General features: G+C 45.6%; 2 protein-coding genes across 2 annotated transcripts in view; one reads left to right on the plus strand and one right to left on the minus strand.

Moving 5' to 3' along the window:
- Positions 1-13730: 13730 nt before the first annotated feature.
- Positions 13731-55755, minus strand: CUNH1orf94 (chromosome unknown C1orf94 homolog). The gene is made up of 7 exons (XM_051188843.1): positions 54954-55755; positions 35986-36674; positions 31932-32192; positions 30558-30733; positions 25656-25733; positions 21587-21783; positions 13731-13986 (listed from the first exon to the last, which is right to left on the minus strand). Exons 1-7 carry the CDS (start codon positions 55265-55267, stop codon positions 13911-13913), a joined length of 1791 nt encoding a protein of 596 aa, XP_051044800.1. The 5' UTR covers positions 55268-55755; the 3' UTR covers positions 13731-13910.
- A 15362-nt stretch (positions 55756-71117) lies between these two features.
- The window catches only part of Csmd2 (CUB and Sushi multiple domains 2), a 537775-nt gene continuing 536803 nt past the window's right edge, over positions 71118-72089 (plus strand). The window contains exon 1 of the mRNA XM_051188846.1: positions 71118-71398. Within this exon, the coding sequence (XP_051044803.1) occupies positions 71197-71398 (202 nt within the window). The 5' untranslated portion in view covers positions 71118-71196. The remainder of the gene's footprint in view (positions 71399-72089) is intronic.

Below are 72089 nucleotides of genomic sequence, written 5' to 3' on the forward strand. Positions count from 1 at the left end.
ACTAATGTGTATTTGAAGCTAAGGGACAGCCTATCAGGAACTTGCTTTCAAATGGCCAAGAGAATGATAGCATTAAAAGAAGAATGACAATGTGCACTCTATAAGATTAAGTTAGAGAACGAGTAAAAAGTATATGGGAACTCTTTTTTGCAGCACTTCTATATGTTTGCCATTAGTTCAAAATAAATTTATCAAGAGAAAAGGACAGATAATGAGTGTAGCACTGCCCCATCCCTAACCCCTCCGCCTGCTCTTCTGTGCAGTCTTTGGCATCACTGGGTACAGTACGTATATAACTTACCTGTCAGAACTTCACTAGAAAGTAGGCACTGTTACTATTTATCACCCTTACAGCTCCTCCTCCCAGAATTCCCTCTTTCTCTGGCTATCTAGGCTGCTCCCCCCACCCCCACTGCCTTTCTGATGCTTGCAACAATATTCATGTATTCATTGACTAGACTGCAAACTCCATGAGAGCAGCAACTTTGTTGACTGCTGGTTCCTCTGCCTCTTCCACAGCACCTGGCAAATATTTCACACTCATTAAACACCTCTATTTCCAAGAAGAGATTTGGGGAAAGCCATAAGTGGTAGGGCCAGGCATTGAATAAAGGCAAAATTATTCTAGAATCACAAACAACTCAACTGCATTGGCTCTGCTCTTGCAAGAAGCTCCACCGCTAATCTCTGTTCACAATAAGATATTGGCTCCCAATATCCTTCAAATCCTGGTATTAGTATCTTTAGAAGAGCTTCCCCCCCCCCCACTTTGAGTGTGAACTGGATCTTTGAATTTACTTCCAACAAATAGAATATGGCAAGAAAGACAGACTACATTTTCCACAACTGGGCTAGCTATAAAAGACTGTGATTTACATCTTGTTGGTAGTCTCTTTTTGACACTTTCCCAAACTTTCCCTCTGACTTATCACCATCTGTGACATCCTTACTGGAGAGATCCTTGGGGCAAGGAGTCAAGGGAGGCCTCTAGCCAATGGTGTGCAAGGAACTGAATCTTACCAACAAATATGTGAGTAGTCACTTGGGAGACAAGTCTTCTCCATTCCAGCTCTGCCACCAGACTGTAGCCTCAGCAGACATGTGGATTATAGCCCATGAGAGATCTCAAAGCAGAGGACACGAGTAAGACAGGTAAAGCTTTCTGATTAACAGATAGGGGACAATAAATACTGGTCATTTGAGGCCAGTGGGTCTTGGAATACATCTAAGAAACACCTCACTGTGAAGTACAGATGTCACCTGAGAGTAAAAGGTTAGAAGAAAAAAGTATTCTAGGCAAATGGACCCAAGAAGCAATCAGGCAGAGCTATTTTAATATCTGACAAAAGAGACTTCAAAGTAAAACTAATCAGAAGAGATATGGAAGAACACTACATGCTTATCAAAGGACATATCCACCAAGAGAGTATTGCAATTCTAAACATCTATGTACCAAATGCAAGGACACCCAAGTTCATAAAAAAAAAAATACTCCTACAACTAAAATCACATATTGTAGCAATTTTCTGGAGAAGAGTCACTGGCTAATATTCCATCCCCCTGCACCTGCACTTCTCCATAAAAACCAAGCACTCTGGGTACACAACTATCTGTTTTTGCCATTCTTCCTGTCAACCATACTACAAACTCCCTCAGCATAAACTGTGATCTGCTCACTGCTTTCTCATAGCACAATACCTGTCTGATCCTCAGAATTCCACATGTTTGGTGGCAGCTTTTATGGAAACAAGTGTGGATATGCCACAGAGCACTGGACAGTGAACTAACCTGTGGTTCAGTTATATCACTCCTGGGTACATACCCCAAAGCATCAAGGACAATAGACAACAGAGAGGCTTTCATACCCAGCTTTATCATGTCACTGTTGACAAAATAGACAAGTGATGGAAACACAAGCTAGTGGATAAAGAAAATACAGAATATATACAGTTATCACTTGTCCATTAAGAAGAAATCACATTTGTAGGAAATGGGGAAAGACTGGAAAGCACATTAAGTGAAATAAGCTGGACCACACACTGAACATTTTTAAAAGGCATGAAAATAAGAAAGAGGTCACTAGAGAGGAAGGAAAAGGAAAATGTGATCAATTACCTTATATACATGAAAGGAAAGGTCTGTTTTGTACAAGTAAATATGCACAAATAAAAAGAAAGTAATAAAAAACATAGCAATATATGTTATAAGAGCATTTGTATGAAATCCAAAACTTGATTTAAATAGGATGCCAACTGTCTGATTCGTGATGGCCTCTGGGGAGTGATGGTGGATAGAACAGGAGGGAATGGGGTCTGACATTTGGTGCCTATGCTGGATAGTGATGACATGAGTTCTCATTTGTAATGGTTCACTAGTCTGAAACTTGTATTTTGTGAGCCTTTTTTTCTATTTTCATTTCATACTTGATTGTTGAAGCCTTTTTAAGTAAAAGGGAATTAGTGAGAAGTCCCTCATTAGAAGTAAATTTTGGGGTCCAAGCATGGAGCACAGTCCTTTGATGACATCACTAGGATCATGATGAGTTCAAGGTCACCATGGGCTGCATAACAAGATGCCGTCTTAAAATGACTATATAAGAGTTGTGTTTATGCATTAACCTGTGCACTTAGACAGTTATTTGGACCTAATAAAATTCTTAATTTTGCAAATCTCTGGAGCAGAACCTGAATTGTGGGCACTTTGTCATGGCTTGGCTCCCTGTGAGGTCTCAGCTGGACAGGCATCTGGTGGCCTCAGCATGTAACTCTGTTTTGTAAAGTGTGTGTGTGTGTGTGTGTGTGTGTGTGTGTGTGTGTGTGTGTGTGTGTGTGCTGAGATGGAGAGGGGGATTCACATGCCATGGCATGTGTATGAAGATCAGGACAACTTTCAGGAGTCAGTTTTCTCCTTCCACCTTTCTGTAGCCTCTGAGGATTGAACTCAGGTCATCAGGCTTGCATCATTGGGTGGCAAGTGTCTTTACCTATTAAGCCACCTTGACAGCATGTAATGCTTGAAAATAGTATTTCTAACACTAAACTACATGAGAGGACAGAATGACCTGCCCATATACCTGCTCTAATTGATGTACTTTTAAACCTTTCAAGGAAAACTATTTCCCCTGCTCCTTCTTCACTACACAAAGTGTTAGCCATAAAATTTCAGCTTGGAGTAATCACACCCTGAATCAATGGCTTCTTCTTGTAAGTTAAAAAAAAAATTCCTCCTAACATGTTCATTTTAATTTTAAAAATGCTATTTTAAATGGTAGGGAGCCTTTTAATTCTCCACTCTGGGTTATAGAAAAATAATAGATAGGCAGAAATGTGTTATTAAAGCTATTTTTCTTTGCGTTCTGGTAATTTAGTAAACTGCTGAAGCTCGGCCTTAGGACTTTATGATGCAGCAAGAAGACTTGTGTGTTGATGAATAGCATCTGATAGTTCCTCCCCCAAGTCCTGGTTCCTGGGACGCAGCCTGAAGGACAGCAGGCTGCCATTGAGGAGTGAAGAAGACTGGGGTAACATGAAGTCTCTCCTCTCCTCTCCTCTCCTCTCTCTCCCTCTGTGTGTGTGTGTCCACCTGTCTTTCACTTTCTCTCTCTCTCTCTCTCTCTCTCTCTCTCTCTCTCTCTCTCTCTCTGTGTGTGTGTGTGTGTGTGTGTGTGTATCTGTCTATGTGTCTGTCTGTCTGTGTCTCTCTTTTCTCTCTCCCTCTCTTTCTCTGTGTATGTGTCTGTGTCTGACTGTCTGTCTGTCTCTCTCCCTATCTCTCTCTTCTCTAAGGGTTAACAGATAGGTTCAGGTAGCTCTCTGTAAAGAACTCTTGGGGTTGGCAACTTCTGAGCATTTCACGAACATTCAGGAAGATTCCACTCCTCTTGCAGCTTAGGCTACCATGACAAAAGTCTGTACTTTGGATGGACTTAAACAATAGCAATTTATTCCTCTCAGTTTTGAATGTCAGAAGGACCAAGACAAGATCAAGGTTGTCATCAAGGTTTGACTCTAAGACCTCTGTCCATGACTTGCAGGTGGACACTGTAGCACTGTCTTGCTCTCTTCTCATGTGACTGTCTTGTAGAAAGTCTCTTATTAAGAACTGACACCATGGTGTCCGGTCCATTCTGAAGACCTCATCTAACCCTAGTTGCTTCACAAAAGTCCATCTCCAGATAGTCCATCTCATCACAGTGAGATTCAGACTCCCACCTGTTCAGTTTGGGAAGACATAAGCATTTGTGCTATCACAGAGGATGTGCTGGGTACCAGGTCTAATCCTTGGCTCCAAATGCTCTCCCAATGGTCCTATAACTCTGCAGACCATTTCTGTTCTGCCTGTTACTTCCCACCTAGACTGTGCCCATATGGGGCACTGGAAGGTGTTATGAGTAAGGTTTTTCCTCTGCCAGCCCGGGCCTACTACTGCCAGCCCCAAATAATACACAGAGACTCTGTATTTGATATAATTCTGTTGGCCAGTTGCTAGTTTCTGATTGGCTAGCTCTGTCTTAATTATTAGCCCATTTCTATTAATCTAAGTGTTTCCATGTAGTCTCATCTTACTGGAGAGTGCGCCGGCATTCTGCTCTCGAGTCTCTACATGGTGACTCTTCCTCACTATTTCCTCAAATCCTCCTTGTCTCTAGTCCTGCCTGTCTTGCTTTCCTATTGGCCAACAGTGCTTTATTCATTAACCAGTATGAGAAACATATTTATAGAATGACATCTCCCATCATCTCCTCTTTTCTGTCTAAATAAAAAGGTTTTAACCTTAACATAGCAAAATATATCACACAACAGTTATCAAGTAAGAATCACAGTTAACAATATTTAGTCCATTAACATTTAGTAAGATTTAAAGACATATTTCATTATCTATTCTATCTTTGTGAGTCTAAAATCTTATATGTACCTTATCTTTAATCCTAACTAAGGAAAACTATAACCATAACCATTTGTCTTCAACTCCATCAAAGACCACAGAAGGATAATATATAAACTCTAGAAATGACAGAGACAACTCACTGCCTAGTCAGTCACCTGAAGTTCTATAATGTTCCATCTTCAGCCTATAGGCCATAGTGTGTCTAGCACACTCCTCAGCAAAGGAAACTAAACTGTCCACCTGTATTGGCAATTTGTCAGTCACTTTTCTCTGTGTCCAGCAGACTGTCTGGCAGACTCTTCCATGAAGCAAGAACTCTGTAGCAATGTCCATCTTATATCAGCAGTCACTTTCCTGTGGGTCCTGCATGTCCAGTTTTATACAGCATAAAGTCAAACAGTCCAGACAAGAGCAGTATCATGTCCAAATGGCTGGAGGAGGAGGGACAATTTTCCATGCATCTTCAGTTTCTACCCTGGTCAGCATCATCCAACAGTGACATCCCACCCCAATAACAGTTGCTGCATCCAGTTTGTAAGATTCCAAACACTTGCAAAAACAGCCTCTCTGTGGCTTCTAACACCACCAACACCAGGAAAGTGGCTCCTTATGCTCAGAAGTGAAGACCACCTGTGAGAGGCCTCCTCTGAGTCCAGAGACACTAATCCTAAGTAGCCCTGCTCCCTAGTTGCAGACTTGAATTCCAGCTCTCAGTAGCTTAGTCTAAGCCTTTTGAATTTTCATAATCCCACCCCCTTCTGTTGAATGGCAGCTGCTTCCTACAGTTGCTACTTTGGGAGTTACTCTTGAAATCTTTTTAAGGCCTTTTAAGTTTTTCAATACAAGGCTAATAGGTATTTGTGTTAAATTCTGTCTGTTGAAAGAGCTGAAGTCAATCGAAGTCAATCGTCTCTTGCCATGGCTCTGACTCATAGCCAGAATTTGGCCTCATTTGACAGAATGATGCCATCCTGGGATGCAGGCGGACCTCTGGATTCCCCAGGACTCCTTCCCTGTTAAAGTAAAGCAAATGGCAAATGTGTTTCATTTATGAGTCTGACCCCACTAAGCCAGTTTTCTGCCTCTCACTTGGGTAATCTCTGGGTAATACATTGTGGCAAGAAAAGCAGCCCTGGTTGAAAAGGCTTTCTTCCTTCAGCCAGTTAGGTCTGTGTTACAAGTATGTATGTATGTATGTATGATTTTGTGTGTATGTATGTATATTACCTGACCTTAAGAACATTTAGTAGTGATAAAAATAAATGTCATTACTTCATTTTTTAGTATGCTAAAACTGGAAATGTCTATATGTGAAAGAAATTAAAAATATTTTATTTTGGTTACAGTTTGCATTCTTCTCATATGAGCAAAACCATCCAAGATTTGCTTGGTCATTTTGAGGCCAAAAGAGAGGTAAGAGCTGGGCCCCTTCCCTCTTGTACTCTGCCAACCTCACAGAGCATCCATCACCTCCAGAAATCGTGCATACACTCCTGCTTGCTTCCCATCTGGTCAAAACCAGGTCACACATGCTAGGCAATGACGTTTTTGTCTGCAAGTGGGGTTCTATACCTAAGGGCAAGTTGAAAATTCATGATCAGTGCAAATAGCAAATGACTGAGTATCAGGCAAACCTTGGAAAAGGACCTGAAGTCCTGGTGGAGGAGCTCAAAGGCTGAGAGACATCCGTCCAACTTTAGGCAGCTCCTTTTCTTTTCCTGGGTGAGGGTCTACTGCCAATCCTCTCCAAACCTCCATCCTTGCACCTCCATGCCTAACACTGGAGAGTTATTTACAAGTCTTAGTTCTCCAAAATATTAGTAGCAATGACATAGATAATCTAGGTTATGACAAAGTTCATCCATTCAAGGTTGCCATGCTAGAAACAAGGAAGCAGGCAAAACTACTGTCTTTGAGTGGGTCACCAAGTGACCCTAAGTAAGGTATGTGTCCTGTATCTCTCTAACTTTACTTTCTAAATATGCAATAAAAAGGTATCTCACTGGGTTATCATGATGTTAGGTAACAAAGGTGATTCATGTAACACGTGAATGTCCCATTGAAGAGCTTGACAATAAGTGGCTGTTATAATTTCTTGAAGAATTTCTGGAACCCATAAAAACATAGTGCTCCTCTACTCTGTTGCTGAACTACACTGATCTATCATTAGTTTGAGATTTGAAAATATCTTTGTCCTGAGGAAAGGACCTGGCAAGGGGTAGGGAAAGTTGAGAATAGACCACATGAAGATTTGACATAGTGACAAGGTGTTCTGATTTGGACATAGCATCTTCCAAAAGGCTCCTGGATTGCAAAACTGTCTGAGAATCAGTTCTCTAAAGACTTTCAGACCTTGTGTTCCCTTAAGAAATTCTTGGGAGGAAAATATAGCTAAGGGAGGACCCAACAGAGATGCCCATCAACTTCCAAATACTCCCTGGTATGGCTCACTTCTCAGGGGGGCCCCAGAAATAACCATGGAAAGAGCATCATGGGAACTCTTTGGAAGTCTGGGCAAGACTGCAAAGAGATAGCACTATTTTGGGATGTTCTGGAAACTTTGAGATGTGGAAACAAGTTAGAAGTAGGTCAATTGTGGCAGCAGGTCCTTTGGGGTTCATTGTCCCTGGCCCCTTCATGTCACACAGTCTGATTTATGGTTAACTATGAACTGAAAATTTTCCTCAGTGATGGTATTCTCTACCCATATTCCCAGAGACAAGTGACAAAGGACTGACTCTTCTGAGCCAAAAAATATCCTCCCTCCTTTAAGTTGTCTTTGTCAGGCATTTTGGTCACAATGAAGAAAAGTCAGAATTGTTTTTTCTTGGATGTCGCTTCTCAAAACTCCTAAATGAGGTTGAAGGTGTATGTTCTCACTGATCCCTGGATATCCCTATAATATTCTCATCATCTTCCAGAATAACTATGGTGTAATGACTGTGTTTAAAAAGTTAAGGACTGGGGAGATAGCTGTGCAGGTAAGAATGGTGGCTGAGCAAGAGTAAGAACCTGAGTTTGGATCCCCAAAATATCTGGATCTTGCTGTACATGCCTTTAAGTCTAGCACTGAAGAGAGGGGTGGGGACAGGGGGACCACTAGTGATTGCTGCCACTGGTGTAGTATAAACCTGGAAAGTTGTCAGTTCAGTGAGAGGTCCTCTCTCAAGGGAATAAAGTAGAGACTAATAGAGAATGCTTAATGTTTTCCTCTGGTCTCTGAGTGCACACAGATAGGCATGAGTACATACACACACACACACACACACACACACACACACACACACACGGGGGGGGGGATATAAATGGAATAGGCACTGTATTTATCTTGCTTTCGTTGAATAAAGGGGATGTATCCCTAAATAGGGGATAGTTTTCCTTGAATGTTGGACAATTCTCTGAATCAGGGGAAGTTCTAAGGATGCCTCTTTCTGATTGGGGATGCTATTCTGTAAATATGTTTTTCTTATTGGTTAATGAATAAAACACTATTAGCAAAAGGAAGGCAAGATAGGTGGGACTAGGAGACAATGAGGATTCTGGGAGGTATAGTAGAAGAGTGACAATGTAGATACTTGAGAGAGCAGCAGTCCGGACCCTCTCTCTGGTAAGATAAGACCACATGGAAACACTTAGATTAATAGAAATGGGTTAATATTTAAGACAGAGCTAGACAATAAGAAATGTTAGTATCAGGCCAACAGCTTTATATCTAATACAGTGTCTCTGTGTGTTATTTGGGGCCAATTGAGGCTGAGGGACCAGGCTGGTGGGAAAACTATTACCCAGGTCCCCTGGGAGGTGATCAAAGCCACAGAGTGCAATGTATTAGAAAGATGTTGGGCATTGGTGTCAGTCCCTCATTTAGCTCAGTTTTCATTCAAGAATTTCTTGAGAAAAACATGATCAGAAAATCTGACTCCCAGATAGCCTGTAATGTGGCCTCAGGCACCCGGTGTTGGTGCTGGTATGGTGGGTAGGAGGCAGTGAGGCACAATTCAGTGGATATTCTTAAAACCAACCTGTATTGAAGGCCAAACTAGAGCATGTTGTACATGCAATCTCTCTCTCTCTCTCTCTCTCTCTCTCTCTCTCTCTCTCTCTCTCTCTCTTTCCATTTGTTTGCCTTAATACTAACGGTAACACACACACACACACAGAGAGAGAGAGAGAGAGAGAGAGAGAGAGATGAGAGAGAGTTTAAATGGCAAATCTCATTGCTGAGACAGCAATCCACACCCTCTGTTAACCCATCCTACTTCCCATGGGGAGACCTTTAACTCCCTTGGCTCTTTATCCTGGTGTTCATACCTAGACTAGTGGATGGTCCTGTAAATTTCTGGAAGCATCTGTTTCCAGTATGACCTTCTGCCTTCCCATCATGATAAGCAATGTTGCTCTCTTCACTTCCTACAGCTGTCTTCCTATTATAGTTACATCACCATTTTTGCTTAAATTCATATCTGAGCTTTGTATCATTAGGGCCACATAGTATCACTTACTGGTGAGTTAACAACTGTTTCGTTTTTTTGTTGTTATTGAATTTTTAGCTAAATTTTCCCAGTCTAAACTAATGTAATAAAGTAACCACCAATACAATTTTCCAGAGTTGCCTCCTGAATTTTCCAGAGTTCCTATTCTGAAGCCTATGCCTATATTGACACATCTCCTTTCTAGAGCTTGCCAAGTTTCTATTCCATTCCAAACTCATGGTGGCAGCTCTAGGAGCAATTCTGCCCTGTGGTCCTTGAGCTATAACCTTCTTGTCTTCTCACCCTAGAACCCAGCTGGTCATCCTTCTTGCCCTGAATCTCTGTTTTCTGAATATCATCTTTTCTTTCTTGGCTAGTCCCTTTGTTCTAGAGGACCAATTTCTACCCATCCCCTCTTCCTGGAAATGATGCAGGGAGATAAACTTCTAGGTACTTTGCTAATCTGAAAACATCTTCAAGCTACCTTCATCAGTTAGCATCCAGGTTTGGAATTCCAGATTGAAGATCATTTTCAGTCAATGCTTTGACTTTGTTAATGGACATTCTAAGTTATAGTGTTAATGTTGAGAACTCAGGTGCTATCGCAATTCTTGAACATTGCATATTGCTCAAGGTCTTTCTGGAATTTTTAGAATCTTACCTTTACCCATGCTTCCCATGAAATTTCCTAAGGTTGCACCATGCTTTGAATCTCCTCCACTCACCTCTTGGAGCAGTGGTTTGGACCATTCCATTTGGGAAAGTGCCTCAACATCTACCTCTCTGCTATGGCCCGGACTCCAGCTGCCCAGATGCCCAGGGCCTGGACTCAGCTAAATGTTGTCTTATCTTCTGTCTCTTATAGGTCACCCCATTTTCTTGCTTATTCTCCTTTTCATGAGATAGATGATTTGATATTAACCTTCTAACCCCTTCATAGGAAAACATCTTGAATAACAAAGAAAAAGGGGGGGGGGAACTCCAAAAAAAATCATTTTTCTTGTTTTTAGTTATTTAAAATATGCTTGTAGAAAAACTATCCTTTCTAAAAGGAAGTAAATATAAATATTAATGATTTCTCTTACTTCCTTCAGAAAATTTTGATGTCTTTCTTCTTTTATTTTCCACCCCTTGAGACAAGGTTTCTCTGTGTGGCCGTGGCTGTCCTGAAACTTTCTCTGGAGATCAGGCTGGCCTCGAACTCACAGAGATCCACCTGCCTCTGCCTCCCAAGCACTAGAATTAAAGGTGCACACCACCACTGCCAAGCTCCATTTTTTTTTGTTATTGTTTCACCTTGATGTTTTTATGGGGAATATCTGTTCCTAATTACCCTCAGGTCCTAATGTTGATTAGGAGCTATTTACAAAATGGCATTCATTGTGGGCTGATTTCCAAAAATCCCTGAGCAATTTTTTGACCCTTAAAACCCCCACTTCTCCATCATAGCCTAGCTGCTGCCCTTGGAATATACATGTTTATTTCTCTTAATCCCAGTTTTCCATCTAAGCACTCAACTCCACAACCTTGATGCATGAACCCTAAGTTTCCCCCAAGACAATGTCTCATGTCTTCCATACAACTAACTGCCTATGGAATTTGTGAGCCCAGGACAGAAACTGCTTTACAGTGTTAATCCCCTTGTTTCCATCATCCTCCAGCCCCATGTTCCACAATGATCAGCATGTGGAACCTCAAGCTCTTTAGACTTTGGGACTCCATGAGTTGCTTCTTATGATAGATCTTTCAGCATTCCTGCATGCTCTGCCTTTCCAAGGCATTTACCATTCCTCCATCACACTTCTGCCTTGTGAATTGGGTGGATGGGCTGGTTACTTTTAACTGTGGGCTGATGCAACCTACAATCACCTTGGAAGAGAGTCTTCATGAGGAACTATCATATTGACCTGTGGGGGATTGTTTTAGTTTATGAGGTGGGAAGACTCAGCCCACTGTGGCAATACCATTCCCTACACAGAGGGGGTTCTGACTATGTACCAGTGAAGAAATCTAGAAGCAAGCAGGCAGCAAGGATACAATCATTTCTCTCTGATCTTGAATACAGATGTGAGGCATTAAGTTCCTGCCTTGACTGCCCCACAAGGGAGTATAACATGGAATTGAAAACCAAACTAATTCTTCCTTCTCTAGGTTGCTTTTGGTCAAGGTATTTTATCCCAGCACCATAAATGAAATTATGGTAATAGGGTTATAAATTTCCCTGCTTATATTAACTATGAAGTTTTTTTTTTCTTGTTATTTGGGAGAAAGTTTTGGGAGTAGGGCAGAAATGACTTTATTGCCCCACCTTATAACATAGTCTGCACTAAGTAGATATTAAGTCTGTATTGAGTCTACATCACCTTTTAATCCTGAAGATTCTTTCCATTAACATTAATAGGACTCCAGTCCACAGGGTAAGTTCTCACCAACGTCAAAGTTGAGAAGTTTCTAAGAAACCACACCTGATCAATGGTAAACCATGTTCTCGGTCTCTCTGTCTCTGTTTCTTTCTCAACAGGTTGAAATCAAGGGAGGGCACTAAACTATAGTCATGATAGAAGTGTAAGACTTAGGTGCTATGGTAGTTTACATTGTCAACTTGCCTTGGAAATAACTCTCAGGACATGTCTTGAAGAATCTTCAAGATAAAGGGTATTGGAGGGGGACCAACATTTCATGAGCTGGGTTTGCAGAATGCATAAAAAAGAGAGAGCTGGCTGAGTACCCACATTCGTCACTCTCAGCTTCCTGACTGCAGACACACTGGAACCAGAAGCTTCCTGCTCCTGCTACCAGGCTGTCCCTGTCATGATGAGTGTCTACTTGAACTGTGAGCAGAAATGAATGCTTTCTTGCTTAAGTTGCTTTGGTCTGTCTGACATTTTGTTTCAGAAATCAGGAAGGTAATTAATATAGGGGAAGCCTGTAAAACAAGCATAGCAAGAAGAAACAATATGTGACCCAAAACATTATAGGAACTCCACATTTAGACCATGGGGAAAGAAAAGGTATTAGTCTTAAGGGAAACTGGAGTAGAAATCACTTTTCCAGAATCCAAAGGAAAATATCGGTGAGTCTAGTGATTATATCCTATGAGGTCAAGAAAAATATTTTTTGTGGCTTAAGCCCATGCCAAGACATCTATGCCTTCCAGACCCTCTTCCTGTCATTGTTGTAGGATTAGAGTATAGGGTCTGATGTTCTTTAGTTTTCACTGTAGAATTCAGTTCCCAGCTACCCAGCACTGTGGGGGAAAAAAAAGAATAATACAGAGCCAATGCTGATGGTCTATGTGGCATGGGCCATAAAGTATACTGTGATGTTAACAACTCCTGTTTAATTTCATCATGATAACAAGCATTAAAAGGGTAGCATATAGATCTCACTTCACAGACCAACTCTGGTTGATACAGCTGCTTGCAGCACCATTAGAAAATGAATTTTTTAGCTCTGGCCAGCCTCAATGTCATGAAATCCTACAGTTGATTAGCAATACCCGCACTTGGATGTAGACCTAAAGAACTAATTCAGGCTGTTTCCTACCCATAGTGCATTCTTCATAAATCTTACCAGGAGTCTCTTGGTGTTGTCATTCAAGTCATTGATAAGAGTTTGACAAGACAGAGTCAAGGACAGTTAACACCAGTGCATCATCGTTGACTAGAGTTTGTCACATTCTAGAATGATTTTTGTTCCACGTATTTGAGTATGCATGTGTGTGTGCATACGTGTGTGGGTGTGTGTGCATGTGTGCGTGCGTGCGTGTGTATACACGTGCATGGAGATCATAGGACAACTTCTAGGAACCAGTTCTGTCTTTCTATTTATTGGGTCCGGGGGATCAAATTCAGGTCATCGGGCTTGAAAACAAGTGCCTTGACTAGCTCAGCCATCTTATCAGCCCTTAAGATTCATTTAGAAAGTATGCCCTATGCCAACACCATGTCAAAGAGAGACTTTTTATAAAACTTCTACCTGATTCACAGGGAATGAGAATCTGGGATGTTGGGGAGTAAGTGAATCACAGAAGGAAAGAGATAAGTTCTCAAGATACTGACTGCTGAGGTTCCAAATGTAGATAGAAACCTTCCAAAGACCCCGGGTCTGTGTCTGAAGAATCCCTGAGACTCATAGGAGGAGAATGAGCAGGACAGCTTTCATAAAGTCACAGCCTAGTAAATGAACGGGCACACGCATATTCAAGCAGCTCATAGTTTTATCATAAAATATAAACGTTCTAAATTAAGTGTCTTACTTTCTATCTTACCAACAACAACAAAAACAAAAACCAGTCATGTTAGCTAAATACAGGTGCCTGTGTGGTCTTACAAATAGGAGGGTACACGTCTGCAGCATGTGCCACACGTGAGGGGGGCTATGCAGGTGAGTGCTGGTCAGTATGATGAGTCTGGTCTTGCTGTTTTCTGTCGGCCACCTGGTTGGAACCTTGGCTTTCCAAACTTCACACCAAGCTGTTGCAGAATCCAGAATTCCAGAACCTTTAGCCCTGATCCAAGGGCAAAGAGAGGTGGGGAGAGAGAAAGAAGTCTAAAAGCGTATTCCATTTCCACTGGAGGAAAAATAGGGGCTGTTCATCAGGGGGCCACTGGACGCTGAGTTGAACCTGGAGGAGAGGGGAGAGATAGATGCAGTGACAAAGTCTCTGGTGTGCCTAGAGAGACTGGGGAAAATAATCTATTGATTGTGTGGCTGTCAAAGGTCGGGAAGCTGGAATGAGCTTGGAGGCTAACAGCTTTAGCATCATACAAGGATTTGGCTCTAGGCAAGTCAAAAACAAAACGACACAGTTAAAGGATAATGAAAAGCTGTGTCCCTTGCTATGCTGGTGCAGGGAGCTGCTGGGAGCATGTAAGGATGAAGTCTAGAGTCCATGCTGTTACCATGAAGGGGCCACAAAGAGTGAAGTTAACTGGATCTGAGCCCCTTACCTATAAGCTTGTGCGCACCTGTCTGTCTTAGACAAGCAAACGCATGAGGGAAGTCTACAGCATGGTGGAAAGCAGAGCCTGTCCTGGAACCTGAACTCAGAGTCCAGCCAAAACCAGTACAACTTCCCCCCTCAATGGCTCTGCCCCCTTTATGTCAACACTCCCCAGGGAAGTTTCCCTGAGACACCATTGTGTGAGTGCCTGGCATCTGGCTCAACTAGCAGGGAAGATGTGCGCCTCTGCTTCCAAGAGCAGAGATCCACCCACCTCTCCCATTTCTTTACCAGCACACTTGTATGCACACTTCCAAACAGAGTTCAAAGGCTGTCTCCTCTGTGGAGGTTCCCATGACCTCTTCAGATGGGATTGACTTGCAGACTTCTGGGATATGACTGCAATGTCCTCATCCATCTCCTATCACACTTCAAATGGACATAGAGCTTAATACAAATTGCTGCAGAGCAAACGGCTAGATTTAGTCTAATCCAGGGATTCTAGACCACTTTTCAGCTGGGCATGTGCATATTACAAGAGAGAGTCACCTTCAAGACACTCTCCCATAAAATGGAGAGGCAAGAAAGTGGGAGGGTTAGTGGAGAGAGGCAGCAATGGAGCAGGCCACAGTGTGGGTGTAATGGCCTCAGCAGCTTATAGCATCTGTGGCTCCCTAGTAGCAACAGTCCATGGACAAGAATTTCTACTTTTGTATCCACTGAAAATGAAAAGCTATGTATTCCTTTTAGATTAATATGGTTTGATCAAGCAAAACCCCCTGAAGCAGTGTCCCAGGTGATCCAACATTCAAAACAGCCGGGACAAGGCAGCTTTGCAAACCACTACAGCCAGGAATTCTACATCTTCTTAGTATCCCCATGATATCACAGCATCCCCAACTAGCAGGAAGCAGTTTGGAAAGAATGACACCCAAATTCCCAAATATTGTGTATAAATGTTTATTTTTCATTTAAATGGGGTTGGTTATAAATGGTTAATAATCACAACCAATCTCTTTTTAAAGGTAAAAGGGGGATTATGATATGAAATGAATACTTTGTTTTGAAATGGATTTTGGATTTTCATTTATTGATACAAATTTAATGTCAATTTTGTGAAAGTATATTTCTCCTCTTGTTTAGGTACTATATTTATATAGCTCATTTAAAAATGTAATGTATAATTTAGTACAGATTATAGATAGTCACCTATAATAGCAAAATTTAGTTAAGTTAGTTAGATTTTCTAGACATAGAGATATATTTCAAATGGATAGACATTCTTCAAGCCTTTCAAAGACCGACATAATATGGCATTTTAAATGGTTTAGGGTTTTTCTTAACAATGAGACATAACTGCTCCTGGCAATACCATCTGCATCACAGAAATGAAGATGAGCATAAGAGAAACTCGTTATGGAGTTTGCTTTCAATATGGCAAGACTAGCCATTTGGGCAAGATACTGCTCTTGTCTGAACTGTTTAAACTGGACATGCAGGACCCACAGAAAAGTAACTGCTGAAACAAGATGGACATTGCTGCAGGATTCCTGCTTCATGGAAGAGTCTGCCAGACATTCTGCAGGACTCAGAGAAAAGTGACTGACAAACTGCCAACACAGGTGGCAAGTTTAAAATTTCCTGCTTTGCTGAGGAGTCTGCCAGATACACTATGGCCTATGGGCAGAAGATGGATGTGCCAATTTACAGAACTTCAAGTGACTGACCAGGAAGAGAGATGTCTCTGTCATTTCTAAAGTTTATATACTATCCTTCTGTGCTCTTTGATGGAGTTGAAGACAGATAGTTATGGTTATAGTTTTCCTTAGTTAGGATTAAAGATAAGTTACATATAAGACTTTATACTCACAAACATAGATGATAGAATATTTTCTTTAATTCCTGATAATGTTAATGGACTAAATATTGTTAACTATAGTTCTTATTTGATAACTGTTTTGTCATATGTAATTTTACTATGTTAAAGTTAAAGCCTTTCTTTTTATTTAGACAGAAAAGAGGAGATGATGGGAGATATCATTCTGTAAATATGTTTCTCTTATTGGTTAATGAATAAAGCCCTGTTGGCCAATAGGAAAGCAAGATAGGTGGGATTAGGAGACAGGGGGGTTCTGGGAGATGTAGTAGAGAGGAGTCAAGATGTAGGAAGTGAGAGAAGAGGTCTGGGCCTCTGTCTGGTAAGATAAGACCATGTGGAAACACTTAGATTGATAGAAATGGGTTAATATTTAAGACAGAGCTAGCTAATAAGAAGCTCTAGACATTGATCAACAGTTTTATAACTAATAGAGTCTCTGTGTGTTATTTTGGGACTGACACTGCTCTGGGACCAGGCTGCTGGGAAACGGCTCCTAATACCCTATCTCATAAAAACAAAGGCTGAGGTGTACCTCAGTGTCAGTGTTTGCCTAGAATGTGGAAATCCCTGGGTTTAATCCCCAGCACTGGAAGGAGTAATGGTAATATGAGATATCCTGGATTTTGATTTGATTAATAAAATAAGAGCTAAAACAGTAACAATGACTATCAGTAAGAATTTAACCTTGTTGTCTCTGGTATCTGGTCACTGTAACCCGTGTCCCTAGCTTCTCTGGGTAGATCACTTACAATCAGATCAATTGCCAAGGGTCTAGACAGCATGAACACTAGAGGGTCAGGTGGATAAGCAATGAGTATGGAGTAAAGCTATCAAGGAATGCTTCTTAGAGGAGAAGGAAGAGGAAGGGGAGGAGAAAAGAAGAGCTACATCAGCTCCTAGCCATGGTTCTCAACCTTCCTAACACTGTGACCCTTTAATACAGTTCCTCATGTTGTGGTGACCCCCTGTCATAACATTATTTTCATTTCTACATCATAACTATAGTTTTACTACTGTTATGAGTCATAATGTAAATATCTGTGTTTTCTGATGGTCTTAGGTGACCCCTGTGAAAGGGCCCTTTGACCCTCAGAAGAGATTATGACCCACAAGTTGAGAACTACTGCATCCTGATTGACCTGGGGCAGCTGATATAATACTCTTTCCAGAGCAAGTATTACTCATGCCCCAGGAAATGCTCAAAGTTATTATTTTATTGCTTGGAGGATCAATTGTGTAGTTGTCATTCCTGATGGGTTATGCAAATCAATTGGGCAGAGTGACTAAAGAGTTTTCCTCCTCCTCTTCTGAGGGCATGAGGCCCTTGCTCCTATCTGTGGCACTGCATCCCCTCTCACATCTTGCTTCCTCTGCTTCTGATGACCCTGCCTGTCCTCCAAACCAAACTACCCACCAGGAATGCATACATCTTCCCTTACCCTATCCAGCTCACCAGGTCCTGTCCAATCCTCAGCTTCATAGCTTCCTCGGCAACTACACTACCATAATTCCCAGCTCTCATTTCCTCCACTTGGATTCCAGCTCCCATGTGCTCCTCTGCAAATCACTTCCTGTGCATGACTTCCATTCTTTTCCTGACTCCCTTATGGTACACACACACACACACACACACACACACACACACACACACACACACACACACATTCATCACTAGAAGTTGCTTCCTAGCCCCTTTCCTGGTCCCTTTGCCCCTTCCAGCCCCTCCACCTGCTGGAAGCCCAGGTTTGGGTTCATGTGTCATCTCTATGCATGTGCATTCCTTAGTGAGTCATCTTGTCCAATGCCTTCATCTGTCATGGATGTTCTAATGACCTCCAAATTCATTGCCAGACCCAACCTTGCCCCCAAGCTCCTTGCTGACCAGTCCCAACCTGCCTAGCCTTAGCTTATCTCTGATTCCTATTCCATCACTATCACCATCCCTTAGTACTCCAGTCACTCAGGAGCCTTTGCATGTCTAATCCTTCTTGGTGCAGTGTTTGCCTCTCATACACACACATGACCATGGTTCAGGAAGACTTTTTTGCCAGGCATGGTAGCTCATTATGACTTACTCCCAGCACACATATTGTGTGTGGGAGACAGGACAATGGCTATGCATTCAAGGCCAATTCTAGGTAGCATAGTGAGACCTTGTTCAAGGAAGGAGGAGAAAGCACCTCCTCCTTTGAACCTCTGATGATATGTTTGCATCTTATCCCCCCATACACACACACACACACACACACACACACACACAGAGAGAGAGAGAGAGAGAGAGAGAGAGAGAGAGAGAGAGAGAGAGAGAGATTGACTTGGATAGTGCCAGGCACTGGAATTGCTCTTGCTATAGCCAGTTTATTTTGTTTGTTTGTTTGTTTTGTTTTGTTTTGTTTTGTTTGAGACAGGATCTCACCATCTAGCCCAGGCTGGTCTCAAACTCAAGATCTTCCTAATTCATTACCCAAGTGTTGGGATTACAAGCATGTACCACAAGCCCAGAAATCAGATTTGTGTGTGTGTGTGTGTGTGTGTGTGTGTGTGTTTGTGTGCACACGCACGCACATGCATGTACATGCTTGTGTTCAAGTATATGGAGACTAGAAGTTAACTTTGGGAGTCTTTCTTCAGGAGATATCTATCATGGTTTTTGAGATTCTATTACTGGGACTGTGGATCACCAATCAGACTAAGCTAGCTAGCCAGTGAGCTCCAGGGATCCACCCATCTCTGCTTCCACAGTTCTGGGATCACAAGTATATACCACCATGCCCAGCTTCCGGTGCAAGGTCTGGGGGTCAGCATCAGGTCTTCATGCTTGCATAGTGAGCACTTATTGACTGAGCCATCTCCCAGCTCCCTCCATCAGTTGTTTGTTTGCTTGTTTTTTGATAAATGAATAAACCATCCTCTGTAGAGATCCAGACTAGCACCTGTTTCTGGCCCCATCCTCCTGGTTTTCCCAGCTCTCTGGCATTGTTTATCCCCACTTGCCACCTTTCCTTACTCATCACTCTTCTTTGTCCCCAGTGTCTCCAACTCTTCTCAATCTTGTGCCTACTTCTTGGACTGTCCCTTCCTGCCTTTCTCCCCCCTCCCGCTGTCTCCCCAAAGATACATGAACATCTGGCCTCTGCTCTCTGTGCTTACAACTTCCCTGGCTCTCTGGACAGCCAGCATTCCAGTTTGTCCTGTGAAGAATCATGGGGTGGTAACACAGGGGTCACTGCCAGCTGAGGAATAGTTAGTTCTCTGCATCCTTCAGCAGCCTCATTCACTCTCACCTCCAGGAAGGTAATAGATAACCTCTTGTTGAGGCCTTCAGACTACACCTCATCTTCTGTTCTCTCCCCTAGGCCTGTGTGTTCACTCTGATGTGCACAGGCCTTTATTAGATCTTCAGGCCTAGCAGTCAAAAGCCTTTAATAATATAATCCCAACCTCTCTTTCCAATCCTATTTTCCAAGGACAAATCTAATACTTTAAACCATACATGCCTCTGTTCCCAGGCCTCTAGTTTGCCTCGCACCTTCTGGGTTTGGGGGATAGTTCAGTAGCAAGTTACTTGCCCAGCATGAGTATGGATCTGGGTTCAATTCCTGGCACATCAAAATCAGGAGCTCAAAGGGGTGTTTAAATGATGGCCTTGCCCTTCCATCCCCCTGCCTAGACTGCCTCTCTAGACACTCACTAAGGTCCCCTCTGAGGTTTTGCTTCTGGTCTGGGGCCATTTCTTCTTCACTTTACCAGAACATGTGCCATCCAGTCCCACAAGTCCTCATTTTTTTTCTTTATGTATATGTATGTGTGTTTGCACCAATTTGTATATGTCATACATCGGGGGTGCCTGCAGAGCTTAGAAGAGGGTATTGGATCCCCTGGAACTAGAGTGACAGGTGATTGTGAGCTGCTGGATGATGAGTGTTGGGAACCAAATCTGGGTCCTCTGCAAGAACAGTAAGCTGGGCCGTGTCTCCAGCTCTAGTCCTCTGCTTTTTGAGGGGAAGGAGTAGGCCTTATTATCTATGAGATCCCTGTAGGCTGAGTTCACATTAACTCCATGAATTAACACAGCACTTTTTAGTGTGTGTGATGATGGTGGTGGGGGTTCTACATACCATGCTGTGCTCTACAAAATAGAAGGGAGGGAAGGGGGGATAAGGAAGGAAGAGAAGAGGAAATAGAGGAGAAAGGAAAGATATAAAAAGAAGTCATGGATATCATATTCAAATACCACCATTGACTGCCTCTTGAATATTCTCCGAGCACCCCAGGCAATTAAATGATCTGAGAGTTCCAACTGTTAAGAAATCTGCTTGTCTTTGTTTCTTACGGTTTTCCCCAAACAGATCTGACTACGAAAACCTCTTTGAACCATCAATCCCTTTTCATAAGATATTAGGGGAGATGCAAGATTCAAAGGGCAAGAGTCTGGGGTCATGCAGTGGGTCAGGTGGGGAAAGGGTGTCTGCTGGGTAGAGTGGGGGGAGGCAGGAATCAATGTCACCTAGAGAGTTTCATCCTAACCTTCGTATCTGAGTTTTTCCAAATGGGACACACATGCCCCATGATCTGCCTAGGATTCTGAAGTCCACAAGAATGGAATGGTGCCCTCTGCCTTGGATCACTAATATTAGCTGAGGGTTTGGCTTATTGGAGTGAGTAGCCACTTGTTACTTATGTTAAAACAAACACAATTTTGGTACTCCACACCATACACAAACCAAGAGGAATTTTTATCCTAACTGCCCAGTTTGTACTGCGAGTTTGCAGCTGAGCCACTCACACAAACCCAGGAAATTCCAGACTTTTTTACTAATGGGGGGGGGGGAGGGGACATTTGGCAGACAAGCTGTGGGAGTCCCTTCACCAGGACCTGGCAGAAGTCCAGGGGGGGATACTTGAAAGATTAGCCTGGCAAGGACTTCAGATGCATCAGGAAGTGGATAGGAGTCATATACAGATTAACTAACCACATTCATTGCAATTCATCCAATGATAATGACAGGGCATCATGAACCACTTGCAGCACCCATGAATGAACAGAGTGCCTACTTGCTTCTGATTGGGCAGCTGCAGTTCTACAACTGACCTGTAGGTGGCAGTCTGCAAAGTACATTCAAAGGGCTCCTCCTAGATCCCAGCCCAGATTCACCTCCACAGATGTTCCCTCCAAGTTCTCAGAGACATTGGGCACAGGTACAAAGACCTCTCTCTCTCTCTCTCTCTCTCTCTCTCTCTCTCTCTCTCTCACACACACACACACACACACACACACACACACACACACACACACTGCCATGGGGCATGTATACCAAGAAAGTCCACCCCATACATTTGCTCTCTCTGACAGCCATCTAGATGCAGGTCAGTTCCCCACCCCCACCATGGCTGAAGACTCACCCATATCCCTGGGGGAAGAGGTATGGAGGCCCATCTCCTGCCATCTGGGTAGGATCTCGGGGGTTGGCGGGAAGCTTCTGGGGGGTCCTCTGAGGATATGGATAGTTGGGCTGGACCAAGGGGATGTAGCTCATCAGGGGTGTATAGGAAGATCGGAAAATTTGCTGTCCCATCTGCTGTGGGTTGTACGGTGTCACCTGCAGGGCAGAGAGAAGAGAGGGACAAGCTCAACATCTCCCATCTCTGACCCTAACCCCAGCCTCTACCTTATAAACCTGTGTGCCCCTTACTTGCCTTATGTATCTGAGCCTCAAGTTCCTAATCTGTAAAATGGACAAACACTATCTACTCTGTGTGGGGAAGGTCTAGTGATTCACATTTCTGGCTCCTACCTTCAGACTTCAACAGACTGTGAGCCCTAGACAACCTCACCCAGTGGGAACTCCTGCCAGGGAAGAATAGATCTGTGCTATGAGGACTGCCTGCTGCATACCCTCCAGCTATGATTATCAAACACTTGAAATCCAGCTATGGTGAATAAGGAGCTAAAGTTTGGATGCTATTGAATTAGGATTCTTTTAAATGGCCACATGTGGCTAGTGGCTACAGTATTGGGTAATATAGAAGAAAGTGCAGAAAGCAGGCAGGGCAACAAAAACCTGAGGGAAAGATGAGAATTCAGTGTTACTTCTGCTGGATACCTGGAGAAATGCCTGCTGAGAACTGGTGTTCACACTTCCTTGCCATGAACAAGCAAGGCACCACCCATCTTATTCATTGCTACTGCTCCAGCTTTGAGACAATAGAGTGAATGCAGTAAAAGAGGCCAGGGAGGAGGCAAGAAGAAGGGGGAGCACTAAGCATCTTCTGACATGATGGGGAATACTCATCAAGAGCAACAGGTTCCATTACTGACATGTATACTGACAGCCTATACATGGGAAGGCCTTTCCTCATATGAATCTTCCCATGTGCTGAGGGGAGTTTCTGTCAAAGCTGGAAAAGTTTCTGGATTTCCACCATAGAAGCTACAATACTCAAGACCCCCCTTTCTCCCTGACTGTTCATGTCTAAGTTAAACCCACTTGGTGGGCTGTGGTGGACCATGCCTTTAATTCTAGCACTTGGGAGGCAGAGACAGGTGGGTGGGGCTCTGAGTTTGAAACAGCCTGGTGCCTACAGAGCTAGTTGCAGGACACCCAGAGCTATTATACAGAGAAATCCTGTGTGAAAAACTAAATAAATAAACAAACAAACTCACTTGGGCTAGTGTGTATGAAACACTCTGACTGTGGGATAGCCTTCACCTCACCTCTGTCACTATATCTCATCAAGACTATCAGTTTCATGGGAATTTAGAATTACCCAAGGTGTACTGTGAAGGTGTTTCCAGAGGATCTGAGAACCACCCTAAATGTGGGCAGCTTCAGCCTTAGGGGTTGGTGTTTTAGTCTGGATAAAAAGGGAGAAAGAGAAGACCACTTGAACACAAGCCTTCAATGCTCTTTGATTCCTAACTGGGGGTGTCATGTGACCAACTGCCTCATGTTCCTGAGACCATGTCTTCTCACCATGATGGGCTGTACTCTCAAACTAGGCAGAAAAATAAAAATAAAACTTCCTTAAGTTGCTTTTGTCAGCTCTTTTAACATGACGATGAGCAAAATAACTAATACAGGCACTAATTATTCCCATTTGAGAGGCAAAAAAGTTGAGGCACAGAGAAGTACAATAACCGACTCAGATGTGTCTCCAATCCTGACCTATACTCAGAACCCCCAAGGACAACTCAGAGTCTGAGTTCTGTTTCAGCCTTACTATGCTGTGAACTCTGAAAGCTGAACCCCTCCCCAAGTCTTTGCCATGCCACTCAAAGAGAAGATTCAGGGCCTAGTGACATTGAACGTGGATACTGAAATTCTTGAAAGGACAACTATCCCACTAGTTCATAGAACAGAGAAGGACACCTCACAGGACACACTCTATAGGGGCCACAGAGTCCCTGGTCTCCACAATAGGAAGTGTTCAATCTTAGCAGAGACTAGAATGAAAGGGGTGAGAGACAAGAGCTCATACCAGCCTTGTCCAGGGATATTCCCATGATTCCTAGAGATTGATCAAAGCCATCACATGTAGCTTTCTATGTTGCTCTGGAAACACCACCAAATATATTCATCTATTACAAAAAGCATAGAATAATGCACCCAGGATGCACTTCTTCAGAAATACTTATATAAATAAATGTCCTTACAAAGATATGACAGAAACCAATAAACAGCAGTGACTTCCATCTTAAAAGTTCCTACCATGTTTTATCCTATATCCTTCAAGCATATACTCACTCATAATTGCCTAAAAAGACTCTTTGATCCAGGAGGGGATGTTACTGATTGTGGTGGAGGTAATGTGAGTGGGATTCCTGAGATAGGCTCTCTTATCCAAGTGAGGTTGGAGAAGGCTCTTATTCCTGAAGAAGCATCCTGCCCAAGGTAGTTCTCACTTATTGGCTCATCTATACTCTCCAGAACATACCAGCATTAGGCCAGCTCAGAGAAGAGGTTTTCAGAGAAAGGGTGGGACTCCCTGGGAGGGAGCAAGCTAGAAGGATCTAGAATTGAAGGTGTGGGTTGTTCATGGATCTGTGTTTGAGGTGCAAGTCCACTTGGGAATGTGGAACACTTGTCTTCAGTCCCCTCCATGTCCTCAGTCTAAATGAGTTTGCTCATATCCCATCTCTGTCCCAAGACTCAGTGTTTCTCAGCCTGCTTCCATGTCTGTGGATGCGTATGTGTAAGCACATATGCCAGCTCAAGTATTTAGGAACATTCAAATAACTACACATATTTCGTGTGTGTGTGTGTGTGTGTGTGTGTGTGTGTGTGTGTACGTGTGTGTGTGTACAGGCACATATACCACAGTGTACATGTGGAGGTCAGAGGGCAACCTTAGGTGTCAGTCCTCAACTTTCACATTGTTTTGAAGCAGTGTCTCTTGTTCACTTCATCCCCCACCTTGCCATAGGCACATTGGGATTTAGATACATGCTACTGAATCTAGCTTTTTGTGGCTCTTCTTGGGGTCCAAACTCCATTCCTCATGCATGGAAAGCAAGCATTTTATCCACTGAATCATCTCCCAAGCCTATTATCTATTTCTCTCGCTTCTCTCTATGTAGGCCTGTTACTATCTTTGTTGCCTTATTGTAGTAGTATTTGTGTATTTATGTACAAGAGGTGTCCAGCATGGTGGCCAAGAACATAGGCTGCTCCTGAGTTAATATCTAAGAGGCAATTGTACCTAAAGTACTTGTGTAATTCATACTGCCACATCCAGCAAATAAAACTACAGGACACCAGTTGAATCCAAACCGAAAATAAACTGTGAGTGTATTTTTAACATAAACTTGTCTTGTGCAATATTTAAGATTTACTTATACTAAAATGCGTTCATTATTTATTTGAATTTCAAACCAAACTGAGTGTCTGGTATGGGAACTAGCCAGCCCACATAGCATGAAGATGACTCTTGGCCCACCCATGCTGGGCAGAGTTGGGGGGTTGACTTTGGCTGACATCACCACACACAGAGCTGAGGCTCCTGGAAGCACTGTCAGTTTCCACTATCAGTCAATGGGATAGAAGCAACAGCTCCTGCATCTTCAGCTCAGACACCAAAAGAGAAAAGAGAATAGTCCTGACTCTGATCCACAGCCCAGTTCAGCCAATGAGCAAGAATTAAAGACTCCTGGGAAGTCTCTGAGTCACTGAAGTTACCCAAACTTATGTGTTAGTGTTTTGGTCTAATCTCTTTGTGTCTCAGTTTCCCCATCCGTAGCATGCATTGTAAGGTAGCTGAGAAATTTAAATTAGAGTAGGAGAAGCCTTAGGGAAAGGCCTGGCATTATCATGTGATAAGGACTCTTTTAAGTGACATCTGGTATCATGTGATAAGTCAGTGATGGTTCAGAAAGTAATGGTGATAACCACTAGGCAAAGATGAAGGAGCAGATAGCTTTGGAACCTAAAGACCTTATGAAGCCAGGGTATAGAAGGGGACATCATCTACTCACCTGTCGAGAGTAGCACCCCAGTGGAGGGTGCACAGGTTGCTGGTAGGGCATCCGTGTTGACCGCTGTGGGTATAAGCCCTAAGGAGAAAGAGAAAGGTTCCTGATGCTACCTGATGCTAGGTGAGAGTCCCTAGTCTGAGTACAGAAGCTGCTCAGCATGGTACTCACAGGCCTAGATCTACATCCCAGGTTGACCTTCTCCAATCACCCACAAAGTTGCCTAGAGCTGACTGGATCCTGCTGGGACCAACAAAATTCAGGCCGTGTGGGAATCCCCTTTTCTACAGACTCCAAAGCCTAATTGAGTGTTCACGAATGTTTAGGAAGGAGTGCCAAAGACTGACACTTTCAGAGGCTGACCTGTATCTCTGAGAAAGCTACTCTACCTCTCTGAGAGTCTTGCTGTTATCTGCAGAAATGTGTGGAGCCAAGCCAGTGAAGCCAGTGGGAATGACCACATTATTTGCTATTTGCATACACATCTGTGGATACCAGAGGTGAACTTCCTGGGTCACTTCTCAGATGCTGCCCACCTTGTTTGTTTGTTTGTTTTTGTTTGTTTGATTAGATTAGATCTCTCACCAGCCTGAGGCTTACCAAGTAGACTATGTCAACTGGCAGGTAAGCCCCAAAGATCCTCCTTTCTCTGCCTCCCTGGTGCTAAGACTGCAACTCCCCCTCGCCATGCCCAGCTTTTTTATTTGAATTCTGCTGGATCAAACCCAGAGCCTCGAGCTTACAAGGCAAGCATATTAAGGAGCAGGCTGTCTTCTCAGCCATCATGGGCCTTTTCTACCTTTCCCTAAGCCAATTCTCACCTAAGACGAACCCCCGTATTGATAAATCCATCTGTGTGTGTATGGAGCCTGGGTCTAACCAGCTGTGATTCTGTGTACAGATATGCAACTATGTTCCCCTCCCCCGAATGCTTGTTTGGATTTCTGCTAGGGGCCTGTATGTATCTATAGCTCATGGTGAGGGTAAGCAGGAGGATAAATAAAGGAATACCAGTAAAGAGCTGAGAAAGCACCTGGGCACACAGTAAGGACTCTGTAAATGTTAGGGCTATCCGTCATCCCCCACTAGCCCCTCCCTCTAGCATTGTGGGCAGCTTAGCCCAAGCGGGTGGAGAATTGATTTACAACTCTGACTAAGAGTGGGGCCTTGGATATAAATATGTTCATACAGACACAAAACTCACACACCTTGCATAAATATTTCAAGGGGGGGACTAACCCATGACCACTCCAAGTGTCTACCCAGTCATTTCCTATATCACAAGGGTATTCAACCCTAGCCCTGCAGGTCCCCACATGGAGACCAGGATGGCTATGGATGCAGCCTAACATGAAATTGTAAGTTTATATAAAACATTATCATAAGATTGTTGTATAACTCTTTTATAACTTGATAGCATGATTCTAGGGTGTGGGCATCATAGATGACAGTGTCTTGTCACAATATCATATAAAGTAACTCATGGGCCTTGGGTTGTACACCCCTATATTTAATGTATGGCTCTAGGCAACTCATCTTTATCCAATGTGGCCTGGAGAAGCTAAAAGGCTGGGCATTTTGCACCTGGCATGATGCTCAAAGCCCAGTGCCCATCTCAACCCAGGACATCTTTCCAGAACATTCTTCAACCCAAAGTGCTGCCTCTGCTCTGGCCTTGGTTTGTGCCATTCACCAAAATGGTAATGGTAGACATGCTCCTGATGATATAGCCTCAGCACCCCACGAAGGATTCCAGGAACTCTGAGATGATGTACCTCAGCTCAGAAGCCTCAGATTCCAGGTCTCTGAGAGTAGCCCGTGCTATAGCAGAGACCTCTACCCTCCCTCTGCCACAAAGCGGTGACACTTGAGACCTTCCTGTCTTGGCCCTCCCACTTCTGCCAGTCCTTGTGTGAAGCCAGTCCCTCCACTGCCCCTCATGCCCTGGTGCCTAAAATTCTGCAACCAGGTTAGCCTCACTCGTTGTCATGACCCAGCACAGTCCTACATCCCCACCATGGAATGAACCTGGCCAGAGAAGTCCTACCAAAGGAATGACCTTGCTCATTCCAGACCCTTGGTGAGCTGTAAGCCCTCTGGACAGGCTGCTAAGGGCCCCTCTGCTGCTGTTTACTTTCAGCTCCATTAACTGCCACCCACCTCTTCCAGAACTGCAAACACCACGCAGCCATCCACCACCACCACCTGTTCTGCGCTAGGCCGATGGAGGGCACACAGCTGGCCAGCCCTGCCCCCTCCTTGTAAGATATGGTGCCTCCTTCATTAGTATGAGACAGACTGCCTGACTCTAGGGACATTCGCAGTTGTTAGAATTGCAGCTTTGTGGAATTGTGAGCAAATAAGGCAAATAAGAGCGAATAAGCATTCACTCCTCTTTGCTTGAGGCCGTGGCCTTTCCCCACATGGCTTCCCTTCTTCAAGGGACCTTGTCTTCCTATCTCTGAGTCTCTCCACCATGGAGCCCTGAGAAAATTGGATTTGGGCCCTCTTCTTTATTCTTTAGGCCTTATGTAGAGAGACCATGATAGACTAGTCCCCTGTTCTTTCTGCCCCCTCAAGGACTACTCAACTCCCTGACCCCCTTTTCTTGGAGGGCCTTAACTGAGTATTAATGTAATGAACATCTGTGTCACACTGGGAGTTTCAAGAGTCCTTTCCTGTGCTTGGGCTCAATTAATTCTTACAACCAAATGTTTCTGTGACTGCTGTAATTATGATAAGCCTCACCCTCCTGCAGCCAGACTGGGGCAGTTAAGGAACATGCCCAAGGCCACAATGTGCAGATGTTGCAAAGCCCTCTCACCTGTCTTCTGGTTTCAGATTTGCTTTCCCTCTATTGTATCAGGCCTCCTGATCAGTTGTCCCAAATCGAGCACTAGGAAATTCCGAGATTCATAAGGAGGCAGATGTGCAGTCTTTGGCCACCATCTAGGAAGGTCAGCTCCTTTGTGGCTAGCTTTGATTGAACCTATTCACTGCCTGAATTGCCTCACAGAATCAAGGAGGTCCTTCCAGACAGGGCAGAACATCACTTCTTTGCAGAAGCAGATGGATGGATGGATGGATGGATAGATGGATGGATGGATGGATAGATGGATAAGGATGAATAAGTAGACAAATGGTAGGTGAATAAATGGATGGGAATGTGGATAAGTAGTCAAGTGGATGGAGAGATGGATACATAAAGCAGAAAATCAGAATAAACAACAGAGGATATTTCAGAATATGCCTAGGGACACAACTGTCTGAGAGACTAGACTGACCTGAACTTCTGGTGCATGTTATAGGAAAATCTATCATTTTGATCTACAAGAAAGTGCTCTCTGCATCTAGAAATTTGTCACACAGAGGTGCTGCCTCAGTTTCCCTCCTTCTGTAGGAAAGTCACAATCAGCCCTACAATATGAACAGAGGTGTCTCTGAAGACACAGGACAGACATGGCTCTCAGAGAAACATATCCAAACCTTACTCATTGAAAAAAGCCAAGTGAAGTGGAGAATTACAATGCAGCCTGATACCATGAGCTGGACACATGCATTCAACAAGAGTAACTTCCAACTGTGGGAAAGTGTGCAGTTGTTTCTGGTTTTGAGGTCAAGTGTATTCCCCTGGTCTTTGATTTGCTCCTGAACTTAAACAGGACTTAAAGCTTCTTCATCACCTCTGAGTGCCCTCACCTAGTGCAGCGTTCAGCCTAAAGTAACCACAGAGCAGAGGTCTTTAAGATTACTACAGAAAAATGAATAAATAAATAAAAACGAGTCGGCCAATGAGTAGGTAAATAAATGAATGGGGACTAGGAAAGCCCCAAATTGCAAGGGGCTCAGAATGCCAGTGAAGGAAGCCATGAATTAATGACCCTGATGCTTCTCTAGAGACTGTGGGAAGATGTTATTACTAATGTGAAGATGATGCACTGTGATTTCCCCCAGACACTCTCTACCTCGTCCTGAAGTGCAAGGCATTTTGCACCTGTGGAGGGCAGGGAATTGGGGGCTCATTCTTTCTGAAAACTTTGAAAACAAAACAGAAACAGGTCCTTTGCTAAGCTCTTTAGGATGGAGAAGGGGCATCAGCTCTGGGAGTCCATAGAGTAGAGAGGCGCCTCACCCACCTAGGATGTCTAAGTCATCCACTCTTGCTCTGTTGTCCACAAAGAGCTGGCAATTGACTCCAAGCAGAATGAACATGGAGGAAGACAAGTTAAGTGTGGCACAAATTTCCTCTCCATTTCCCCTTTCCAGTCATGGCCAGGCCAGCAAATGAGCAAAGCCCTGGATGCACAGGTCTGAAACCCTGTGCTTCCTGGAGTAACTATGTGACACGATGGAAAAGCCAGGAATGGGACCGGAAGCTGGGGAAATCTCTGACGCTGGGCACCTCTCCTGAAAGCACAGAGCACTACCTAAGGGGACTGTTAAGTTATTGGATCGGACAAAGGCTTAAACTAGAGTGGACATTTATTTGATTCTTCCTTCCTTCCACCAAGTGGGCCATGGCTCTTAAGGGATATTAAGTTAAATGGACAAAATGAAGAAAGTCCATTCTCCCTGCATAAATAAGCTCCGTGAGGAAAATTTCAACCCCTGCTACAAATTCTTCACTGTCCCTTTGTGTGGCACTTCTAACTCCCTTTCAGGTGGGATCTTAAGATCATGTATACATGGTATGCATTGTGTGAGCACGTTTTGTGTGTGTGTGTGTGTGTGTGTGTGTGTGCCAAGCGGTGAGTTGGCATGGTTACAATGAAAACAGTTGCAGAAGTTGCAGAACAGTGTCTACTCTCATTCTCATGTGACCTATGGTTAGGGATGGCGTTACAGAGGAATCCCAGGGCTCTTGGTGCAGCAGGCTGGGTTGGGGAGCCAGAGCCACTTGCTTACCTGGTACTGTGGGAAGGTGGAGTGGCTGGAGAACACTGGTGGAGGTGGACAGTTCAGATTGAGCCAGAGAGGCTGATTCAGAGTGGTCGAGGTCAAGGCTGTGGTGAAGCGTGGGGCGAAAACATTCCCAGCGTACTTAATATTGTTCTTGTCTGGCATCAGTGCAGGTGGGTTAACTGCAAGTCACAGTGGGGTAGGGTGGGGGGAGCAACTCAGTGCCTGCAGCAAGAGGCTGGATGACTCTGTATGCACCCCAGGGATTCATACTCTCAGGGGCCATGTCCTTTAAGTGCCAGTAGGGTCCTTCGAAGTCCAGGAGCTCTCTAGCTCCAGGAAAACATCATTAGTGCACCACTTGCTCATTTGGAAGGAAAGGCTTCTCTCTCCATCACTCACTGGTAAATGAGGCTGGTGAGCAAGGCATTCGATAAGCCACATTACTAAGGCTGTGTTCCACCTACCTGCAAAACCGAATTCTAGCTTTATACAAACAAGTGCAAAGCTATTGCATGGGATTTCCCTCTAATGACTAAATCTACCCCCATCAGGGCTGGATACTGAGCAACACAACAACTTTGTGTAGGTTGCTGTCTCTATACAGGGATGGTTTTCTAAGTATTTTAAAGATTAAGTTTTATTTTTCTTTATGTGTATGTGTATGGAAAGAGAGAAGGTTATCAGAACTATTAAAGCTTGTGATTCACCCAAAGTGGGTGCTGAGGACTGAGCTCTGGCCCTTTGGAAGAGCAGTAAACACCTTTAAACACTGAGCCATCTCTCTAGCTATTTCTGTTTTCCTGTGTATTTAAAAACATGAACTAGTTCAGTGTGGGTGAACTTAATACTGTGTTCTAAAGCAAGAGGTTTAATTGTTATTGCACAAGAATACTGGATTCTTCCCTTCTACAGAGACATCCATGAACTATGGAATCAGAAACATGCCCCTCCACCACACCCTTTTCTGTTAATTTTTTTGGAAAGGGGTTTTGACTTTATGGTTAAAGCAGTTGTAGGAGGACAAAGGAAAGGAAGCCAGGCCAGACCGTGGATAATCTCAATGTGGACATAATACAAAGCATGGATTTCTCTGTGGCCTGGGCAAACTTAGAAGCTGTAATGTATCTCAGATTGGGGCTATGGACCACATCAGTTGTTGTTTGTGCTTGTGGGATCTCTGAAAACCAATTACATTCCTCTAGCAACTGGATTCCCTTAGGGGATGCTGGGAGAAAATCATTTCCTCCATTTTATGGAGTTAACAATTCTGAAACCCAAGGGGGAGATGGTGACTTGCCCATGGACAGAATGAGGTAGCACTGCCTAGACCAGGGTACCTGTGGTTTCTGGGTACCCACCTAGGGAAGGTTCACTTACACTTCAGATCCAGCCCATCCATATCCACTTTGCTTCGGAGTCTCAGCTGCCCACCAGGGTTCTTGGTGGCCCCAAAGAACTCATACAGCAGGTTCTTCTCAGCCGGCCACACAGGCTTCTTGGTTGGCAGGGTCATAGAGATGGTGCCAATTGAGTCATTGTGACCCTCCTCACCACAGGTGTCCTTCCGGCTCTGGGGCCACTGGCTGATAAAGAGGCTCTCTCGACCTTTGGTCAGCTCTTTGGCGCCAGGGGTTCTTTCTACAGAAAGAGGGAAACTGAATCAAAGCCTCTGGGAAGCAAACACTTCTTGTAGATTACTTTTTTTGCAGTCCATAGCTCATACTAAGGTCCAGGCCATACTAGGAACTGTATCTCAGTCAGGTGCATCTCTAGGCTCATGTTGAAGTCTGCTCTGTTTGCTGCCCATTCTGACCTCCCTGTCTTAGACAGCCATCTCTCCATCTACCCATCTACAAGTCTGTGTGCTTATTGATCCATTCACCCACCTACTCAGCTGTCCATGCATCTATCCATCCATCCATGCATCCATCATCTGTTTGTTCGTCTGTACATTCGTCTGTCTGTCTGTCCATCCATACATCCATCCATCCATCCTATCTATCCATCTTTCCATTTACTCATCAGTCATTTCATTTATCCATTTGTTTATCCTCACACCTATTCATCTACCCATGCCTTTTTCTTTTCTTTTTTTCTTAAACAGGGACTTACTATGTAGTCCTGGTTGACCTCAAACTCACTACATAAACCAGGGCCTCAAGGTCACTGAGATCTGTTTGTCTCTGCTCCTGAGTACTGAAATTAAACGTGTGTGTCACTATGCCTGCCCATTCATTTTCATTCTCTCTTTCTCCCTTTCCTTCATTTTTCTGCCCTCCTCCTTCTTTCTACCTGTAGTACCAGGCTAAGGATTCAAGGTAGCTTGGATATGGTTTGGCCATGAGGGAGCATGTGGTTTAGGTAAGGAGACACACATCCCTACAGAACAGAGTTGAGCCATGCTGCTTAATCCCTCATCATGAACTTCACCTCTGCTGTGATTCTCACAGGTGATACGGATCTCCCATCAGCACCAGGTCCTGCCCTGGGTACTGGGGACACAGTGATGAGTCAGAGCCAGGCTGCCCTGCAGGAGCTCACACAAGAAAGAGGGAGATGTGTCCAGAAATAGCCCTAGGCAAGGCAGATGGGCACCATGAGGTGACAGACACAAAATGGGAGAAGACAATGGCTGGGATCTCGTCTGTCTGAGAGGATCCTTCAACCAAGAAGGAAAGGAGGTTTAGCAAGACTTTCATTTGGGGCCATCAGGAAGGTGTCACAGGCCTGGGCAACTGCAATACCAGGAAACATCAAAGGGACAAAGTGAGTCATCATAAATGACTCAACGGATGCCAGACTTGGGTCGCACTGTAAATACACTGTGCATCCATCCCTTGCAGAAGGACACTCTGACACCTGACGTCTGTGACACCTCTACAGAACTCTCACCCACATTTCCCCTTAGTGTGGTCACACTTTCTTCGAAAATGGTGTGTGTGTGTGTGTGTGTGTGTGTGTGTGTGTGTGTGTGTGTGTGTAACAGTGGTTCCAAGAAAGAACTGTACCCTTCCTGAAAACATACAAAATTTCTTGTCATCATTCCCTAAACAACATGCTGTAACCACCATTTACACAACCTTGACATTGGATCAGGCACCATTAGTAATCTGTAGATGGCTTACATGTGTAGAAAGGAGTGCATATGTTGTATGCCATTATGAGCATTTATGGATTGGGTATTTGAGCAATTCCTGGGACCAAGAACTAGAGAGACAGCTTTATAAACGTGTATACATATAAGTTATATGTTATATGTATTATACATATACTCACATATGGACATAATTATTATTAAGTCATTTCTCTGTTAGAAGAAGAAAGTAAGCTTTGCCCTTTGCTTCTTCCTCAGACTGGCTGTCTCTGAAAGCCTCCACAGAGCTTGGCTGAGATGCCCATGTGCAGGGGGATGGCTCTGGGCTGCTCTAGACAAACTGCAGGCACCTGGGGACTCTGGTACCAGCTGCATCTGAGGCCCTGTGCTTCAGCTGTGACCTATGGCAGGAGACATGATCCCACCATATCACAGGCCCCCTGCCACTACTCAGCAGCCCTGAGAGCCTCTACATGGACCTGGACCGTACCTTCCCATGAAAGGCAAACACTGCTATAGCCAGGGCCAATTTAGGAGACTATGACAATTTTAGCAGAACATGTCCCCAGAGTCTCTTCCAGGAGTTCCTCTGGTTGCTGAGTTTAGCCCCCAGCTAGAATGCTGAAATAACATAGCCACTAATAATAGTCATTTCCACCCCAGAGACTGCCATATTTACAGCCTCCCATACATCCTTGAACATCTGCAAGACCCCTCTGACATCTTCTCTCTTTCTCTCTCCCTCTCTCTCTTTCCATTCCCCTCCCTCCCTTCTCTCTCTCCCTCCATCTTCTTCTCCCTCCCTCTCTGTCTCTCTGACTCTCTGTGTCTCTCTCTCTCCCTTCCCCCTCTTTCTCTTCCCCCTCCCTCTCTTCTCTCTGCCATCTTCCTCTCCCTCCCTCTCTGTCTCTCTGACTCTCTGTCTTTCCCTCTGTCTCTGTCTCTCTCTCTCACACACACACTCACACACATACACACACACACACACACACACACACCTATCTTACCCTTACCCTCTGCCTCACAACTATACAGACACATACATGACAAACACACTCGCTAGTTACACACATAGGCACCCTCAGACACACTACCCCTGTGATTTCCCTAATGAATGCACTCACCCTGCACAGAGCTGCCTCTGGCATACCTTGTCCACAGGTTTGTGTGCAAAGGTATTTTCTGAGTGTGGGGAGGGGAAATGGACAAGATACCCTAATCTGCAGCCTCTTCATCGAGGAACATGAAGGGTCTCCTGTAGAAGAAGAGGGTATTTCTCACCCTGGGGAGGGAGGTTCAACTTCCTTCCACGGGCTATCATCCCAAAGCCATTCCAAAGGTCCTCCAGGCCTGCTGGGCACTGAGTCCAGCTTGTCATCTCAGCTCTGATTTCCTGGGGTCCTACAAGTGCTCCAGAATGTAGAATGCTCTGGAAGGTCACCTTGTCCTTATTTCTCAGAGAAGTGGATGTGGGCCCTTCCCATGCAGGCACTGTCAGTTAACCATCACACTTCAGCCTGGGGGGGGGTGACCTTTCTTTTGGTTGTTCTCCAGGGAGCTGGGGGCTGTAGGCAAATGGCTCTGTCATCCAGTCTGAGCATACATGATGCAGAATCCCAGGAAGGAATTGGAAGTACTTGGGGGAGGGGCTGAGTTTCCTGGGAAGACTGTGGAGTCCCCATTCAAGTGTAGAAAATACACTTAGCTACAACTCTAGAGTTCCAGGGAACAAATTCCAGGACCAACAATTTGAACTATTCCTGGATAACTTAGGCCCCACAGAGAGTGGTCCTGCTGACTAGGGTGGGTGCCTCCATCAGGGGTTAAGTACTCCCAGCTTCCAGTCAATTTTCTCTCCTAGCCTAGACCCCAGTGTGGGATCATCCCTGAGAAGGTAAATACTTCCTCCATAATGCTCTGGGTACCTAGTAAAGTCAGAAAGGTAGTGAAATGTTTGTCACCGCAGCCTGAGAACCTGGGTTTGGATTTCCAGCATCACTGTTTATGGTGACGTGTGGCTATAATTCCATTCCTGGGGAGGCAAAGGAGAGACCTCTAGAACCCTATGGCCAGCTACTCTAGCTGCATCAGAAGGCTATGTGTCAGGTGAGTAAAACACCAAATCTCAGGAAATAAGATGGAGAATCACAAAGGAATTCATCTGACACCTCTGTCTCCAGAAATACACACACACAGAGAGAGAGAGAGAGAGAGAGAGAGAGAGAGAGAGACTCTGTTCTTTTGCTTTGCACCATGACTTTGATCAGCTTTTCTGCTCAAGGCCCTCCTCCCTGGAAACCACCCCCCCCCCATTTCCCTGCTCCCAGGTCCACTCACCAATCCAGTGGTGGCCATCAAGAGTGGGGTCAGCCTCATTCTTGGAGCAGATCTTGGCAAACACTGGAAGCTGCCTTTTCGGAGGAGAGAACTCAGGGAGCTTGTCAGGGGGTGCAGGATGCGGTGGGGGTGGCAGCAGTAGGAATGGGCCCAGCCCCATGGGCTCCCGGGGTCCGGAGCCATTGAACATGCTGTTCTGCAGGAAGTCTTTAATGACCTTGGTCTCTTCCAGCACAATCTTGTTGTCAGGGGCCTTGGACATTTCAGTAGACTTCAGCGGGAACTGGGCCAGGAGCTTGCTGATCTCTGAATTAGAGGCACCCAGGCTATGGCTCTTGTCCTTTGTTCCCTTGACACTCTTGACCTTGGCAGCACGAAGGATGCCTGTAACTGTAGACATGGCAGAATCACAGTCCTGCCTGCTACTGATGATGGGCATGGACAGCTTCTGCTCCCGAAGCTTGTCACCAGCCGTCACAGAGGATCCTGGGTATTCAGTGCTATCTGCCCCCAGAGGAGGCACAAGGAAGCAGGGAGCCAGCTCCCGGGTCCCCTGGGGAGTGACAATAGGGGTGGCCAGCTCCCCAGAGCCCTCTTGGACCAAGATGAGGTGTTCTTTGGTGAGACTTAAGAACTCCTGCTCCACCAGCAGGGAGATCTCATCCTTGCCCCCACTCAGCTCCAGGGCTCTGCAAAAGATACAAAGACATGGTGAAGTGAGTGCCCTCATCCACCAGTGGCTCTGCCAGCAGGATGCAGGCTGCAGAATGGAGGCCTCGGCAAAGAAGTGGGAGTCACAACCTGTTGAAAACTTGTTTCCTAATGAGAAGAACCTGTTGCTTTCTCAAGAGGGAAAAAATGGGCCAGGTGGACACAAAGCCAACATCACCTGCTAGGCTATAGTGCTGATGTCTGTCTCTTTCTCCTCAGGCTCCAAGGCAACAAATAGCAGAGAGACAGTTCACTGGAGAGATTTGCCTAGCAGCAAAGGGGCTGGCTGTGACTAAGCAGTTCAAAGAACAAGATCTAGAGTCTGAAGAAGTTTCCAGGAATACAATACTCTTGTAGGAGGGCACAGTAAGACTCATGCCTGTTTCTGTAACTTTCAATCTGTGTGACCCTGAGCAAGTTGTTCAGCATCTCAGATACTCCAATATCCTGTGTGATTCACAGGGATATCACAGAGGGGGGGTTGAATAGTACAGACACTCTGTCACAGGGTCACACACCTGTCTGTGCTTAAGTCCACATAACTCAGGCTCCCAGTCTGACCAGACCTTGAATCCTGAATTCCACAGTGTGACCATCTGGGCATCTGTATCTACCCTTGCTGGCGTGGCCTCTGGTGGGGTCATGGCATTTGAATTGGAATATTATTGTAGATGATGGCTGCATTGGGCTGGACCCTGTCTTCCCCTGTCCCTGATCTCTGTTAGTGATCTAGACCCCAAGAGCCTGATGGTGATTGATGAGTCAATGAATTCCTAGCTCCTGGTTACTGATTCTCCTCAGGACAGGGAGAAGGTGGTAACCCTGCCCCCTCAACTAGCCCCCAGCAACCTTGGTGAGGGGGCACCTTCCTCCACTGCATTCCCAGGTAAGCCAGGGTTCCCCAGCTTAGAAACACCTGCTATCATACATGAGGGGTTCCTGGGAAGGCTAGACAGAGTTGCCAATGCCTGGGACATTCTGGAAACTGATTCAGCAGCCACTCAATGCCCACAAAGAGGAAAGATGGTTAAGAGGCAGAGGGGAAAAAAGTAAAAGGGATGCATGTGTGGGGCTCAGCTGCTAGCTGCTACAGCTTCACTGAGGGCAAACCAAAGCATGGTCTGTCTGATAATCCAATATCTACTAAGAAGGCACAAGAAATACCCAACACAGTGTTCATGGGATGTCCCTGCCTTTTTGGTAGTGCTGTTTGCTTCTGAGGGTGGACGGACACACACACACACACACACACACACACACACACACACACACACACACACACTTTGATGCACACAGATCTACAGTTCACTCAGAACCAGGGAGCAGAGCCTGCCCTTGGCAGTCCACAGGTGAAGGCTCACTTCCTACTCTCACTCTCTCTTCTCTTCATATTCTTCTCTCCTTCTCCCTGGCCCTCTCAAATACTTCCTTCATTTTGCCTCCTTCCCATGTCTAGACGTAGGGCTATAAATAGGCCCTGCTCTCACCGCCGTGCCCCAGGAACAATCAGAGTAAAGACGGTGCCCCAAGTTTTGGCTCTTCCTCCTCCTCCTCTCAAGGAATCAGGTGAGTCTCAAGTCCTAGGGCCCAGCTGCTTGAAGGAGCAGCTTTTACTTCCTCTACCCATATCCACTACCTGGCAATGCCAGCTGTGTGCCAATAGCTTTTCTCAATTAGCCTCACCCCAAGGATGCTTGCTTTATAACACTGTGAATACAGCATTGTGGTCACACTTAAACAACAAACAAAAGCAGCCCTTATCTCTCACAGTTACATGGTAAATATGTATAGATCAATTGTGTTTAGGGTTTCCCTTAAAACTAATCCATCTGAAGAAGGGAGAGGGCACAAGAGACAAGATCCTTCATAGGCTGTACATGTCAATCATGGGGAAAGCTGGAAGCAGATACACGGGGCCATTGAGATAGTCTATGGTGTCTATATTATACACACACACACACACACACACCACTACTGAATCTTCAAAGGTGTCAAGTGGCAGGAAAGCAGCTTCTTTTTTCCCCCAGTGTCTCTGTGTGTTTGTGCCTGTGCATGCCTGTATGTATGAACTGTGAGTGTGTGTGTGTGTGCGTGTGCCTGTGTGTGTGTGGTGTGCATTTGTGTGGGGAGAGATTTATGTGTGCTCTTGTATGTGTTGAAGACAGAAGTCAACTTCAATTATCTTCCCCAGGGATGTTGTTCCCGGGGTCTCTCACTGGCCTAGAGTTCATCAACCAGTTGGCCAGAAAACTCCAGTAACCCTCCAGTCTCTTTCTCCTTAGGGATGGGATTACTAGTACATACCACTACACCTGTCATTTTATGTGGGTTCTGGGAATTGAATTTTGGCCCTCACACTTCAAGACAAAAACTTGAATGACTAAGCTATCCACTAAGTCCTCCATAAAAACACCTTCTAAAAGATCCCAGGCATAGTCCCTACTTGACACCCAACTGACACTCTGGTCTTTCCCAGTATGAAAGAAGGTGATGGAAAAAGACCCATGGGTGCCGAAAGGGAATTCCTGTGCTGCCCCTTAGCTTCTGTGTAAGCCTTGCTTTCCTGTATCTGTCAGGCCACACCCTCTTCTCATGGTCAAAGATTAAGATATTGTGAAGTAACACAAGCTGGCACATAGCAAACCAGGTGTTTGTGCTTTTATCAGTGGTTAGATCTGTACAAAGACACCCCAGCCCACCTCTGCACAGTCTGCCATGGCCACCAGACTGCTGTGGACATCTGGAACAATTCAAACCTGGCTCATCCTGCTCTCTCCCCTCTGGATACTCTGCCAAGGCCAATGGGGTTGTTTAAAAGTTGTAAGTAAACACTGTACCTAAGATAGAGGTGGCCACGCTGGCTGTGAGTTCTCCGGGTACCTTCCACAAATGCTAATGGAGGCATTGTTTATTATGAATCTACCACAAGCAGGAAGGGTATTAACATCCAAGCACACACTTGATCCCTTGCACAACTCTGGACAACTGGCGGTATCATTCCCACTTCACAGATAGGAACACTTTCCCTTTGAAAGACCGAGGACCTTGTCACCATGCTGGGGAGGAGGCTGATGTGGAGGGACACATCTGGTCCAGTTCCTGTACTCACTCCTCCAGCCTTGGTTAGCCTTCTTTCTGGAGAGTAGCTCCACCAAAGTCCCCTAGCTCTCACCTGAGCCTTGTTCCCCAATTTGAATGCAATGAGGGATGTTGCCACTTTCATCCTGTAATGCCAGCCCTTGGAGGATCAGCACAGTGAATCTTGAGCCTGTCATCTGTGGCATTAGCCATCCCTGACAGCTCCATGTCAGCTGCATGTCTGATGAGCATGTCTTCTGAGTCTTCCACCAGTTCACAGTTACAAATGTCTAACCGGAGAAAAGTCCAGGGCAAGGCCATGGGGACAGTGCCAACGTCCCTACTTCCAGCATGACAGTAATCCGGTATCAACATATCAACATGAGGGGAAAATAAAGCTACTTGACAGCATCCAGTCTCCATGCCTTGGGGAAAACCATCAAACACCCTGCAGTGATCACACACATACCCCAAGTCCTTAATCCCTGTCTCCCCGCCTCCTTAGTCCCCTCTATCCCCAAGAAAATAAGATCTGCTTGTTCTTGTTTGTTTTAGAAAACTCCATGGCCACAGAGCAGGGACATTCTCAGAACTAAGATCAAGCAATTCCCTTGCTTAAAACCACCTTGTGGATTCTCATTACTCACAGGATAAAATCCAAACCCCTTTATGATCCCAGGGACACTACACAAATTGGCCCCATCTCCTGCCCCTTCCACCACGCTGATCTTTTATCCATCCTCTGAAATGCCAAGCTCATTCCTGTGACAAAGGGCCCTTGCATTTTCTGTAGAATTAATGCTCTGGGCACCCCCTGGATTGCTCCTTACCTGGCTCCTGGCAACATCTGGGTGTCGATTCAGGTGTTGTAGTCTCTAGGTGGCCTTTTCCCTCCCTCTCTTGATAAGCATGCTCTGTGGGGGTCTCTGTCAGTCTGTTTCTTTCATGGCATCTGCCTCTATCTAGTGCTTGTTGTTATTATTATTATTATTATTAAAAAATGCTATTTCTCCATCCTATGCACTCTACAAAGACAGAGATTCTATCTTGGTCATCCCAGAGGCCTTGCAGCTTAGAACAGCACCTGGAACAAAGCTCAGTTAGGCAAGGATTTGTTGACTAAATAAAGGAAGGAACTCTCTTGTCTCAGTCACCTGCTGTATGCTTCCCCTCATCCCCTCTCCTGTCCAAGAGCTATGCCAGCTTCTTCTGCTGGTTGCAACCTGCTTTGCACTCAGTTCTGGCCTGGCATCCCCTTAGGTGCTGATCACAAGACCCCCACCCCTGCTCCTGCTTTGTCCGACCCCTGGCAGGCACAGGTGGAGGGCTTTCATCAGCTGACTACACCCCCCTGACTGGTGTGGGGACTGAGGTGCAGACCCTCAGGGAGCCAACACTACTCTGAGCAATAAGCTGGAGTTTCATGGGAACATTTTCTAAGCACCTCCTAACTTTGTTAAGTTTAAGGATAAGCACATATTTGCACATGTTTCCTGGAATCCAACAGGAAATTGTGTGTGTGTGTGTGTGTGTGTGTGTGTGTGTGTATGTGTGTATGTGTGTGTAGAGAGAGAGAGATGTTCTTCTTAGTTATGTATGCATATGTCCCCTTGTGCATATCATCAATGCCATGGGTCTACATTTGATTTTTTTCTTGATCCATGTCCATTTTTGTTTGTTTGTTTGTTTTTTAAAGCAGGGTCTCTCACTGAACCCAGAGTTCATCAATTTGGCTAGGTTGACTGTCCAATGAGTTTGGGGAATCTACCTGCCCCTGCCCCACCCCACCCCCAGCACTGGGATTACAGATATGCATTGCCACACTGGGCATTTGTTTGAGTGCCAGGAATATGAACTCAGGTCCTTGTGCTTTCACAGAGCACTTTACCCACATAATCATCTCACCAACCCCTTGGTTTTGCCCCTGAGCTTTGCTAGTCGGGGCATCCCTCCCCGGGTGTTTGCTCTCTCCTTTGAGTTGATAAACACCATGCAATCTACCAGACTGTATCTAGTGAATCATTCCAGGAAGGCAATCTAGCTCCTGGGCTCCTGACTAAGAATCAAAGTTGGAAGCCATGTCAAGGTTCTGAAACTCCAGGTCTGTGCTGGCCCCTCTGCTTCACCAAACTTTGAAAATGACAATTATGTGCTTGTGATCTCAATGCTGTGTTATTTCTGCATTTACAATGTACAGAGTTGTGTAAAAATAAAGGCTACTGACTGACTGGCACCCCTTCCCAGCATAATGACTAAGCAAGCGCGTTGTTAGCTCCCCCGGCAGCAGTTCTGTGTACATGATAACACACAGCAAAGATGAAAACTGCTACTCCGCTGAGCCAAACAACAGAAAAATGCAAGCAAGAAATTGTTAGCACCAAAGAAGGACACCAAGGCAAATATTTTCTTCCAGCTAAAGTATCTTAGACCAATGGCAAACACTTCACCCAGCAAAGTGTCCCAGCCACATGGCTGAAGCAAGCTGAAGGTTTTGGAGTCACACACAGACTCAGGCTTGAATTGTGGTCCATCTGCAGATTGACCTCTGACCTCATGTTTCTGTGTCTACCTGGTAGGGAACAGCATGGTAGAGTACTTAAGAGGTAAGTTCCTGGTGGGATGCAACTAGACTCAACTCCCCACTGTTTGGCAAAAACCAGATATTTTAGCACGGGGCCTCATATCTTAAACCACAAGTCCCACTTGTGAAAATTGACAGTATGTGTTCACATTTATTATATGAACACTCCCTACCATAGCTTCGGTGGGGTAATATGGTCATCCAATAAAACACCTCTACTTTACCATGCTTTTATTAAATCCTTTGATAGCTGCTTCTCTTCTGGGTTCAGTAAGAAGGAAAGACTTTTAAAATATGCTTGGGGCTTGCCACCGGTGGCACATACCTTTAATCCCAGCACTTGGGAGGCAGAAGCAGGCAAATCCCTGAGTCTGAGGCCAGCCTGGTCTACAGAGTGAGTTGCAGGACAGCCAGGGCTACACAAAGAAACCTTGTCTTGAAAAAGAAAAAAAAAAAAAAAAGGCAACTAAGATCCAGTCACTAGGCCTACCTTGAGTCATACACCCTGTGCTCTACTACAGCCAGGTGATTCCATCTGACTCCAGTCTACCAGAGCCTTCCCCAATCTTCAGACCTATTTTGGATTGTACATATATGTTCAGGCTCAGTCTGGTGAGCCCTGCCCATACTGTTCCCAACCTCCAGGCTTGGTCCCAGTCACATATCCTATGTGCCATCCTGAGGCTAACATTTCCATATCTTACCCAATCTCTAGGACTAGCCTGGGATACACATGTGTGCCCCAGCCCAACCCGGTATGTTCTGGTAACCTTGCTTGCCCATACTATCCCCAACCCTAGTCTTAGACCCACAGACACAACCAATGAAAGGAAGAAATCCACAGACCCAAGTCTCATCACAGACATAAGCAACATGAAAGGCCAAGACAGAATATCCCATGAAGCCCAGCAATCCCTTATAGATGTTCTCTAATGAGAATTACCTGGATGAACTCCAAGACATGGGTTTTAAAAGAACAATCATAAACTTCATCAAAGAATTCAAGTTTAAGGAGGAGATAACAAACCAGCTCAGTGAACTTAATGAGAACAGCAGTAAATGCTGAATGGGGTCCAAGAAAACACAAACATATGGCAGAGTGAAATATCTAAGACAACTCAAGACTTGAAAATGGAACTCAGTAGAGAAATATTGAAGAACACTCAAGCTGAAATGAAGATGGGATTAAAAAAAGATCTCAACAACCCAATTAGAAAACTCGGGGCTTGGCCTACCGAAGGCCATAGTGAGCATTTGTTGAAGAAATCAAACAATGAATGAACAGACACTGCCCCACCATCAGAGCAATGGAGTCAATGGAAAACCCAAAGCCCCCATTCTGAGGCTGAGGAATTTTATTGATGCAATGAATGAATGAAGTTTTATCATCTACTATGTATAAGTAAGTGGCTTGCCACAATTCTCTAAGTCCAAATTTAAGATTAATAAATGACAACTAAACAACACTCTGGAGTTTAATTGACTCTAGAGAAAATTATTGATTTCTTGCAAATACCCATTTCTCCCCACTTCTTTAAATGTTTCATTGTTCAACCAAGAACCCAAGTCTGGACTCCATATCTCTGGCTCGCTCAAGATGCATAGAGAACACCACCTGCTCACTCTTTAAAAGTGCAATGGATCAAGTAAAAAAAAAATGGAATATCAAGAAAATAGAATATCAAGACTTGAAGTTAAAGTAGAGGAATTAGACCACACAAGCAAAGAAAAAAGAGGAGGAGAAGGATGAAGAAATAAAAACATGCAGGGAACTGTGAACATCATGAAAAGACCCAAATATTCAAAATAGGCATTGATGAAGGAGAACACTGCCAGAAGAAAACTTGCCCAAATTAAGAAAAGACACAGCTATTCAGATACAAGGAGCATGAATACCAAATAGTCAAGGCCAGAAAAGAAACTCCCCATGGCATATCACAGTTAAAACACCAAGTACTCACAACAAAGTGTGTGTACTGAAACCCACAAGTCACATATAAAGGAAAGCCCATTAGAGTAACTTGATTCCTTAATGGAAATTGTAAAATCCAGAGGAGCCTGGAGTAATCAATGAAAGACTACAGACAAGGAAAGACATGCCTAGTGAGACAGAGGCTCTTGTACCCAGCCTGAATTTTCCCCAAGTGAGATCCATCTCAGCTCTGGTTGAAGATGGAGGAGTTTCTGGCCTTTCTACTTATATGACACATCTATCGCACTACTCAGGGTGGCCTGTGACCACTGAGGAGGGAAGGGGGGTGGCTATCCCATCATTGCTGCCTGTCTTCCTCCATCTTCCCATGCTCAGGTCCAGTACTCACCAAACTACTGGGTATCCTCTCCTCATACATTATACAGCCATGTCCACACATCAGTTACGCACACACGCATGCACCCATGCTCATAGATGTATACCCCAGAGACAGGTACAGGCACACAACCATGAACACACACCATAGGGAAACACATACACTACACATACACCACAGGAATGTACACACACGTCACCACCATGTACACAAACTGTAGCCTTGCACCCATGTACATATATACACCATATACCCCAAAGCTACACACACACACACACACACACACACACACACACACACACACACACACACCATGTCCTCTTGCTTACAAATTAAGGTTGAGTCCACCTCTCTGGACACTAAGAGACCCAGACCACTTCTGTTTTCAGTAGTCATCTAAGTACCCAAAGGTACCTGCTCAGCTGCCAGCTATAACTTTTCTAGTAGGAAGAGGAGAGTGTAAGGAGGGCCTGGAAAAGGCCTGCGCCTCTTTGTGCGTGCGCACGCGTGCGTGCGTGTGCGCACACACACACACACACACACACACACACACACACACACACACACACACACCACGCCCTCCACTCCTCTCCAGGCCTCAGCAGGATTAAGTGAGATGACAAATGCAAAAGCGCTTGGTAAATTGTAAGGAGCACTATGCAAATGTTAGAAGTTCTGACTGCAAAGCAGCTGGGTGGGCCTGAGAGTCAGACCTGGTGGCAGGCTCTGGAGTCCAGCAGACCAAGTTCACACATAGCCTGAGCCCCACACCACCAGTGCTGACCAAGGTGTAAAATCATGGAGACCTCATTTCTTCAGCTGCTAAGTCGGGGCAGGATGGTGACACCATCCCGGTTAAAGGTAAGCAACACTATAAAATCGCTCTGCTCCCAGAATGCCAAGCCTGTTTATCACATTTATCAGCAAAGGTCTTTACACATAGTGGAGGCCATTTCCTTCAATGTCCCAGCAAGGCACAAAGGACCCAGTAAAGATCGGTCTCCTTTTTGCCTTCCATGCTTTGCTTTGAAACCTCTCCTTCTCAACCTGTCAGCCTGGGATTTCCCACCTTTGACCCTTAGTGTATTACAGAAGTGTCGAAGAATGGTGGAACACTGGTTTCTACTGTAGGTTCCAGGGTATAGGGGTGAAGTCCCAAGCATAAACATTTTGAGTGGGTCATCCTTGCCCACCTCTCTTCTGCTTCTTCCCTACCTTGTCCTTAGACACTTCCTGGATATGTGACTTTTCCTCTAGATTCTTTACAGCAGCTCTGAGACTATCAGTCATTGGCAAGTGGAAGTGAGACATGCCCCTCCATATTGCACCCTTCCTTGAGTTCCGAGGGGAACAAGTGTTGAGTGGGGCCAAGGCCTGAGAGAGCTGGGTTTGGGGAATGAGGGACTCAGTGAACTGGGGAATGAGACAGGAAATACTGGGAATAAATACAGCAATAAAAGAGCTTCGGCTGGGAGCTACCGAGTGATTCTTATTGTTCAAATTATCTTTAAAACTTTTCATTTGAATCTGTTTAATAAGGGAAGGCTTACCCCAAGGAAGAGGTATTTTTTTAATGTGACTTGGGAGCTGAATTGGAAAGAACGTTGCAACAAAGATATTAAAAAGGGGATTAAACCAAACCACTGGTGGCCCATCTCTGCAGGCTCCCACAACCTGCGACACAGCTCCCAAAACCATAAAATTAAATTACAAAGGGGGACACAGGAAGCGGGACATTAGTCATGATTCATCTTCCCTCCCTGCTCATGGTTCCTGGTGTTAAGCAGGCACGGAAGGAAGGCTGTTGAGAAGGTGGCTGATGTCCAGTGAGCTCCACCATTGAAGTCCCTCGGGATTCCTTTCTTACCTCAGCTCCTCAGCTCCCTTCCAGCTCATCAAGTTGCCTAACCTCTCTGAGCCTCAGCATCAACCCAGTCACAAAGTGAGAGTAATAGTGACCATCTACAAGGAAAGATTTCTAGGAGAAGGAAATAAGAGTACATTCATTTACCGAGCCTCACACATACAAGCTGCTCAAGAACTTGCTAGCTCCCTTTCATACAGCCTAAGGCAGAAGACAAAACCTGCTATGTCTAGGCCTGCCTGATATTCTTTCCCTACATGCCTCAGTGCTCTCTCTGATGGCTGTGACCCAGTGTTTGGATCCTGGCCACCTCTAGACCTCACTCTCCTCAAGGTGGCATTTTAATGGCTCATCCATCATTTACTTCCTCCCTCATTCATACATACTGCATAATCATGGAGTGCCAGGAACTTGGCTGGACACTGGAGAGACAAAGATGAGTAAGGCACAACCCCTGTCCTTAAGGAACCCCATGCTGTAGTGCTACAGGGGACCATTGCCACAAGGCAGTGTAAGATATGTGTCAAGTGACCATCACCTCATCAGAACACCAAGACTCCCATACCAGGATGGAGCTGATGGACAAACTTCTGGCCAACCGGCAATGAGAGCACTGACTCTAACTTGGTTCTTCAATTCCATCACTATTATAAAGATTACATCACTCTGCCCTCGGTACTAAGGAGGCATTTGTCTTTTGTGCTCATCTCTTCTGCTTTCTCTTGTTAGATAAAGTAAGTTACAGCATTCTCAAGAATCTGTTTTCCTTACTTTAGTAGTTTCCTTCAGCTTGATGCATGAGACATAAAAATCTCTTCTCCCCATTGCATTCTTATGCTGTCATTTCATCTTTGCTAATATCAGCAAAGATGGTGCTGATGGTGGTGGTGATGGTAGTGATGAGGAGGATGGTGATCCTGATGGCAACAATGATGGTGGTGTGATGATAATGCTGATAGTAATGATGTTGACAATGATTGTGATAATAGTGATGATGATGATAGTGACAATGATGATGGTGGTGTGATTAGTGATGATAGATAATGATGATAATGAGATGATAGTGGCGATGACTGTGTTGGTGATGATAATGATGATGATAGTAATGGCCATGGGGGTGAGTGACAATAGTGACAATGACACAATGATGGTGGTGATGTGATGCTGATGCTAAGAGTGGTGGTGATATGATACTGGTAAGGATGGTGATGATAATGATAACAATGATGATGATCATGATGGATGATGATAGTAAAAGCCATGACAATCATAATGATGACAACGGTAATGATGACAACAATAATTATGGTGGTGTTTGTGATGATGGTGAGAGCAGTGATAATGATAACAGGAATGCAGAGCATTGTATCTTATTCCAGGTGCCAAGTAGGCATTACATGCATTACATCAACACAACTTTTGAGAGTAGTCACTATAACCTTTCTCCATTTTTCAGATGAGGGTAACAAGGGACACATCCTAAGGAACTTTGTTTCAACCAGAGAGGGCTATGGTTCTAATCCTCCTGTCTGGTTTCTGTTATATGGGATGGTATAAAATTCTTAAGAAATAAGTGAAGTATCATTGTTAGTTTAAATCACTGAAGTGAATAGAAAATCTCTGGGGAGGAAGCTTAGGGATGGTACATGGCACACTTTCCAGGTCTCCAGTTCAATCCCCAGTATCAGAGAGACAGGGTGAGGTGATAGAGAAGATAGGATACTACCCTGTCTCTAAGATCAGGTAAGAATTCAACAGATAAATAGAAGGGCATTCCTGAGAGTTGGGTAGCCTGAGGAGAGGCAAGGCTATGCAAGCCTGCTGGTACTCATTTTAGATTACAGAGCATTGAAAGAGAACAGCAACATGTATGTCTAGAGATACTACAGAGTTACAACACAGACTCTTGAAGGCCAAGCCAAAAGAATAGAGGCCAATGTGAGATGTTTGGGCAGAGCTGTTGACAAACTTCAGGAGGATGAAGCTGGGTATGATGGAGGATCTCCTTCAGGGAGAGGAAACAAATGCACCAGAACAGGAGGGTGAATGGTGGCAGAAATGACAAAAATGATGACACAATGACTCAAAGGCCATGGTGGAAGGAACTGGAGGAGAAAGGCCAGAGGCTCTTGAGGCCCAATTCATACAACTACTTAACAACAACAGAAAGAATTGCCCTGTTGGAAGAGTTGTTCAAAAGAGGCTGCTCCTTGGTTTCCCAAGTCTCTCTGGCTTGCCCTGTGTAGAAGACTGGAGTAAGCAAGGCTCTACTAGAACAAATGAACTTCAGTACAAAGCACCAGGTGATTCAACTCATTCCTGATTTTGTTTGGATTTTGAATGTCATGTACTAGTACATTGACCAAACAAGGATGGGGGTAGCACAATGTCAATGGGACAGATGCTGAGATCCAGGATGGGGAGCTCAGGAGGGAGGCACACATGCTTATGGATCCCAACCTTGCAGCCCACAGGGTTCTGACATCATCTTAACTATTGAGAGATGTGGGAATATGTGTTCCAGCAGCAGGATGCCCAACTGCCTTCCACAGATTCTAAAGGAGGTGCTGACTCCTGGAGGGGAAGAAAGCATCGCTTATCACTTTAGATGGCAAGGATACCCAGAACTGCCTGGAATAGGAGACACGTGTCAGGCTGGGTCTCCATGTGTGGGTCTTGTTAGTTTTACTCTCATCACTAGGCTCCACACTTTCAAGATAGTAGTAAAAGACAATGTGTGTCTGAAGCGATTCTCTGGCAAAGTAAATCCACCCAATTGCTTAATAACAATAGTAGAAAGAATTGCCCTGTTGGGAGAGTCATTCAAACAAGGCAGTGCCTTGGCTTCCCAAGCCTCTCTGGGAGTCAGCACAAAATACCAGGCTGCTGGTCTAGCTTCTGTTTTTGTTTTTTGTTTTTCTTGGATTTTGAATGCTTAATACAGATTTCTTCCTGCAGACTTATCTTTCTGCTAGACTTTGCGTGATGCTCAGCAAAGCCTTTGAACTCTGCAAACCAGGTTCAACCTGATTTGACAAGCCTGGGTGCCCAGGGAGGGCCTGGAAGCAGTCAAGGAGGCTGATGACAGCCAGCCAGCCCAGGATCACCTTCCCACTGCCTTCCTCTCTCACAGCAGATTCCGTCCTTCCTTAAACTTGTTGAATTCTTTCCACAAGCTCTGCCTTCTCCATCCTCAAGACGCACTGAATTTTGGAAGCCTTGACAGTAAAGCTATTGCTAACTATGATGCCATCTTCTCCCATTGAACTATGCCCACATCTTCTGCTGTAGTCACAGTGCAGGGGTGCCCAATCTATCCCCAAGTCTCAGTCATGTGTTCCTTCATTAGCATGCTAATTGCCATCTATCACCCATTCTCTTTTGCAAGACAATGAAGCTCCATGAAAGATGTCAGGGCCTGCTCTTCTTTCCATCATAAAATAACATTTCACCAAAACATTATATTGAAGACAGCAAGTGCATTTTAAATGTTTCCTGGATAGTGATGCTGTCTGATGAGTCTGTGTCCCACCCTATTCACTGGACAGGCAACCCCTCAAAGGCAAGAGCTTTCCCCTTCTTAGCCCTGTATCCCTATGGCCCAGCACTTGAGTCTAGTAAACATTCATTGAAGGAATCAACACAGAAACGAATAAACTAGTACCACTCTGTAGTGAGAGTGATGGAGTCAACAGAAAACCCAAAGCCCCCATTCTAAGGCTGAGGAATTTTATTAGTGATGCTGTGGAGAATGAGTGAAGATGTAATCCTCGAATATGAGTCAGTAAGTGGCTTGCCACAATTCTCTAAGCCCAAATTTAAGACTAATTAAAAGATAACTGAGCAGGATTCTGGAGTTTAATTGACTCTAGACAGAACTATTGATTTCTTGCCAAAACCCATTTCCCCCCACTTCTTCCCCCACCTCTTTAAATGGCACCATTGTTCAAACAGTTACCCAAGGTAAAAAACCTTGCATTTCATCTCTGTCTTGGTGTGCCCAAGCCATCAGCAGGGCCCCTGTTTTCCTCATGCTACACATGGAAGACCTTACTCCTTCCATCTGTGGAACAGTCACCATGGTCCAGAGACTGTCCCATGTGGGCCTCAGCTGGTCTACTGTAGCATCTTCCAAGATACCTCCTACTTCTTTCACACATCCTAAGCTGTCCCTTGCAGAAACTGAAGGGATCTCTGAAAAACCTGCCAGAGTGTCACCACACATGCATGAGATCTTAGCATGACACTTTGGGGTTGATTAAGACCTCACCAGCTTAATTTGGGTGTCAACTGGCACTATTTCCCCATCCCTCAGGACCCTCCAGCCTCACTATCTTTCCCAAAGCTCACATCAACTTCTCAGGGTCCTTGTGCTTGTATCTCCTGTCCTTCACCTAGATGTTTCCTCCAAAACTGTCAGATTACCAGCTGTTTATTGGCATCTGAGACTCAGCTCTGAGGTTCCTACACTTTAGCCTAACAGGTCTCTTGCTATTTCTTTGTTGGATGCTGTTTCCATATTGCACGGGTTGCTATCTGATGTTATCTCACCTCTTTTATATGCTTATCACTGGTCTCCTCCAATAAGAATACCTTCATAGTTAGAAGTTAGCATGAATTTTTGTTGTTATTGTTTAAATTGTACTTATTTTCTGTTATTTTGCCTGGCTCAAAAGATTTGTCCACCATCACTTAGCACTGTACTGGGCACACAGTAGCTACTTAATAAATATTTTTTGATTGAGTAAATGAACTCCTATGTGCCTATAGAGCAAACACAGCATGAAAAGGAATGTGACTGTGGTGTCAGTCATCACTACCAGGAATATATAACAAGGGGGATACCGTCTGCATGTATGGATCCCACCCATATATCTGCACTTGGTTCTGGGAACCCCATTGCCATATTTCTGATCATCAGAAATATGAATAGGAAGTCAAAATACAAGTCAGTTAAAGAACAAAAGAAAACTGGAGGTATTCAGTTTACAAAGACAAAAAGTCCTAGGAAGGGTCTGCTGTTGTCCTTTCTCATCCAAAACACTACATTGGAGAAGAGACAGTAATTCTGGAGCCCCAAAGAAAGAGTACATTTAGTTAGCTAGAAACAAGCTTCAGCTCTGGGGAAAGCAAGCCCCTTTGAGAGAGTTGACAGCTTCAGGCATGGCACTTCTCCATCTGAGAGGGCGTGAATGACTGCTTGGCAAGGACATCATGGAAGTGACTCAGGCAGTTCAGGATGGCCTCCAAAGCCACATGTCCAGGTTTCTGAGACACTTAGGGACGTGTCAGGAAACTTTTTCTGGGATCTGGAGAGATGAATCAGTGGTGAAGAACACGGGGGACTCTACCAGAGGACTCAGCTTCAATTCCTAGTACCTGCACAGCAACTCACTCACACCTGTCTGTTACTCCAGATTGAGGGGAACCAGTGCCCTCTCTGGCCTATGTAGGCACTAGGCACACATGTGGTGCACAGACATCAGGAAACACCCATATACATATTTTTTTTTTAATTTAAATTTTGTGAATAACTCGACTCAACATCTTATTTAGCAATTCTAAAAAGAGATAACACCAAACCAAACTCTACACATTAGTCAGGGAAAAGACCAACAGGTGGGTATCTCATGGCCTGAACACATAAGAAACAGTGGTGTGCCATCCAGTTTTAAAGTTTACCTTTGATCACTCAGAACATGGGTTATGTGACTGTGCAGGGACGCCTCATGTTCTAGAGGAAGATGGCCTCCCTAGTCACAGCTGGGCCAAGATGGTCCAGTACTTTATGTCTGAAATCCTACCCTTTATGAAGAGTAGAACCTCAGACCTCAAGCAAGGAAAAGAACTTCTCCAAATTTCAGTCTACTCCTCTGTAACAAAGTGTTAAAATCTTGGAGGCTTGAGTTCAAGCTAATCTTGGATATATAATGGGTTCCATGCTAGTCTGGGCTACACAGTGATATCCTGTCTCAAGAAAACAAACGACTAGCCAGTGGCGCTGCACACCTTTAATCCCAGCACTCAGGAGATAGAAGCAGGCAGATCTCCATGAGTTCAAGTCAAGTCTGGTCTACAGAGAAGATTTCAGGACAGCCAGAGCTACACGGAGAGACCCTGTCTTGGAAAACAAAAAAGAAAGGAAGAAAGAAATAAAGAAAGAAAGAGAAAACAAACAAATAAAAGAGAACGGATTTCATTTAAAAGGGGCAGAGGAGCAATTGAAACCAGAATGGCACACTATGATAATTATAGAAATTTAGATCTGGGGCTGGAGAGAGGACTCAGCACTTAAGTGCACTGACTGCTCTTCTGCTCTTCCAGACCCTGGGTTCAATTCCCAGCACCCACATGGCAGCTCATAACTATCTGTAACTCCAGGATCCAACACCTTCACACAGGCATAATGCAGGCAAAACATCAATGCACCCAAATTAAAAATATATTTTAAAAAGAAATTTAGATCTATAGACTCACTATCCTAATTTATTTTGGGGGTTTGCAAATTTGTATAGTGAAAAAAGATTGGGGCCTTTGAAAAAGTACCTACCTCCTGCAATTGTGCTCATTGTGTTCTACAGTGAGGATAGCTACAACTATGACGTGGTTTATTCATCCAAGAAAGTGGTTTCCTGGGTCTCTTCTCAGTCTCCAAATTCAGAACTCCAGTTAGTAAAACCAACAAAAGCCTAAACTGCTCTGGCTAAAGTGTGGGGGGGGGCAGCAAACAGCCCACTTGACTCTAGGGTGGCTGTATGAAGCACCCTCCTAGGGACTTGGAGCACAACATAAAAACTTTAGATGAAAGCCAACAGCAGTAACCCTCCCACCCCAAAAGTCGATGCATTACATATTAAGGCAGTCTTGTTTCTATAATGCATCCTTCATTCCTTTGTTTCCCATCACATTTGACCCTCATTATCAACTCTGAGTTGGACAAGGCAGGGCACATCATCCTCAATTTGCAGATGAGGAAATCAAGGCTAAATGGAGTGAATCAGCTGGCCAAAGGTAGGCTAGTTCAATCTCTGGCCAAGTGTGGACTGGAAGTAGAATCTGTCTCCATGGACTCAGTGTGACCTGGCAGAGAAGGGACTATCTACTGGAAATTGCTGCTGACCTTTAATCCAGAAAGTGGACAATCAGCTCCTTGGCCACCAAGAGAGCTGAGTACAGCCCCAAGGTTTCCCATGCCAAGGCACTGTCCCAGAGCAGATGGCAATGAGCAAGGCAGAAGAGCTCAGTGCTACTGAACAGACTAGCCACAGGATTCTGGCTATAGAAAGGCCTTTTCCATGTGAGCTGTGTCCTGCTGAGCAGAGGGCAGTGGAGGCAGAAGCAGCCAGCATGCCTTCTACCTTCATCTGCATCAAGCAAAGGAGCTTGCAAAGGGATTGCAGGAAGTACAGACCTGAGCATCTGCTATACTTTGCTTTCCCTCTCAGCTATTACTTAGAGAGCCCTGAAACTCACGGCAGCCAATAAATAAATGCCTGAATGGTTCCCCCATCTCTGGACTGAGTTGGAGCATGTGTTGGGGGCAGACAACACTTAATTATCACTTAGTCTTTAATTAGCACTTAATTATTAACACTTAATCCATCTGTAAAATGGGGACACTAATACCTGTTTCATAGGGATGCTGGGAGGATTAATTAACGCTTGTAGCCCACTTTGAAGGTGCAGAGCCTTGAAAGAGTACTCAGCAGTGACATTAATCACCACAGCGGATGCACTCCTTTTCCTAATGAGATCCCTTCTTCCTCTCTGCTCCTTCCTCTCCTTTCCAATATCCAGCCCCAACAGTATCTCCTCAACTTTTTCCTCATACAGAAAACACTTAGCTCCGTGTTTCCCAGACATGGGATTTCCCATCCGGGAAACCAGCTATTTACAGCCATCTTCCCGCACTTTAATTTTCTATTATGTCCTCTGAATATGTCAATGCCTTCCCAGTAAATATTTTGATGTGCGCTCTTGCAGTAGCTCTGTGGATGCTGAATGGGACAGCTGCTCTCTGTATTAGGGGATTCCAGATGTGGTTTCCAGCCACCAGACTCATCTGTGCCAATGCCTGAACTTTTCTTGGGAGAGGGGAAAGATCATCTAGTTGCCTCTGGGGATAGTGATCTAACCCCTAGGCTTGATAAGCTTGCTCTTGCAAGAACCCTGGATCTTCGTCTTAGTTACTTATGCCTTTAGAGAATGACAACTGTCTCCTTAGCAGCTGGAAAGAAGCCATCAGGAATCGGCTCTTCCCGTGCCCCTGGAACTTCAGGACCTTGGCCAGCTCCTTCCTCCAAACTACTCATACTAAGGATTATAGGGATGACGAAAATGTATACAGGGTTAACACTGGGCCAGAGAGTTCAACCCAAAGTCATACTTCATCTCTTGATAATCAACCATACAGGACACTACTCACTCTTCTTGAAAGCTGACAGTCGCGGCCATGGGCGTAGAGAGTTTCTCCAGCGAGGTCCTGGGCTGCAGGGACTCTGGCAAGCCCTGAACTCTCTTCCAGATGTCATGGCAAATCTTATCTAAGCTATCCTGAGGTGTGTCCTGGTGGATCCACACGTATCTGGGGAATGGCCCCAGGGCAGAAGGACGCTTGGCCACCATGGCTGAGGATGGAGGGAGTCCATTTCCACTGGCCATCCTCTTTCTCTCGTTCCGGAAGCCCCTTTGTCCACCCAGGGCTGGGAGACAAAGGGACTGTCCACCACCAGCCCTCATTCACCAGAAAGGGAGCTAAAGACTGGGCCTGGGAAGTAGTCAGTTCAAGCTGGCTGTTGCTCCAGCCAAGGGGTGGGTTTCAGAGGCGTTTTGTTTGGGTGGGAATGAGGAGTAGGGGGCAACTTCCTTTTGGGGAAGGGGGGCTTATGTTGACTTGCTTTTATTTGCTCTTTCCTGACTTTTGCCCCCCTCCCCCTCTCCCGTAGAAGAAAATATTTAAAAGTCAACAAAAACCAGTAACTTAGTAACAGTGGAATGCCCGGGAACTCAGGAACCAAGCGCCTGGGCGGGCAGAATGACATCTGGGAACGACTGGAGGGGAGGGCTGGCTCTCCCCACAGAACCCGGCACTCCCCCGTTGCGACACCCCTGTGACACCTTTCAGGGCCTGTGACTCAGCCCATTCTCGCCTTTCAAGCCGCCAGGAGGGAGGAGTAAGGGCTAGGCACTGTACTAGACTGGGTGGGAGCAGGCCATGGGACTGTTACCTCCCACCTTCCCAGAGATCTGGTGCCCACCGAGGGCTAACTGCCCTCGCCCACCGCAGGTCCTGGCTTTAGCTCTCCCGGCTGCCCCCTTCTGTCCCTCTCTCTCTCTGCTGCTGCTGCTGCTGCTGCTACTGCTGCTCTGCCTCCCTAGAAAGAAATCTCCAATGCGGTGTTGTGCTGGCAGTCAGCCTGGCCCAGGTCCCCAGCGAACACCTGTCGTGCCTCCGCGCAGAACTGCGACCCAGCACTGCAGAGGGTCCCAACCCTTAAAAGGGCGCCAATTGGGCAGGGCGGGCTGGAGCGGGGTCAGCAGATTTGCGTGCCGAGTATCTCCCACTCCCCTGCCGTCGAGAGCTGGGATTCTTTCTGTGGGTTCAAGCGCAACGGCTCGGCGGCTGGGTGCGCGGGGACACGGGCTGGGCGTTCGTATCCAAGGCCCGCTGGTGGAGTGGGGGCGGGGTGCAGCTGAGAAGACCCCAGGGATCTTCCCCTTTGAAGTAAGTCAAAGTGAAACACTTTCTCCACCCCCACCACTACATACAAACTTAAAAGCCTGTCTTAAGAGCCTGTCAGGGTGGAGGACCTGTCCTTTTGTCCTCTGGCATTAATCCTAACTGTCATTCCAGGAGAGCACCGAATGCCAAGGGCTGAGCTCAAATCTTAGCCTATTCAAATTCAAGAGTTTAGTACTACTTCTTATTCGGTATACATGATGGGAGGAAACTGATTCTCCAAGTCCTAAAAGGTTGTGTCTGTCCAGAGTTCAAGAAGGGAGGCTGGAATTCATAATCTCGGGACTCTTGACTTGATCTAGAGCCCTGGGCTCCCAAGCCACCCCAGTGCAAGGACAGGGAGGCAGAGACAGAAAACCAACTAACAAAACCCCAGTTCACTCTTTACTAGGGACAGGTAGTTCCCTTTCACCCACAAACCTTGCCAGGCATTCACTGGTCCTTCAAAGCACTGGTTCCTTCTTCAAGGGCCCACCCTGGGAAGAGCCAGCAGGAGAATGGAGGAAGAAAGAATAGAGGCAGACAGATGCTACCTGCAGAAGCCAGCCAGCCTCAGGCATCTGACACTGCTCTTTAGCTATGTGACATGAATCATTCTTCCTTTCCCTCCAGTAGCTTATGGACCACTTTCTGTACCTGGTAACCTGCTGGGGGCTAGAGAAGCAAGATGATGGAGAAAGGGCTGGTGGCTCCTGCCATGAAGCAGTGACTACAGACCAAATCCTGAGCTGGGTGTGGTGGTACACACCTGTAATCCCAGCACTTGGGAGGCCGAGGCAGGAAGATACATAGTGAGCCCATCACATTTCTGGCACACAGTAGGTACTCAATAAATACATGTTGGATAAAATAATAGTATACTGTCTATGAAGTGTCTGGAATACTGTAGGTGCCCATTACATAGCTTTGCTCTTTACAGAGGGGCTGAGTTCCTGGAAATGTTGACTCTGAGTTTTGCAAGCCGAGCTTCATTCCTTTCTGATTTTCATTATGAAATTGAAGATGTGCTCCTTTGGGGAAAATTCTGAGGCCTAGACTGAATAAAATTATAGTTAAGAATGTAGAAAACCTTTTAAGAGTGTATTTAAAGGAAAAGTGATCACTTCTGATGAAATATTAATAGTTCTGAAAATGTCACTCAGTGTTTGTGCCGCTTGGCATTTGGTTGGCTAACACCCATGCTTACAGTAGAGTGCCAAGACCTTGCACTGCCCAGGCCACAGAATTCAGGAAAAGCCAACCTGGCTCCCACCCACCTCTTCTGCATTGTCTTCTCCTGAACAGGGAACCAGGCACCCAGAGTAAGTCAGAAAGGATGAGAGAAAAAAACAACAATAAAACAAGCAGGAATAGGGAACAAAGAAAGAGGTGGATTTCTTAGAGCACACAGGCTTCTCCAAGATGCGGAAAAATCCTTAAGTGCTGTCTTTAAAACTGCATAGAGCTACATCTGATATGAGTGGCACCAGCCACAAGGGGTTATTGAAATTTTAATTGTATTTTAACATAAGTTTAAGAATTCCGTTTTGGGGCTGGAAAAAAAGAGGGCTCAGTGGAAAAAGTATCTGCCCTGTAAACATGAGGCCTGGGTTCAGGTCCCCAAAGATGATATAAAGCCACCAGTTAGCAGTACATAACAGTAACTCAGCACTGGGGAGGTGGAGACAGGAGGATCTCTGGGTGTCCTAGAGAGCTTAGTGTTAGCACCACACAAGTTAGAGTCATCGGAGAAGAGGGAATCATAATTGAAAAGAATGTCTCTATAAGATTGGTCTGTAGGCAAGTCTGTAAGGTATTTTCTTAGCTAGTGATTGATATGGGAGGTGATACAAGCCCTGGGGTTGGAGGTCCTAGGGTGCATAAAAATCCAAACTGAGTGCATTAGGAGCAATAAACCAATAAGCAACACCCCCTTTGGCCTCCTGCCTTCAGGTTCATACCTTGAAGACCTGACTTCCTTTGGTGATAGACTATGATAGGGAACCCTAAACTGAAATAAACTCTTTCTTCCCCAAGTTGATTTTGGTTACGGTGTTTTATCACAGCAATAGAAACCCTGGCTGAGATACTGGGGTGGCTGGCCAGCCAGCCTAGTGGAATCAATGAACTCTAAGGTCAGTGAAATACCCTGTCTGAAAAAGTTAGGATGGATAATGCAGCCCAGTACGTTGACCTTTTGGCCTCCAGATATATACATATACATATACATATACATATACATATACACATGCACATGCACATGCACCATATACAGGTCACACACACTCACTTACTTAAATAAAATAGAATAGAAAAAAATGGCTCTTGAACTAGGAAAAATTCAAGTGCTCAAGAGCCACCTGTGTCTGGGATTATCGTGTTGGACAGCACAGAGAACATACTACAAGACACATGAACTCTAGAGTGAGACAACTTGGGATCACATTAAGATTTCATTAGGTTTTGAGTTGTCTGTCCCCTGTCATCAGAAACTGAAGTGAGCACTATGTACTTTAGCATATTGCTTTGTTAAGATTGTCACACCATATGCTTAAAATGTAGAAATTTATTTTCTAATACTTCTAGAAGCTAGAAGTTCAAAATATAGGACTTGAACTTCCATCAACAGAGTTGTCTTCATTTGGGAAGGGAGTGTCAGTGAGTATAAGGGTGGCTCGTGGGCATGACTGTGGGTGATAAGACACTGTGGTAGTTGAATAATCACATAGGAGAGGCGCTATTAGGAAGTGTGGCTTTGTTGTAGGCCATACATAGGAGTGGGTGTGGCCTCATTAGAGGAAGTGTGCCACTGTGGGGGTGGGTTTTGAAGTTTCCTATGCTCAGAATATTCCCAGTGTTTCAGTCAATTTCCTGTTGCCTGCAAGATATAGGACTCTCAGCTCCTCCTCCAGCATCACATGTCTGAACACCCGCCATGCTCTCTACCATGATGATAATAGATTGAACCTCTGAAACTTCGCTTCCTATAGATTATGTTGAGATGGGATGATCCATCCGCTGTGGGTAGCACCATTCCCTGTTCAGGGGATCCCAAACTGAATAAGGCTGGAAATAGTGGTACTTGCATGCTATCACAGTGTTGGGGAAACAGTAGCAACTCTCTAGGGCCGGGTAGAATGGTGCGAGGGCTAGATGCTTCATTGTGTATTGCTTAACATGTAATAACTGAGGGAGAGGGGACCAAAACAACAACAAAAACAAAACACATAGCAATTGCTAGAACAGCACCCAAACACTGTACATTAGTTTCTTTTTGATTGCATTGATGCTACCAGAGTCTCTGAGTTTCAGCTTCTGGGCTAAGTGGGGGGAGGATTTTAACTGAGAAGTCATCTTGTGAACCTCTTCAATCCATGCTCTTATTACTTTTGTGAGCACGTGTGCGTGCGTGCATGCGTGTGTGTGCTGTGTGTGTGTGTTGCACGTGTGTGGTCATACCTTTCTCATGTATGTACATGAGTACATGTGTGTACACGTTCATATGGAGACCAGAGATTGACTTCAGGTATCTTAATATCTTTCTATTTTGTTTCCTGGGGCAGGGACCCTCCCCCATCCAAATAGTCTTCCTTTCAGCTAGTCTAGCTAGCCAGTTTGTATAGGGAAATCTCTCTCAGCCTCCTCCCAGATGCTGGTATTACAGGAGAGTTGCTACATCCACTTGGCTTTTTATGTAAATGCTGGTTAGAGGAATTCTTTCTCATGCTTGTGCAGCAAGCATCTTATGCATTACCATCCCCACCTGACCTCCATCCTTCCCCCCTCCATTGGCTGCATTTTTTAACACTAGTCATGAACCCCCATAGTATAAGGCACCAAGGATTAGAGAAGTCCTGTACCTTAGAAAGATCACCACAAGCCACCAGTGCTTGGCACAGGGCAGGCACGGCACAGACTAAGTCATTTCCAGTATCCAGGGGGTTATATATCCCGAGCACCCAAGACTGGTAGAGGTGCTGAAGACAGAATACTGAACAAGACAGGTTTGGCTTCCACTTTTTTCCCCCTCTTTTGTAGTTCTTGAAGCCTGGCATTAATGGTCACAGACACCATTTTAACTTGGAAAAGTTCTTAAGTACCCTGTTACTCTAAATGTGACCCTGGGCAGCTTGCTTCACCCTTTGTGCTTCAGTTGACTTCTCTATAAAATAGACCTAATAAAAACACTGACCTCAGAGAGCTATTTGGTGCCATTTGAGACAATATATGTGAAGAGCTCAGTAGTTTGGTGAATGCATTGTCTCCAGTGAGAGTTAGCTGTGATTAGGGAGGATTCTTGCTTTCTTCCCTCCCTACCCATCCTTTTCTTACTTTCCTTTTACTTTTCTTTCCTTGTTTAGAGAAACAAAAATAAGGTCTTGTATATCCCAAGGACAAGCCTGAACTTCCCACCCTCCTGGTCCTACTTTCCAAGGAAATGCTGGAATTCCAGACACAGACTGTCACACCTTGTTCACAATGTACTGGAGACTGAAACCATTGTGAATGTTAGACAGGCACTCTACCAAATAAACTTTTTCTCCAGCCCTGTGATTTTGATCCAGGGTCAGAACAATCTCAGGGGAAGGCAGCTAAAGGCTACCTCTGCATCTGACACAAATATGACTAGGTTGCAAAACTCAAAAAGTGGATGTGTCCTTGGCTCTTTAAAAATCTTAATGGAGCAAAGGGCACAGCTCAAACTACTTACCCTAGCATGCATAAAGAAAATGAAATCCAAAAGCCAGCTGCCAGGATGCTGAGGCAGGAGGATCCCTTTAAGTGAGGTCCAGGGCAGCTGGGGATCCATAGTGAAACAAATAAATCAAAAAACAGCAAATAAACAGAAAGCCAAACTCCACTCACCCTCTCTTTGTCTGACATATATCACTAAGCTTACCCACTTCTTACAATAAATATAATTTTTCAGGCACGAGTATTTTATTTTTTCTTTTTGCCATTTTGCTTTTGTAAATTTTTTGGCCATGAGTAATTTATGGTCAACTGAGGTTTCTGCCCAGTCTTGGTGCCTACTCAGGAAATCTTGCACAGTGAGAAAAACTCCAACCTATAAATCTCTATCAAATGTAATGAAATTTTTATGCCTACCAAATTCAACAGTTAATGAAGTTGACATAATGCTACAATTTGCATTTGATTAAATATTTACTGATTTTCATGTTGCCATTTTCTTTGTTTTATTATGGGGCTAATAACAATTCTCAGGCAGCAATTTCTTTTGGAAGACCCTAAAAAATCTATAGTCAACTCCACCCCATTCCCATTTCCTTCATGTCTAAAGGGTCAAACTCCCCAGAGGTGGGACTGGGTCATCTGAGGACTCCAAATGTCTTGAGGTACAAAGGATCAGTGTTATAATACGGCACGAGGTGGGACTGTGGCTGATCCCATGAAGGCCAAGGAACAAACGTGCTAGGCAGGCAGATTGAGTGGGAAGTTTTATTGGGGGAAAGGGAAAAGAGTGAAGAAAAGGAAGGGAGAGGATGGAAAGAAGAGAGAGAGAGGGAGAGAGAGAAAGAGAGGGAGGGATAGGAAAAGTCCTGTCTGCCTTTGCAGAAGAACAGTGGGAAAGAGATAGCAGGAGTGGGCTGAGTTTGCCTCTTAAAGAGACTTTTGCACCTGTGTGTAGACAACATAGTGACGGAACAGCCATAGGACCTTGTGCTGGCCAAGGTACTGCCTGAGTGTATCCTACCAGGTGACAGGGACAGCACAATCAGGAAAAAGAGGAAGTTGCCGCCATGTTGTCTCAGCAACAGAAGAAGGCTGTAGGCCAGCCAGCCATTTCCAGGGCTCTGGAAAGGAACATAAAGGGTTATAGAGGAAGGCTGTGACTTGTGCCACCTGTCTCCTGGCAACACCACCAGCAATCCCTCACTCCTGGCAGTGTGGTTATTACTCCTAAATTCCTCCCTTTTGCCTAAAGGTGAGGCAGTAAGTAGGAGTTTGGAAGGCAGCAATTGATGCACTGGAATTAAAAAAAAAAAAAATGCTTGTTCTACTATTTGCTTACTGGCTCTGTGCCTTTGGGATTGCCCTCATATGCAAAGGGACAACAAGAAAACAAGAAGTAGTTAGGGGAATATTGAAAATGCAGGCTGGAGATATATATATATATATATATATATATATATATATATATATATATGCAGGCTGAATATATATATATATTCAGTGGTAGAGCTCTTGCCTATCATGTGTGAGGCCCTAGGCTCAATCCCCAGTACTTAAAAAAAATAAAAATAAAAATAAAAAATTAAAAAGGACAAGGTGCATGTAAGATTGCCAGTATGAAGTCTTGCCCTCAGTTCAAAAATATCAATATTATTATCAACAATTATTATGAGCAATCTTGTAAAAATGTTGGTCTATGAGATCTTCACTTAAAGTTTAGATGAAGAAAGGCCACGGTTGGTGAACAAAACATAAAAAAATAAAATAAAAAGGAAAGGACATGACTAGGTTTGATGGAGGAGAAAGTTTATTGTGGACACATGGGAGAGCATAGACAGAGGGAAGGACATCTGGGAAAGTCCAGAGTGGACATGACTCTGAGCCATGTGAGGAATGGGGGGAGGGGAGAGGTAAGAGAAGGGAATACCAGGTAACCAAAATGGTTGGATTACATAAGGAAGGATAGCTCAGCCCTTGGGCTGGAATTTAGGGGAGGGGACAGGGTTTGCTGACCAGGAGGACTGTAACAGGAAGGGACTGAGGGCTGCTGGGAGAACCTGGCTGCCAGTGTCCACTTTGATATGTTAAATAAGCACCTATGCATATGTGACCTGCAAGAGTGGCCCAATAAGACAACAAAGCCAGAATCAGGCTGGCTCATCACCTCTCATTTTGGTCTCTCTGCTAGACCCCAGTCATGCGAGCCACCTGGAGATTTCTGGAGACCCTCCATACAAGATCCCTGTTGACTTGGCTAGTTTATGTCAGGTTGATGGGAGCTAAGGTAATTCATGAAGAGGAAACCTCAGTTGAGAAAACACTCACACCAGATTGGCATATGGAGCATTTTTTTGATTGATGATTGATGTAGGAGGGCCCAGCTCATTGTGGGTGGTGCCACCCCTGGGCTATATATATATATATATATATATATATATATATATATATATGTATATATATATATATGTATGTATATATATATGTATGTATATATATGTGTGTGTGTGTATACATACATACATACATACATACATACATACATATATTGAACAAGCCATGAGGAGTAAGCCAGTAAGCAACATTCCTCCACAGCCTCTCCATCAGCTCCTATCTTTCCTGAGTTCCCTTGGAGTTAGAGTGTGACCTGAAGTGTAAGAAGAAATAAACCACCAACAATGCCACCAACTAGGAACTTCATGCTTTACCCTGCCTCTCGACTTCCATACTGGGATATTGGTCACCAATACTGATTTGATGAAGCTTTCAGATTCATTCACAAGTACAAAACTTGGCATTACAGAGTAATGCCCAAGCTGACTCCATTGGAAGAAGGCAGGGAGAGTTGATACTTTCAGGCCCCCAGATTGATCTGACTACACGAAGGTAATAAGGCAATAAAACTGCATATCCCTACTTGTGAGCTAAAGCAGAAATGGAAACGGCAGAAGAGGCAGTTTTTATTTCCTGACAGCAGAAAGCACACATCTTCATCTGTAGAGACAAAGTGTTTCCTGGAAATAACCCCAAGCATGAATTTATCATGAGTCCTTGTATAAAGGACACTGAGTGACATAGTGGGCAATATATTCAATTCTGCTTTCATAGAAGACAGAAATGCTGTTAAGTTGGTCAGTTTCTCATATCAGGGTTCTGTGAAGACAGTGTAACATTAAATCATAACTCAGAGAAGGCATTTCTTTAAGAAATTCAGTCAATGAGGCCCAGGAGAAGTAGTGAGCCCATTTCACAAATGCTACTGAGAAGTTTCTCAAGAATCGAGGCAGCTGTCCATTCATCCATCTAGCCATCTATCTGCCATGTCCTTATCTACTCACCCATCTACTCATCCAAGTTCACAGGATGGCTGTGGTCTGAGTTAATTGTCTGTTGCTCTGCTAAAACACCCTAGCAAAAGCAACTTGAAGGAGAAAGGGCTTGCCCACTTTCATGGGGAAAAAAGGCTTGAAGAGGAAGTGGGCCAGGCCATAAAGTCCCCAGGCCTCTGGTGAGGATCTGCTTCCTAAAGTTTCCACAGCTTTCTCAGAAAGCCAGAGACCAAGTGTTAATCTATGCGAGACATTTCACATTCAACTTACAAAATCCACCAAGGCACTGGCAGAAGACAGCTTGAGGCCTCTCACATCTGCACCAAGTTTTGAAGGGCAAGTAAGTGAAGGCCAGATGCAGGAGGGGGTGGGGAGCCTTCCAGGCAGACACAGCCTCGCATGGCAGGACCCTAAAGGAAGGCTTCCTGTGAGAGTGTGAGGGCTTCTGTAGGGCTGGAGCAAGGAGATTAAGGAAGCTCAAAATCCGGGCAGACAAAGACAGACAATGAAGACCCTTGCAGGGAGCGCCTGGCAGGAGTTTGGATTTTACCCTGTAGGCTCACAGAAAGTCCTGGGAGGTCAGTGAAATTGCAAAGTTAGTATTTTAAAAGATAAGTGATGGAAGAGAAAGCTTGGTGAGGGCATGGGCAGAGACAGGTTGCCTATGGCTGGCCTAGTGGACGGAAGCAAACTGAAGGACAGACAGATAATGGGGTCTCTGTCAGGATCTTCAAGGTAGTAAACCGGCTGATTTTAGAAGACTAAAACAATTGTGTGGACTTGGGGGACCAGGATGACTGTCCGGGCTTCACTTTCTGGAGTCTACGTGGGTATGGGCAATGCTTGCTGAAAAGGAGGACTGAACAGAAATTAGAAATGCATTCTGTTCTGAGAAGGCTGGAAGGGAAAGCCTCCTGGGTCATTTGAGGAGGAAAGAATTCCAGCCACAAAACAAGACAGTGGGAACTCAAGAGGCAAGATAATGTTTTTGCCATCAGGAGCTTCCAGTCAGGGTGGGTGACAGCAAATGAGGAAACTGACCATTATAGAGCCGACAGTGTCAAAGAGAGAGGCCTGTGGTGCCCTTTCTTGGTGCCACAGCCAGGTACAACATCATCTTACTATATCCTACTTCCCTGAATTCTGGGCTTGCCTTCTAGAAAATGCTCCTTCTCACCTACCTGCCTCTCCCTTGACTGAGCCAGAGCTGTTCTTGTTTCCATCATATCCCATCACCCGCCTAGCTTAATTAACTGTGTTTTGTTGTTTAACTCCTAGTATACCATCAACCAGGTACTGGCAGGAACCTTGGGTGATGTCTCAGGTGTTTTTTGGGGGGGGGCCTTAGTGGGGAGCCCAATACATAAAAGAATACTTGTAGCATGAATGTAGCTAAGTATAGGGTTCATGAATGACTGCCTGGGAAAACACAGAGGAAACAAAGGAAGCTATACCAGGGCATGGCTAGCTGCTACAACAGCTCCTAGTCACTCAATGGCTTAGGACTATTCAAGATTATTTTACCAGAATGGTTCTGGATGGGTGTTTCTGGTAGGCAAGTGACTTTACTTCCCATGGTGACTTAGAGACCCAGGCTTCATCCTCTCTGTGGTTTAGCCATCCTTAAATGTTCTACATCTGGTACATTCTTGCCTATATTCCTTGGTTAATACCTTGTCTCACACTGCACCCAGATGCAAAGGTGGCTGGGAGATGTAGTCCTGACTGAGCATTCACTTTTCACTGACAGCTCAACACTATTGATTTTTGGGTGGGACCATTCTTTAGGGTGGAAAGAGCCTCTCCAGGCGTCATAGGATAGCACTAACCTTGGCCTCTGTCTCCTGGATGCTAGTAGTACTTGTCAGTGTGACAATAAAAAAATGTCTGCACACATGGTCAGAAGTCTCCTGGAGGGAAAAATTACCCTCCATTAAGAATGTCTGTTTTGAAAATGGAAGGAGGTATTTGTGATGTCCAGCTAGTAGCAGGTGCTCAAAGGGTCATCTCACCCAGCAGGGGGGCAGAATAGGGTGGACTTACAAAAGATAGCCTGGGGGAGGTTGCACTTGAGCTGGGTGGTAGTTCGGAGAGGAAGTGATGTTGCATGCAGGGGGAGTGGAGTGAGGGAGGTAAATGGTCATTAAGGGGACAACCCTTTTGCTATGGATTATGACTTGACACACAAAGGTGAAAAATGGAAGTGTCTTGTCCCTGATGTGAGCCCTGTTTCTCTCCTCCTTTCACAACTAGAGATGTTCCCAAAAGAAAGAAAGAATTTGGTGGCTCCAGCACTAAGGAGCACAGGAGGGAATAGCTTGGAGTCTGGCCCAGCTCACTTCTCCCAGCTCCTGCTGCGCTGTTCATCCGTGATTCTGTGATTCTGTCACCCATCCTGCTGGCACCATAGCACCAGCCTCACTCTTGAGAAATCCTCGATTCCGTGTAATCACACTCAGGATTTGACCCACTCTCAGCCGTACCTCAGCCTTCCTTCTGAAGCCAGCCCTGGCTCCAAAGACCCTCTGAAGGTTCACTCCTCACTTTTCAGCATCCATATCCCGGCCTAGTCCTCTCATGGCTGGCTGGAGCAGCCATCTGTGCTTTCCCTGCCCCCCAACTCCTCCTCCCTCTTCCATTCCCTCTTCTTCAGCTTCAGAAGGCTCTTTGATTTTCTTCTTGGGTCAGAATGAAAGTTTCAGGGCACCCAAACCACAGTTCTTAGTGGAATCAGCCTGAGTTCTCCAAAGCATCAGGCTTTGTTTTCTTTCTAAAACAAACTATGATCTTATCTGGGATATTAGGCTTATCTTGGCAAGTTGCTACACTGCATTGGCTTTTTTTTTTTTGTTTTGTTTTTTTGTTTTTTTTCCTCTCAGCAGTGTGATATTATGAAGAGACCTTGACCTGGGGCTGCCTGTTTCTTATCTGGGGAATGGAAGGGGTGAGCAAAGAGCTGGCTCTGGGCTGATGGCTACACTCTCCCAGGCCCAAGGGATGAGGGCTTGGAATATCCCTGGTTCCTACTTCTGAGCCTCTCTGAAGGCATCACCATTGCCTGCCCCCTACTACTCAGACCTGGAGTTCAGACCACTGCAGTAGCCTCCTGAGTGGTCAGTCTTTTTCTGTGTCCCTCCTCTTCCTTTTCATTCTTCACAGAGAGGTCAGACTACCTGAAGCATTGTGCCTCTTGGTTCCATGGGCTAGAAATGACAGTACACCTCTTCAGTCAGTACTGCATCCACAGTAAGTCCTGCTAGAGTGCTCTGTGATGACCACAGCCTAGCAAACACCCCTCCCCCCAATCCTTTATCCACTTCTCATGCTGAGGATCCAACTCAGGGCTTCCTGCACACCAAACAGCTAGCCACTTACACTGAACAGCACCTTCAGCCCTAAGGGGTACTCTCTGTCTATGTATTCTGATTGTCATCCATGTGCTCCTCCTCCATCTGAGAACTAGGCACTGAGTTCTGCTCCCATGTCCCCAAAGATGTAACTTGGTGCCCCCTCCCCCACTTTTACTGTGTGACTTTATTTGGAGATAGAGTTTTTAAAGAGGTAATTGGGTCAAAGTGACATTGTTAGGGTGGGATTGATGTCCTTCCCAAAAGGGGAAATCTGGATACAGGTGTGTAGAGAGGGAAGCACATGGGAAGGTGCAGGAAGTCCCTTATATTTCCAAGCCAAGGAAAGAGAGCTCAGGAAAAACCAAGCCCAGGGACATCCTGAGCCTACACGGCTGTGAGGAAATCATTGTTGCTTGAGCCACACCATCTGCAGCTGTCTCAGCCCTAGCAAGAATACATAGCTCTTTCCTATTGCACAGGATAAAGTCCAAATCCTCACTAGCCCTGAGGAGATCTGCACCATCTGCCTCCCAACCTGGGTGGGTCCTCCATCTCTGCCTCTCTGGGCCATCTTCCCTGCTCACCTCAATCCAGCCTTACCCTCTGTACAGGAACCCCTTCACCACTTGCTTGATTTTAGATCCATTTTCATGGTCACATTGGAGAGGGCTTCCCAGATGATCCCCATGAAACTCACCCTATATTCTTAAACCTTTCCTGCATCAGCATCCTTCATTAGGAACCTTAGGCATGTTTGTTTACTTAGTGGCTTCATCAAGTTGAGAAATATCCACTATCCTGTGTATTTCTTTTCTGACATGGTGCCCACATACTAGTGCTGCTCAATAAGTGTTTGTCATGTAAGTGGAACTTCATCCTCTTCAAATACTTATCCTAACATTAAGGTCGGGCCCAGATACTCCTGCCTCCTTAATACACCTTAGTACTCTGATGTGGATCTGTGTAGCATGTTTCTTCTTCATCTATGGTGATTATAGTTGCCTGACTGTATTTGTTACCTGTGGCCACCTCTGCTTCCTCTCCAGCCAGGACCACACACTGAACATCTCCACAGGGCTCACGGCACAGCCTAGCTCAGGACCCCGAACACATGAGCTTCTGGGTAAATTTGTGTGGTCCCAAATAGATCATAGTAAACCCCAGAGGTGGAGGATATGAATAAGTGGGTCTTTTACAGGATTATACCACAAATGTGCCTCTGCCTTCCACAGACCCCAGGAAGAGTGGAGAGCCTAACAGTCATTTTCCCAGAGGAATTCAGGGTGAACTTCATCTGTCAGATCCAGTCAGCTGGCTTCTTGGGTAGGAGAAAGTACATTAGCTTTGAGTCCCACAATTATGGAAGAGCCCAGCTGTAGGCTGCAGAGGCCTGGCCATCATTGCATGTCTCTCCCTGGAAGAAAACCTTGCCCACAAGAGCCAGGGGAAGGGCCAAGAGTCCACCCTAGACCAGGTCCAGGAAGCAGGAAATCTTCCCTAAGGCCACAGCACCATGTCCCCCTCCCTCCGCAGGGCTGGTGGGAAGGCTCAGGCAGGCTCAGCTAGCTTAGCTCTTTGTGGGGCTGGGTCTGGACAATGGTAAACGAATAGCCCCCTCCTCACTGCCCCAGACACATAAAGTAGGCCTTTCATTGAGGCTTTCTGGCTGCTTCAGTCGGTTCTTGGCACTCACGGAGGCCGTGTCGGTAGGGGCCAAGGAAGCAAGTGTGATGGGGGTTGGGGAACGGAGCCCGCGATTCAGAGAATTCTCCATGCCCACCCGGGGGCCACCGGGCTGGCTCCCCAGCTGTGAGATGAGCTCATGCGGGGAAACCGGAACCACCGGGGTGGTTTGGGGGAGGGAGAAAGACTCACACCAAGCGCTCTGAGAAAGCGTGGCTCTGCGGAGCAAGTTTTTTGGTGGGAGTAAGGAACTAGCGTCCACTCCTCCAGCCTGTCCCCTTCCTCTCCAACCCCAGCCATAATCCCGAAGCCCTCCCGCATGTCTTTCCCTGAAAATTCCCAGGCTCAGCCACAGCTGGCCAACCAGGGTTTCACCAACCCCCCCAGCTCAAGCCGCCAACCCTGAAGTCCCTCTCCTGGTCCTTCCCAGGAAAAGTCCCAGCCTCGCCGCCTGCCTTCAGTGGTCCTTGTATCCTGAGCCTCCAGGATGCCAGAGCGCTAGCTTGGCCAAATCTTTCGGAAGCCAGACTCCCTAAACGCAAGATCTGCCTCTCTGGGTGATTCTGGCAGAGGGGGTGGGGTGTACACCGGCAGGTGCTTTTACACTGAGCGCTCCAGGAGGGCCCTCCTCCCCCAAGCCTTGACGCTCGTGGTCTCCTCCGACCTCCCCACCTCCCTAAGCTCTCTTCGCCTAAGGCAAGAGTTTGGCGTTGACAACGAAAGAGCCATCGTGACTGGCTGAGCAGCCTAGGGTAGACCAGACTCAGACTGCTACCGAGGCGGGGTGGGGGATGGGGTGGGAACCTACGCCGAGCCCTTGAGGTCTGAAGGCAGCCGCTACCAGCCTGAGGAAGAAAAGAATTCACTTCCTTGGGAGGAACTCATCTGGTTTGGGACCCTGGCTGGGAGTATGTGGGGGATAAGCAAGGCCCTTAATTTTGAGAATAAATTGTACTAGTAAGTCTTAAAACAGTCCTTCCACCAACCTAACACCCACACCCCAACCCAGTACACATACCTACGATTTTGCCTTAGGCTAGGGGTAGGACTGCCCTGGACCCTTCACCCTGTTCCATCCACTCTTCAATTCTTAATCCTGCCTCCCTCTATGTCCACGCACCCATCTTATGGGATGAGCTACTCTAGAATGTGCTCGCCAGGCCCGAGATTGCAAGTTCAAAGCCAGCACCCAAAATTATCTCTTAAGAGCCACTACTCGGGGAACTGCGATCTTCTTTGGTTACCTTTTCCCAGACAGCATTCCCGTTTTCAAATGTGGAGGAGGCGTGTATGTGCCTGCGTGTGCGAGCGTGTGTCTTTAAGCGTGTGTGTGGATGTGTCTGGATACAGGAGGGAGTGTATTAATGGTGATTTTATAAATGAAAGCCGGAGGATTGAACTTAAAAGAAACTGGTCAATTGCAAAACAAATAGGAATAAACAACCCTTTAGCTGTAATTTGTGGTCTATCTGGAGGTGCAGGTGGCGCTGAATACCACCCCCCCCCCGCTTTTTTTCTTTAGCTGCGCCTCCACCCCCAGCATTTGGAGCAGCGGAGAAGCGGCTCCGGAGTGATTAATCCGGGGATAATTCACCCCCCCTCGTCCTCTCCCCCCCCCCCGGCGCGAACCCCGCGAAGCGGGATTGGAGCGAGTCATTTCCGAGAGCGCAGCGCGCCTCTCCCCGGCCGGGCGGACACTTGGTTCATTCCAGCCGCAGAAGCTCAGGGCTCCCGCGTACCGGGATTTTTTTTTTTTTCCTTTTTTTTTTTTTTTTTTTTCCTTTCCCCTCCCGGAGCAGGAAAAAAAAAAAAAAAAAAAAAAGGCTTCAGAGCTCTCCTGACCTCCTTTCTCCTCGGCGGCGAGCGGAGCCTCTCCCTCGGGCTGCCGGCCGCGCCATGCCGCGCTCGCGGGCACCGGAGCAGGGATGTTGCGGCTGCCCGGCAGGGAGGGCTCGAGGAGAAACCGGAATTTGGGCGTTTGTGCCGGGCACCAGGAGTCGCTGGGGCCGCCCGCCGCCACCACCGCCACCACCGCCGCCGCCGCCGCCACTACTGCTGCTGCTGGGCTGGGGGCTGCTCAGTGCTTCGGCTGCCGCGGGTGAGTTCGGCCGCGCTGCGCGCCCCACCCGAGCCCACCCAACCTCGACGCGGTCCCAGTCCCTTCCCCCACCACGGCTTGGCTTCCTCCTCCGGATTACCCACCCTTCTTCTCATCTTCGCCTGTCTGTCTAGATTCTCCACTCCATCTTCGACCACGTCCTCGTCCTCACCTCTACCCTCATGGACGTCCCCAGCCCCAGCCGCAACTTAGCCGGATCCGGCCGGTGTGTGGGGCCTGGGAGACAAGACATCCCTTCCCCGGGTTGGGGGGCACCTGGATTGTGGCTTCAGTTTCTCCAGCCTCCCAGCCCCCCAAGGTGCCAGGCTTTCCCGGTATAAACTTTCCCGGAGCCCTATTCCCCCATACGCTTCCCCATTATGCCTGGCACGCCCGTCCCGGGGGTAGGAGAGGCTCGGCGCGCCCCCTCCGCGTCTGCAGGGTCTGCCTTTCCTTGCCCCCGCCCATTTTCTCTGACCAAAGCCCTTGCCCCCGCCCAAGCGGCCCAAAGACTGCGGTCACCACCCCACTCCTCACAAGCCCTCCCCCGCCCCCTTTGGTGCTGGGGGCGGGTTGCAGGTAGGCGCGCGCCCAGGTCGGGGGTCCCGTGCAATCTTTCTTGAAGGGCTCATACGGTGGATTGGAGGGGGGGGGTGAACTATTGGAGGTGGAGGTGGGCGGGGGGTCATGC

Source organism: Phodopus roborovskii, unplaced genomic scaffold, assembly GCF_943737965.1.
Source record: "Phodopus roborovskii unplaced genomic scaffold, PHOROB, whole genome shotgun sequence".
NCBI lineage: Eukaryota > Metazoa > Chordata > Mammalia > Rodentia > Cricetidae > Phodopus > Phodopus roborovskii.

Bases quoted from the DNA above. Each gene is read 5' to 3' on its own strand.
- CUNH1orf94 (XM_051188843.1), bottom strand. From the start codon at position 55,267: ATGAGGGCTGGTGGTGGACAGTCCCTTTGTCTCCCAGCCCTGGGTGGA. The intron at 30,734-31,931 runs GTAAGTGAACCT...TGTGACTTGCAG, and splicing joins GGATGGGCTGGATCTGAAGT to TTAACCCACCTGCACTGATG. The intron at 25,734-30,557 runs GTAAGCAAGTGG...CTTTCTCCTTAG, and splicing joins CCACCTTCCCACAGTACCAG to GGCTTATACCCACAGCGGTC.